The sequence below is a fragment of the Silurus meridionalis genome, chromosome 8, assembly GCF_014805685.1.
Source record: "Silurus meridionalis isolate SWU-2019-XX chromosome 8, ASM1480568v1, whole genome shotgun sequence".
NCBI lineage: Eukaryota > Metazoa > Chordata > Actinopteri > Siluriformes > Siluridae > Silurus > Silurus meridionalis.
This window is the reverse complement of record NC_060891.1, coordinates 13,544,474-13,605,421: the sequence shown is the minus strand read 5'-3', so window position 1 is coordinate 13,605,421 and position 60,948 is coordinate 13,544,474. Positions and strand designations below refer to the sequence as shown.

At 39.6% G+C, this 60,948-nt stretch overlaps 7 protein-coding genes across 12 annotated transcripts in view; 3 read left to right on the top strand and 4 right to left on the bottom strand.

Moving 5' to 3' along the window:
* Positions 1-469: 469 nt before the first annotated feature.
* Positions 470-14,867, bottom strand: zfyve28 (zinc finger, FYVE domain containing 28). 4 transcript variants are annotated; one of them, XM_046855297.1, is made up of 14 exons: positions 14,211-14,867; positions 10,174-10,314; positions 9,925-10,062; positions 9,551-9,753; positions 6,715-6,804; positions 6,345-6,434; positions 6,130-6,231; positions 4,418-5,821; positions 4,091-4,183; positions 3,723-3,874; positions 2,192-2,308; positions 2,001-2,102; positions 1,516-1,619; positions 470-1,399 (listed from the first exon to the last, which is right to left on the bottom strand). In XM_046855297.1, exons 1-14 carry the CDS (start codon positions 14,247-14,249, stop codon positions 1,268-1,270), a joined length of 2,907 nt encoding a protein of 968 aa, XP_046711253.1. In that variant the 5' UTR covers positions 14,250-14,867; the 3' UTR covers positions 470-1,267. The 4 variants fall into 4 exon arrangements, with proteins under 4 accessions (XP_046711253.1, XP_046711252.1, XP_046711254.1 ...); XM_046855296.1 differs by having other exon boundaries at positions 3,723-3,877; positions 14,211-14,717; XM_046855298.1 differs by lacking the exon at positions 4,091-4,183 and having other exon boundaries at positions 3,723-3,877.
* A 4-nt stretch (positions 14,868-14,871) lies between these two features.
* On the top strand, positions 14,872-18,482 carry cfap99 (cilia and flagella associated protein 99). Of its 2 annotated transcripts, none has more exons than XM_046855303.1 (14): positions 14,872-15,067; positions 15,158-15,276; positions 15,374-15,518; positions 15,644-15,738; positions 15,926-16,038; positions 16,147-16,324; positions 16,687-16,767; positions 16,882-16,950; positions 17,056-17,142; positions 17,227-17,315; positions 17,431-17,635; positions 17,737-17,900; positions 18,034-18,211; positions 18,345-18,482. In XM_046855303.1, exons 2-14 carry the CDS (start codon positions 15,169-15,171, stop codon positions 18,456-18,458), a joined length of 1,626 nt encoding a protein of 541 aa, XP_046711259.1. In that variant the 5' UTR covers positions 14,872-15,067; positions 15,158-15,168; the 3' UTR covers positions 18,459-18,482. The 2 variants fall into 2 exon arrangements, with proteins under 2 accessions (XP_046711259.1, XP_046711258.1); XM_046855302.1 differs by having other exon boundaries at positions 18,342-18,482.
* Positions 18,470-24,920, bottom strand: rtkn2 (rhotekin 2). 2 transcript variants are annotated; one of them, XR_006926640.1, is made up of 13 exons: positions 24,656-24,920; positions 23,548-23,744; positions 23,373-23,425; positions 23,232-23,285; positions 22,107-22,224; positions 21,818-22,018; positions 21,306-21,400; positions 20,968-21,074; positions 20,711-20,842; positions 20,347-20,509; positions 20,133-20,240; positions 19,377-20,034; positions 18,470-19,296 (listed from the first exon to the last, which is right to left on the bottom strand). XR_006926640.1 is itself a non-coding variant. In XM_046855300.1 (12 exons), exons 1-12 carry the CDS (start codon positions 24,779-24,781, stop codon positions 19,427-19,429), a joined length of 1,962 nt encoding a protein of 653 aa, XP_046711256.1. In that variant the 5' UTR covers positions 24,782-24,920; the 3' UTR covers positions 18,470-19,426. The 2 variants fall into 2 exon arrangements, 1 of the variants encoding a protein (XP_046711256.1); XM_046855300.1 differs by having other exon boundaries at positions 18,470-20,034.
* Positions 24,921-25,171: 251 nt separating this feature from the next.
* znf365 (zinc finger protein 365) lies at positions 25,172-28,493 on the top strand. The gene is given in 6 exon segments (XM_046855306.1): positions 25,172-25,455; positions 26,145-26,417; positions 26,420-26,841; positions 26,952-27,123; positions 27,277-27,323; positions 27,667-28,493. Coding segments are annotated over 5 exon segments (1,050 nt in total). The 5' UTR covers positions 25,172-25,455; positions 26,145-26,150; the 3' UTR covers positions 27,809-28,493.
* Positions 28,494-40,052: 11,559 nt separating this feature from the next.
* adob (2-aminoethanethiol (cysteamine) dioxygenase b) lies at positions 40,053-42,259 on the top strand. Its single transcript, XM_046856356.1, has one exon. The coding sequence runs from the start codon at positions 40,319-40,321 to the stop codon at positions 41,087-41,089; it is 771 nt and encodes a 256-aa protein (XP_046712312.1). The 5' UTR covers positions 40,053-40,318; the 3' UTR covers positions 41,090-42,259.
* egr2a (early growth response 2a) lies at positions 41,824-46,483 on the bottom strand. Its single transcript, XM_046856355.1, has 2 exons — positions 45,604-46,483; positions 41,824-45,345 (listed from the first exon to the last, which is right to left on the bottom strand). Exons 1-2 carry the CDS (start codon positions 45,746-45,748, stop codon positions 44,324-44,326), a joined length of 1,167 nt encoding a protein of 388 aa, XP_046712311.1. The 5' UTR covers positions 45,749-46,483; the 3' UTR covers positions 41,824-44,323.
* Positions 46,484-54,719: 8,236 nt separating this feature from the next.
* Positions 54,720-60,948, bottom strand: part of jmjd1ca (jumonji domain containing 1Ca) — a 69,147-nt gene continuing 62,918 nt past the window's right edge. The window contains 15 exon segments of the mRNA XM_046856577.1: positions 54,720-55,729; positions 56,186-56,317; positions 56,807-57,010; positions 57,207-57,346; positions 57,753-57,875; positions 58,034-58,164; positions 58,520-58,610; positions 58,797-58,965; positions 59,194-59,484; positions 59,575-59,738; positions 59,860-59,947; positions 60,120-60,244; positions 60,370-60,459; positions 60,545-60,697; positions 60,928-60,948. The exon segment at positions 60,928-60,948 is cut by the window's right edge and continues 209 nt beyond it. Of these exon segments, the coding sequence (XP_046712533.1) occupies positions 55,628-55,729; positions 56,186-56,317; positions 56,807-57,010; positions 57,207-57,346; positions 57,753-57,875; positions 58,034-58,164; positions 58,520-58,610; positions 58,797-58,965; positions 59,194-59,484; positions 59,575-59,738; positions 59,860-59,947; positions 60,120-60,244; positions 60,370-60,459; positions 60,545-60,697; positions 60,928-60,948 (2,024 nt within the window). The 3' untranslated portion in view covers positions 54,720-55,627.

The window sequence follows — 60,948 nt, the reverse complement described above, 5'->3', positions numbered from 1 at the left end:
AAAACAAAATAAAATCTGGGGCAATAGAGACGTGCCATAAAGAAACACATACCTGTAAGAGATTAATTTCGGAAGTCAGGCGGCTGAGGTTAGGTGGTAAAATACTGAGAGGGAAATAAATGAGGTAGGGGGAAGACTGTTCACTTCTACAAAAATAGGGCTGAGAGATTATTCCTAAAGCACTGTGTAATGCCCAGATCAAATCAAGTTTTTTTTTCTTTATTAACTGGTTAAAATTAGTGTTTTTTTTTGAGAAATGCTCACCTCAAGAACTGCTAACAAGCATGCAAAAGATCATAGTGATTATACTACAAAATCTCAGATTGTACCATGTTTGTTTGGGAAAAGGTAGGAAAGACTTGTCGTAATGAGTAGTTGAGGGACCGGACATTGCTGTAAAAAGCAATTTCTTTCCAGTTCAGTAAATACTATTAAAAAAAGCATTTATATAGTTACACATTCATTGCTATTAAGAGTTTAAAAGAAGAATCTTCTCATTTATTAGATACATAGCCACTTCAGCTTATATACATATCTTTTTCAGCCATTCAACATATTCTAAAGCCTCACTTTATATATTATAGAGAGCAGCATCTCTTCTTAAATAAACTTTTTGAATAGTAATAATAATAAAAAAAAAACCTCGTCAGTAGATAATGACGACCACATATTGCATAATCAATGGTGCAAATAATGTTCATATTATTGTCTTTATACTCGTCACAGTTGCTCACGTGTTCATCATGGTTTACATTCAGTAAAGAATCTGAGCCCTATTGAACTTCTGACACTATTACATGAAATCAGTATTAGCAAAAGACTATTAAAAATGTTTTTTGTTTTTTTTAAACCTAACTAAAATCACTGAGTGAGAGTCCCTAAGATTGGACCTCTGATCACAATCATCATTTCTGCCAATTCACCTCACCATGCTCCACTTAAGAAAATTACAGCAAATACTTTGGCGCCATTTCTCAATATGCTTGATAATAAGCATTTAAAACTTTAAATTATTCATAAATCGGTACTTCAAAGCTAATTTGTTCTTTGCTTAGGGTTGCGTCTCTTGAATATTGTAGTGTATCCATATTTACATGAATATTTATATATCTTTAAATATAATTAAATAAATGTGCGCATCTGTGCATATGCACAAACTCAACCATGGGGGGGGGGGGGGGTGCAGCTTTCGCTAAACATTTTCATCTCTCTGCATGGTAAATGTGCTTATGTCCATGTGTGATGGTGGTGCAAGGCAGGGTTATGGTCAAACACTAGTCCTGTCACTGTAGAAAGGTGTGACGTGAAACATGTAGCAGTGAGTGCACACTCTCACAGGCTTCATTTGACCATAGCGGGGTAACGGAGCAGAGTGTGAAGAGCAGCGGGAGCAGAAGATCTGCAACAGACAGAACAGAGCTCACACAGTGTTCATACACATACGATATGCCTCTCATCAGAAAGTTTTGTTTTTGATGCAGATGATCAACAATAAAGAGTAGGAGTGGCTGTCACCTTTCCACAGCTCCGACAGTGGTGTTTTCTTCGGATGACAGTGAAAGGAGCCTTACAGGCGATGCAGGAGTTACAGGCCTCATCAGGAACCCACTCAGGGGGGTCTAGAGGGGAAACAATAGAATAACTGAACTATAAGCCCTGCACATTAAACAGAAGCTATAACTTACTAGTATAACATTAGCCATTCATTAAACCTAGGCAGGACATTCTATTGTTAAATGTGAACATTAACTGCAGGTCCTCGCCTGTGTATGAATTCGAATAGTAAAAAAACATGTATAGTTAAATATGACTTTTTTTATTTTGGAATGAAGTCCATATAAAGCTTAAAAGACATCATTTGAAAAAAGAAAAATCGATTTGTACTGCTATTTCATTAAGCATGAAATAAAATTGTTCCTTATTGTGGAGGACTTTTGTACTCTAATGTAACATCCTCTTAAACACTGAAGACTGCAGGATGAGGATTACACATTACTGACCTTCGAACTGGCCGTCTCGAGCCTTCGCTGCGAGTTCTGATGAGGTCATGGTCTCTTGACAAAGAGCGCAGTCTTCTAATCCAGCACTTCCTACTCTCGGCACTGCAATGAAAAGATCAGTTAAAGTATAGCATCAATTATACAAAGTATATAACCCAGACAAGGCTTTATTCATTCTCACGCTCACTCACCTTTGTTCTGCTTCTCATTGTCCCCTTGCTCAGATTTTGTTGCCATAACCTCAAACAGCGTCTTCAGGATGCTCCTCAGGTCACTTGCGTAATTTGTTTGCAATTGATCAGCCACTCCTGAGGACAATGAAAGCAAAATGTTCGAAGAAGAAAAAGAGTGAACCATCAGCAGGGGGAAAAAAAACTAAAACCAACAAATGCATGGATCCCAGTATATTTGCTATAAAAATGGAGATCTACAATCTACAGAGGTGCATTTCAAAACACACTACATGTCCAAAAGACATGATGATCGACTCGAACCTGTTTCAGCATGACAACACCTCTATGTAGTCCATAATGACAGGATTTAAAGGCTGGCAAACTGAGGTGGCCTGGACAAAGCACTGATCTCAACCTGACTGAACACTTTTTTTTTCTGGAAAGTCTTTCCACAACATTTTGTGGAACAGACTGTGACTGTGGCAATTTTCCTATTCAGCTACAAGAGCGTTAGTGAGGTCAGGCAAGGAGGATTAGTGCACAGTCGGCAGATCGGTTCATCCTAAATCTGTTATTATAATAGGAAAAAAAAGGACTAAATCCATGTTAATGGCCATGGTTATGGACAGAGTTGTTCAATAAGCACATCTGGTTTAGATCTTTAGGTGTCCACATACTTCTGACCATACAATGCATGTTAAATTAATGTAGTGTGCTTATATCAAGGTCAATTATTGGTATGATTCCCATTAAAAGAGTTTAGGCAGATTAATGGACAGTGAGGAGCACCCACATTGTATATGCGCTACCAAACTAAGTAGGAAATACAATTAGATTCCCAATTTGTCCTTGTACAAGTACAGAGGCAATGAAATGCAGTGCAAATAAAGTACAAGATTTTAATAAAAAAGATATTCATACATTCCTCTCAGAAGGTCTTTTGGAACAGCCAGTTCTATTGCTTTTATACACTAAAGGCATTTTATAAAAAAGATCATGATTCTGCCTGTGCAATGAGACACGATGTCCTGAAAGTGCAACTACTTTATTTATAATAAAAAAACCTTTGAACTGTAATGATACTCACAGAAAACCTGCTGATTTAGAAAAAAAAAAAAAACCTCTATAAGCTATTTTTGCCTGCCTGTCACTGCCTAACTGTTTACTGAGCTGTGGGCTCGGTATTTTCATGCTTTTTAGAAAAATGCATTTAGTGTTTACAGTGACACTAGGCTACAATTGTCAGTGAGACATACAGCCATTGAATACTGAAGTGGGTGATGCTTACATTTTTTGTGAGAAAGTGCAAATATACACTCATCCCTGAAACTCAGAGCTGTTAAAGATAATTAATTTAATAGGAAGATCAGGCTACTATTATTTGTGTACAGTGGCGTATCCAGGGAATGGACCAGTCCTTCATTATATCTTCACTATATAAACTGACTATCATAAGCATCTTCATTTTTATTATCTGTACATTTTATTTACAGGTTTAAAGACACTTTTGGCCAAAACAATACAGTGTATAATATACAATTGCACTTACCAGATATGCAGACAAACAGACGATGGATGAGGTCACTACTGCTATGGAAACGAGCACGTATTTTGTTGTGAGCAACCAGTTTAGAAGCCTGCAGTGCCAGCTGAAGCTCCTGGTGATCAAGCTCCTCAGACATCTCAGAGCTTGTGGTCAAACTACTGACAGAACCACAGAGAAAAGAAATATAAGGCAAAATGGACATGTTCAAGAAGGATAGACAAAACATGATGTAACCAGGGAACAAACACACTTTCCAATTGAAACATTTTGTCAGATGTAGTGCGAAAAAGAAAAGCGCTGTAATAAAGAAAAACATATTGAATAAATTGGATGCATTGGCATTATTGCACTTTGGGCCAAATTATATTTACCTTGGTGTGCATGAACTGGATAGACTGCATGTGGTGACAGATACACTCTCACAGTCACTGCTGCTCCCTGAACTGAGAGGGGATCCCTGTAAACTGCAGCCCACCAATCAAGGAAAATAAAGGGTGGAGGGTTAAATGAAAAAAAAAAAAGAAAAGAAGCAAAAACAACTGAATAGGGATTCAATATTTGATTCTAAAATAAAATAAAAACAAAAAACAACACAACAATAGAGGGGGAAAAAAAGGAAATAGAGAAATAATATAAAAATATAAAGAAGAATAAATCGGTCCCTTCTTGTACTCTAGCTTTCTAAAACATACACAAACCTGGAGTCATTTTTGCAGTCTTCTTTGGGTTGTTTATCCTTTGCTGCAGAGCTAGCCATTACTGGGCAAGCACTTTCCTGATGAGAGTATCCTTCTCTGGACTCGTCCTCTCCAGTGTCTCTGTGTGGCGGGAGCTTGGAGCTATTGGCGAGGCACTTCTCACAACAGGGAGCATGAGGAAGCCTTCCTCTCTCTTGGTCCTCATCATACGCCTTCAATTGTTGTGAGCCGGGTGGAGGTGGGAGGGGCAAAGGTGCATCTTCCTTCCCTGTACCACAGGCACCCATTGCTGACTGGATAACGGTGCTTGTGATAGCAAGCTTGCACTTGCTAAATTCCAGATTCCCATTTCCAGTGGTGGTATCTGTGGTTGCGGAGTCATCATGAGCATCGACACATCCAGTAGTGCAGCACACACAGGAGTTGAGCAGGCGATGAGCAGTTCCCTCGTTTGTGCGTGGTATAACCACTAACTCAGGGTGATTAGGTGAGCGTGGGTTAAAGATCACAGTGGCTGACAGCTTCATCCCACCTGTCCGGTGAGCAATGACCTCGGCTGGTCCCACCCCTTCTTCTTCCTCTCCGTCCAGCTGCCCCTCCCAGCCATTTACAAGTGGTAATGTTTCTGAGGTTCCTGCAAGTTCAGAAGACAGGCAAAGTTTATCCTGGCTGCTCTGATCATCATCCTCGTTTGATTGACAGGCTGTCATCCACCCATTGCAGGTGGAGTTAACTGTAGGCTCTGGCCTGATGGGCTTGAGCGAGCCGAGGTTCACAATAGGAGAGACTCGCTGTCCCTGACGGACTTCCCCTGAGCTAGTTCCAGCATCTCCACCGCTGCCTTCCAAGTCCTCCATGAAGAAGACCCGCTCATCTTCTTCTTGTTGGGAGCCCGGAGCTCGATGTGGAGAGTTTTCAGTGCTTGAAGAAGTGCTCGATTCCCCGACACTAGATTTGCCCACACTGGTCTTTTTTTTATGGCGATAATAAGCTGGAGATGGCCTCTGGCTTGGAGGTGAGAGCAGTGTGGACATGTGATCACCAACACGATGCACCATCATGTTGAGCTGCTCAATCTCCTCTTCGTCATACTGCATGGAACAAGCCAGGTCCACTTCTGAGTCCTCTTCTCCTTCATTTGGGACATCCGACTGTTGCTGGTCCTTCTCCCATGAATCATCCTCTTCACACTGGGAGGAACACAGAACCAGCTCTGTCACTCTCTCCCCATCCTTTTGCTCTTCTCTTTTCTGGGACTCCTCTGACTGATTTGTGGAGCTGACTGAGGTGGCAGACTCCGGGGTAGAGGAGACGGGGTCTCCAGGAAACTCCCCATCCTGTGAGATGCACAGATTCCGCTCCAGCGTCGTTAACTCCTCCTCCGTCAGAGTCTGCAAAAGGTCCCTGCATCAAAACCACAAAAACATCATTTAGAAGTATGTTGTGCTGTACTGTGATGAAAACAAATGGCTAACCACAGAGCCCAATAAACCACACTGTTATTAGAACTATGAGAACAGAAAGTCTCATAGGCACATAAGTTTCGATATAAGGCCATGCAAGAGAAGAAAGCTACACCCCAATTACTATGTTCTACATAGGTTAGCCAATATATAAATGCAATTCCTGTATTACAAATACCGTAACCATATAATGTCCAAGAGGAAAACTGTTTAGTCTTGTATTGGTTTTAACATACAGAAAAATGTTACCTAATTTTTTTCAGTAATGTGCGAAAAGGTCGGAAGAGTTCAGACATGTCCTCTGGTTTGTTTTCCAGGTTAAGAGGTCCATCAGGATACACAATGAGTCCGCTAACAACACAAACAAAATTGTAACAAAAATCAGAAATACGATTTTTCTAAATAAAAAAGAGCCTACAGTCCAATTAATAGATGGTATTTAACGCGAAAAAACTATTGCTTACCACACGATAGCTAGTCGAGGGATTGTAAACATGAGAGCAGGTTCATAATCATCGATCATGTCTTGTGTGAGATAGCCAAGCTTCAAGGCCCTTGATAGAAAAGATGCTACATTCAGAATTACTGAATTCAAACAGTAGACTCTGTTTGTACAATATACTGTCTGATTGTTTCGATTATTTTCATAAAGCAAGGCTAGACTGACCACAACTGCATGAATGCTTTTTCACATTTCCAGTAAATGCCTGTTTTCCTTTTTTTTTTTTTTGCTTGGAAAGTTTCAAAGATAAGAGCAATGCAGTAGGAAAGTTAAAAAGAATATATTTGAGACTTCAAAAATCAAACCTTGTTTTATTTTTCCGTGTTACTCACCTCTCTACGGTCTCACAGAAGAGCACAATGACCTCCTGCTGGACATAGTACTCTTTAGGAGACTTTACAGGCACCATGGCAGATACATAACTGTAATACAACACAATCAGCAAAACACACAGATTAATTACCCCACAATACAGACACAAATTACGATTACAATTGCTGTTATAGGAAAAAAAATCAACTTTGTGCTGTTAAAAAAGTATTTACCGTATTTTCCGGACCATAAGCTGCTTTAAACCTCGCGGCTTAAACAAAGAAGCGGCTAATTTATGGATTTTTCCTGGGTTTTTCTCGGTTTCACAAACTTCAAGCCAAAAAACTGAGCCCCATAAAATTAGACCAATAAAATTGCCGAACAGGTTCAGGCGAACCAATTAAATTTTTTATATTAAATCAGATGCACTCCCACTGAATCGGGCCGCACCACAGCATAAATATGGATGATGTTCCTCTGACGTTTGACCTGCCGCTCACTCGGACTGTCTACAGGAAATGCGAATCATTCGTCACGCTGAAAACAACCGGGCATGAAAAAAAACACACTTCACCTGTGTTCTGAGCTGCACAGCATCGGGAGAAAAGATTCACCGGTGGTGATTTTTAAACGCACGACGATGCCAAAAGAAAAACTTTTCAGAGAAATTGTTGTGAAAGGAAGGAGGAAGACAGTGAACAATGACTTTCTTGGTAGGCTACTGTTTAGATACAAGCCGTGTAACAGACACTGTCTTTCATTAAAGCCTGTGTAAAGTTCATTAGTTTCAATGTAGACACTGCGGCTTATTTACAGTTGTGTTCAAAATTATTCAACCCCCAATGCTGTAAATGGTTTTAGGGAATTTAGTGTACATTTGTAATTGTATTCAGAATGAAATCCTACAAGGACTTCTTAAAGAACCATATGCAACTAAAATGACATCAATTAGTTTTGTAATACAGTAGTAAATGTTTCTTTTGTGAATTCTTCATTGACATAATTATTCAACCCCTTAAAGACTACCACTCTGAAGAACAGAGGTTCAATGAAGTGTTTTCAATCAGGTATTGAAAACACCTGTGGATATCAGGGAGCAGCAATAAAGCCTAATAAGCACCAATTAGGCAGCTTTAAAATGACTGTGATACTCAGCTCCTTCTAGACATTTACTGGTGTGGTTACAAACATGGTGAGGTCAAGAGAATGGTCCAGGAAGACAAGAGAACAGGTGATTACTCTTCACAGGAAGGGCAATGGCTATAAGAAGATTGCAAAGATGTTAAACATACCAAGAGACACCATAGGAAGCATCATTCGCAAATTCAAGGCAAAGGGCACTGTTGAAACGCTACCTGGTCGTGGCAGAAAGAAGATGCTGACTTGACTGCTGTGCGCTACCTGAAGCGTAGAGTGGAGAAAAGTCCCCGTGTGACTGCTGAGGAACTGAGAAAAGATTTGTCAGATGTGGGTACTGAAGTTTCTGCTCAGACAATATGGCGCACCCTGCGTAATGAAGGCCTCCATGCCAGAACTCCCAGGCGCACCTTGCTGTCCCCAAAGAATAAGAAGAGTCGACTGCAGTATGCCAAAAGTCATGTGGACAAACCACAGAAGTTTTGGGATAGTGTTCTGTGGACTGATGAAACAAAATTAGAACTGTTTGGGCCCATGGATCAACGCTATGTTTGGAGGAGGAAGAACAAGGCCTATGAAGAAAAGAACACCTTGCCTACTGTGAAGCATGGCGGGGGGTCAATCATGCTTTGGGGCTGTTTTGCTTCTGCAGGTACTGGGAAGCTTCAGCGTGTGCAAGGTACCATGAATTCTCTTCAGTACCAGGAGATATTGGATGACAATGTGATGCAGTCCGTCACAAACCTGAGGCTTGGAAGGCGTTGGACCTTTCAACAGGACAATGATCCCAAGCATACCTCCAAGTCCACTAGAGCATGGTTGCAGATTAAAGGCTGGAACATTTTGAAGTGGCCATCGCAGTCACCAGACTTAAATCCGATTGAGAACCTCTGGTGGGACTTAAAGAAAGCAGTTGCAGTGCAAGCCTAAGAATGTGACTAAACTGGAGGCTTTTGCCCATGATGAATGGGCGAAGATGCCCGTAGATCGCTGCAAGACACTTGTGTCAAGCTATGCTTCACGTTTAAAAGCTGTTATAACTGTAAAAGGATGTTGTACTAAGTACTAAGATTGAATGTCACTTGGGGGTTGAATAAAACTGATAATGATGTGAGCTCAGAAAAGACATTTGTGGTTATTTCATTATAAATGTTATGTTATATTTGTCTGACCTACACGTGCCTCTTTGATTTAATTGTAAGCAGGATGACTGAATGGTCATAATCAATGTCAAACCGACCAAAACAATCAATTTCAGTGGGGGTTGAATAATTTTGAACACAACTGTATGTTCAAAATAAAAATCTTTGTCAAATTCAGTGGGTGCAGCTTATATTTGGGTGCGCTTAATAGTCCGGAAATTACGGTACATAATTATCAATAATATCCAGAAGTGTTTTATTGCCTTTATAACACTGAAATGTTTAATTGTTACATTTTATTTTGTTGAAGAAACGAACTAAAAAAAACTGTAGATTGTCATGTTACTGAAAATCTAAGAGTGCTGAGTCATGGAGACTCTCGTTTCGAAAGCATAATAACAACAATGTAAACCTAGGATTAGATTTATCTTTTTGGGTTTTTTTTTGTTTTGTGAACACCTTATAACAAAAAACAGATTCAAGAACTCAATTGTGCTGTGGCATTTCAAAAAATTAAAAAGTTTAAAGTTAAAAATTGTAAATTATACTATTAAATGAAGCAGACATTTACGTGTACCTGAGCTCGAACTCGGCAAAAAGGCTGTCAAACTGGCGTAGCGCCTCCCTCATGCGCTCCGTGTAGAAGTTAAGGTCTCGCAGTGCTTGGTCCCGAGTGATGTTGCGCACCTCCTCCAGACTGCGTGTCAAGTCTTTGGCCAGTGGGCGCATTGCCATGCTCTCGATCTCCCGGTTCATGATGATTGATCCTGCTGCAAGACACTAAACACAACAGCAGTGTAAAAAATATATAATTAACTGGAAGAAGCACGACTTAAACTGCTGAGCAATACCTCTATGGCTAGCCCACAACATGCACTCCTTCTTAGCTCGTTTTCATGAAATGTAACCTTCTGAAATGGTTCCAGATGTACAATGTACATTTGAATGTACCTCTGCCCCAAACCATAGCTGTCCTGCAAGGTTGTCATGACGAATCTCCTCTGGGAATTTTACACAAAAGTCTCGGTTTGCTCGATCTTCTGGTATACACTCATCCATGATCTGGTTTATGATATTCAGCACGTTGTCCTACAAAAGAGTAAAAGCAACACAGTCAGCGAGTGTGTCTAATGTTTACACTGATTACACATAAACCCAGCATGGATCATCCTGCAGCGAGAAGCAGATGACACACTCGACCTGGCATGAGCGGAACTGGTTGACGAGCAGTGTACATCTCTGAGGGTCCTTCCTGCCGTCCAGACTATCCAGCTCTGAGGCCACCTGATTCAGCTCCTCATCCGCGTAGTAAAACTGGGCAAGTAGCTGAGGGTCCGACCTCTGTACCACACAACAGGAAGACACAGAGTATGTCATGGAGCAGTAAATAGAAAACTGATCTACTTAGATGTGAACAGTGACTACAATCCATTACCCAGTACATGTTTGTTTAGTGCTGAACATTGTTGAGAATTAAAGACCAGCAAGAAATACAAGCTGCTGCATGATGGTAGAAAAAGATACCAAACCTGAAATTAAAAAGTATACTGAACCACAGGCAGACCTTTGGCCTTCTTCTGCCACATTCCATAAGCCACAAGGAACATTCTCCAGGCAGTGCATCATGGGTGTGGGAGGGGAACATTCCAGAAATTATTCCAACAAACTTTTCACATCTTTGTGCTGCACACTAACCAGTAAAGCCTTATGGAATGCTGTCCCTATTATTATGGTTTTCTCTTCTTAGCTATTAGGGTCACTGATTCATACAAGTGCACATTACTTAATTAAAAGAAGCACTCGTTTATGACCACACAGATTTCTGCTGATACAGTTGGCAAAACTGTTCAAAATATTTAGATTTGGTTATTTTTTCCCCAAAGCAGGGAACAGCTTTCTTATATTTTGAAGGAAATCTGGTTTTGGTTACATCACATGTTTGGCACACACCCTGGTGTGGAGATGGATAAGCAGATTTGTTCACCCATACAAACCCCTTAAAATGCATAGTGTAGCAGATTTAACCATTAAAGAATTCAGTTCAATTCAATTTTGTGTATAAATTTGTATTAAAAAAAATAGACTAAGGGAATGATTAGCTTCTGAATATATATTTAAAATTCAGAAATGCAGAGAGGAACCCATCGTCCTCTGGGCGGAACTGGTTATTTATTCCTTTTTGTTGAATTTATCAACTGCTCTAATAAAGATGTGAATTTAGAACTGTTTCTGGCAATTGTAGTCCTAAAATGACTGCAAAAATATCTGACTAAAGAGGGACTACTTCTGTTCAGTTAAACCACTTGAAAGAAAATGTTGTTTGCTTAGCCTGGGATTCACGAAGAGAAGGTCACATTTCATCATCTGTTATCTCCTGGACTGTACACCTTACGTCAAAAGTGTGTGCTACACTGTGTAATTACACACACTTCAGCCCGCCAGTGACATGAAAGACGTATTATCTAATGTGGTTGACCAGAGGTCATTGTAACATTGCTGCTGTTGTTTGTTGCTCAGTCATCATATCATTTTTAGTGTGTTTAAGGGTTTTCAGTGTTAAAAAATTAATACAAATCTGGTCTCAAGTGACAAATTTTCAGAACACCTTAATAAACCTGGACGATTGAACTATTAATCTAATAAACCGTCAGACTCAAACAGTAAGGCTTGATGACTCTTAATCCAGGTATCATGTTCTTATTTCTAGTAAGCACTACACACGGTAAGTCAGAGCAGGGCTGTTAGACGCATATCATATCACTGAGATGCAAAGTCAGGGCAAATAAGGCTACGCTATACGCACAAACATAAGGACTCACCCAAAAGCTTTATTGAATTGGGCCACACATCGAAAATTTCACCAGTAAGACGACTGTGCTAAAATTAAATCAGATCTGATGGTAAGTAGTATGTTACTCCACTCTGAACCCCTCCCGGAACCCTGGTGAGCCATTACACTCTTACAGCTCAAACAAGATTCCTTTCAGAAATACCAATTGGCAAAATGTTCCTGTTGTAATGCTCTGATGAGGTCATGCTCTCCAAGCCTATTCCTGAGCTGTGATGCAAATTCTTGCAGGACATGTAAACAAACGAAATGTCTTGATCAGTCGTTGATCGTCACTACATCCGTCTAGGCCTGCACTCAAAATCAGGCTCGCACATTAACAAACAAGAAGTCACTTATTAACTAATTACTAGGACAAGACGAATTCCTGCTGCCACATTTTCCATTCAAAATTCCAGATTAATCAATGGCAATAGATCTACAGTCAGACTCTGAATTATTGGCACCCTCGGTAACAAAGGTAACAGCCATTGCCCTGAATTATGAAGGTCAGCACACATTTATCTCATTTTGTTTGTGCGTTTCTAATCTTCCCCATGTTGATAAATGACTATGGATATCTGCCCTCTATCTCACCTCATGTTTTTGCTCCAGTCAAAGAGGAAACTAAAGATGACTGCTTAAGTGTTAATAAATTAAAAAAGTAAAATATATGTGCAAGCATATTTCACTTACATTACACTGATAAGAATTTCTTTGGGTATTACTAGTTACCATGAATGGTTAAATATGTCAAATATATCTTAAATACAAAAATATTATGAGAAGTCGAGTTACTAAGTAAATTGAGCCAATATTCAGTTTGATATTATGCTAATTAAAAAATTTAAAACCCATCTTGTTTTTCTTTAACACAGATTTTGCACTATTAATTCTGGTGCACCTTTTATTTATGACCTTAAATACGAACTGTTCTACATGCTCAGAATTTTGTAACCAAATGTTCCTTTTCATTTTAGGATCTGGAGAGACAACCAATAAAAACAAATGAATGAAATCTGTGGCCTGGAGCAGTGCAAGAGTCTTGCTGTTTCCTTGACCGTTTTTTAAAAAAAGGAATTCAAGACAGACCCTCCGTACTGAGTTAACTTATGTTATAAGGGCTTGAACTACATCATTCAAAATTAATTTGATGCGCATTAGAATGATTGTGTTAGAGCAAAATAATAAATAAAAATTAAATCCGGGGAATGTCTGCAAGCAACAGATTCAAAACGACACGTCTCACACACGTCTGCATGTGTTTGGAATCACTGTTTTTCTTTTTAGGACTGGAGACAGTAGATTTGCATTCTCTTTTTCAAGAGCTCTGCACAAGAGGCCTCCAATCTATTTCAGCAACTATAGGATTAATTTTATGGTACAATCCTATTGAGTTTTATTATTCAGTATCACAAGCATGATGTGTTAACTGGATGCACTGAAATGCATGGCTCTCACAGTGCTTAAAACATGTTTATTAGTCTAAAAATGATCATACACATTTAAACAACAGAACTGGGATCTCAATAAGAGAATGAATAAAAATTAGCATTAAAATTATTGTATTAAAGCAAAAAATGAAATAAAATCAAATAGGTGAATGTCTGGACACGACAGATTTAAGACTGGCGTCTTGCACACTGTTTTTCTACATGTATTTAGAATTCTTTCTTTTTAAACCTGGAAACAATTTTCATTTTAGTACTTTTTCAACAAGCCTCCAACCAATTTCAGCAACTGGGAGATGACCTGTACTTGAAATGTATTGATCCCATCAATCCTACCAATTCCAAGCATGCTGTATTGACCGGAAATGCACTGAAATTCTCATAGTGCTCGAAATCTGTTCAATAACCTACATAGACATGTATATAGACATTCAAACAACTGGACTGAGATCTGAATAATTGGATTATGTTTACATGTTTTAGCTTTTTTTTTTTTTTTTTACATTACACATAAGGGACACAACCAGAGATCAAACTAGATCATCTAGTGAGGATGTTGGACAGGACAGAGGTGTTCCTGTGTGCTGAGGATGGACACAACAATGCAGTGGGACTGAGGGAAAGTGAGGAGACTGAAGCACCGCTCAAGCGGAACTTCAGTAACCTGAGCACAGCTCCAGCGTCCCTCTGTGCACACACACTGCTCGTGCGCTGGTTTATTCCCTCCCTCAAGAAATAAAGGCGCATCCTTATGGTGTAATGTTAAAAAAAAAAAAAAGCTGAAATACACGCGGGGTCTAATCAGTTCCCAGGGTTTTATATGAATAAGATCTGCAGTCTTGAGCACACCGTTGACAATCACAGCAGTACAGCAGCGCTCCTTAGCTAATCCAGCTGCTGTATTAGCCGCGACACCGGCGGGGATGGAAATCACTGTCCCGGATTCATGTCACACTTACCTTTGGCTTATACAGCCACTTTCGGAAGCGATTCATCATGGGCTACCTCGCCAGCTTTCCCGATACTTTGAAGCCCTTCCGAGAAAAAACCCCGATCCGAGCACCAGAGAAACCCTGCACTGCTAAGTGACGCTAGCAAAGCTCACACGGGCTCTGTCAGTTCACACAGCTCGGAGAACAGCGGGGCTGAACAAGTGCAGGAAATCCAGCCTAGCAGTGTTACTCCACCGCACACACGCAGCAGCGCTGAACCTGCTCCTGATCCCCGCTGGTCCCGACGCCCGGCTGGTTCTCCTTTCTCATGTCTGAGCTGAAGCGACTCCGCGGCTCCACAAGCCGCTAACGAACCAACGGAGGACAACTGCGGAAGTGGCATCCACCTGAATCAGCGCCGCACTTCACAAAACGTGTTTTTTCCCCCCAACCGATTTTTTTTTTCAGCGACACAGCCCGCATGAAGCTCTACGATTGGCTCATACTTTCCTGCAGTCTATTTTCTGATAGGCGTTCATTTAATTTTTCACCAATCAGACGCGAGGATTCTCTGTGAATAAATCTGATTGGTCAGAATTTCAAGCGTTAAACGTAGCCTTGTTAAATATTATGAGATTTGGCCAGAGGTTTTTTTTTTCAAACCAAAACTACCTTTCATGAAATAAAAATACAAGAATATAAGATATAGGAATTTAATAATAAATTAATAATAATAAGTCAAATATGACGGCGAAACCACGATGGGAAACGCCCCACTGTTGCTTAGCAACAACAAAAACATCTCTTGCACCTCCGGTACTGGAGTGGAGCACGGATCATGCGTTTGGCAAATTGATGTGTTGGTAAATAAAACGGTTTAAAGGGTAAGTTTTTAGGATTTAGATGAATTAAATAGTTCGTATAGTGAATACAACTATTACAACATGTGTATAATACCGTTACCTGATTTCAAGGTGCTGTGACAATGAACTATAAGGAGCTGGTGAGAGAGGCCATAACTCTGCTGGACATGTACGAGCCAGACAAACAGTGTGTGAACAGCTTCATGGAGGACTCTAAGAAAAATCTCGTGGTATACTTGGATATTAATTGCAGCCCCGTTTTTATTTAGAATGATCATTAAATTACGTCATTATCAAATTAGTTTCAAACTCATTTCTGTGCTTTAGAATCGTCCTTCTGCTGAGCAGATATTTATCACAGACATAGTTTATGGCTGTATAGTGCACCAGAAACTTTTGGATACCGTGATCAATGTCTTTTATGACCAAGAGGGAAAATATTTCCGCAGATCTCACCGAAACCAATTTGCTGGTATGTATATAATGTTCACATTGTGAAAAATAAATATTTAAACAATAAACATAGATTATTGAACAGGTTTTCTGAATTTTACCCAAATCAGTTTTTTCTCATTATTATTTTATTTAAATTCTTAGTCGTTACTTATCTTGCCATGTTCCATCTGGAGGATCTGGGCTTGGAAGCATTCAGTACAATTATAAAGTCACTGGACCGCTCAAAAATGCACAAAGTAAGGAGATACACATTCGTTGTCACACATCAAGTCATGCACTTTACATAAACCTAAGATATTGTTTCATTGACTTAATGTCTTGCTTTCAACTCAGCTTGTTTTTCCGTGTTCTGTAATATATCAAGAAGAGCGACGTTAACATTCCTTTAGGGTATAATAATGTATTTTTTCTTGTACACACAAGTTCCTGAGTTTGTTCTTTAACGCTACTAACCTCACCACATGGATCCATGGAGAGTGGTGTCAGCTCTATGAACCCTCCTACGTAGAGAGCAAGTGGATAGTTCCATTACTGAGGTAAGTGTGACCTCTAAAGGGTGACATCTTAAGGCTTTTACAAATACCTAGACACATTTATGGGAGAATGATGCAAAGAAATAAAAACACCTTTGTCCTTTTAATTAGATGGCAGACTCAGATGGAAGATTTACTAGAATACCTTGAGAAGAAAACAACCGAGGGCTTCCAGCTAAAAAAATTCCCCAAGAAGTCGACAGAACCTCAGGAGTTTGATCTGACCAGGCCAAAACCTCGTCCGCTTCCTGCTCCTGAACTTATTCCACAGCAGGAGAAAAACAAACCGGTTAGCATAAATCACTTACATCTTCTTGAGCTTAGTAATCCTCAAAACAATGAGTGCACTGCTAATTGAAGTGCCTTAGGGCCGTCTGAAAGGGGGAGGAAAAGGGAACATTATTTTTAGTCATTATAGATCTAGCACTCATGTTATAGTATGTTTTTGCCAGAAGATAACAGGACAATCAGATGATCAACATCATTAAGGTTGCTCATTACATGGAAATTGTTTTTAAATCTAATGTAACATAAAACTTGAGATGGCTCTAAAGTACACACTATATATTGTATTAGACAAAATTGTGCATTATGTATTTTTGAGTTACCTCATAGTTATTTTATATGTTTTAAAAAAAAATTATTATTCAGGTGCCTGCCAGTACCCACAGAGCACCAAAAGAACCACAGGTTTTGGAAGAAATCAAACAGAAGAACCACCTAAAAGCACAGGTTAGACATTACAGATGTGGAGCTGCTATAAAAATCATCACATTCTGTTGTGCTACACCATCAACTGACTGTATTAATGTTTTTGATAAGTTTTTCTATTTTTCTCATCTTTAGAAGGTCTTGAATGAGGCGAACACTCGTTTGTACCGATGTGCAAACCCAGAGAAGTCCGAAAAAACTAAAGTAAAGAAAATCAAAGTCACTGCACACCTGTTAAATTTTCACATTTTTACAAATGAATCCTGTACAAAATCTGCAAAGAGATGATTTGTGTTTTCTGTTGTTTAGAACATATTGTCCCAGATTCAGCAAGCCCGTGAATCTGAACTCAAGTTTGACTCTGTGTTCTCCTCTGGAATGCCGTCTACTCTTAAGGTAAAAAGAATACGGTGTCAAAATGCGGCATTAACGGCATGTGGATCACAGTCAGCTTATACAGTCTTTGTATTTGCTTTACAGAAAAACACCTTGCCCACCAGACTGAACACAACAGCGATTCTTCGGGAGGGAGCGTTATACAATCGACAACTGGAAGAGGAGTTGAATAGGTTTGTCTATGAACAGGGCAATCTGCTCAATCGGGGAAGGAAAAAGAAAAAAAAAGTCCTGCCTCTTTAATATGTTTGATCTCTAAAGTATTAACTCATATTCCTGTGTTTGCAGGCTTGAGCTTTTGATGCAGGGAGCCAGTGAGCCCTCAGCATTCCTGCAGTGGCAAAAGGAGATGAAGGAGAAGGACTTGCAGGAGGAGCTGGTTCAGCTGGAGTGCAAGAGGCTGGAGGGGAAGATTAGCTACGAGGAAGCTCTGTTGGCACGACAACGCGTCCTTAAGCTCAATCAGCACAAAGCACTGATCAAGAAAGAGGAGGTAAATTATGATATGCTGAATAATTAGCTTCAAGCAGGCTCATGTGTGGCCAATATGTTTTTCTCACAACTTGTTTTTAATGATGTTTTGTGATGTACCAGACCACAGAGCTGATGTGCAGAATGAAGGAGGAAAAGCAGAGAGAGCAGGAAAAACTGAGGCAAAAGATACTGCAGGAGAAACAGAAACGAGAAAAGCTAGTACTTGAGCAGCTAAACACCATCACTGCATGTAGGACTGCAGCAGGACTGGCCACTGCACGAAAGTAACCAGAATTCTCTTCAAACACAGAAAAAGCATAGATATTAGTGGAAATAATAAAAATTTAAGATTCCACATTTTTTAAATCAGCGTTTGTATTGACTAAGTGGCAATGTCTTGATCTCTTTGTAATACAGCCAGGGAGAGAAGGATATAAAACAGAAGTTGCAAGAGGCGGTCAGAAACAAAGGTGAAAGACTGGTGGCCCTGCAGAAGATTCTGGAGATGGAACAGCAAGAGAGACAGAAGAATCAATCTGAAAAAAACAAATCAAAGTTAAATGACCAGATGGCTGCCCAAAATAGCCATAAACCGGTGAGCACTATTATAACATTTCATCTATGTAATGATTCTCTTCCTCTACAAACATATACATTTAGAAAAATGAATTCAGAACCAGCATTATCTTTCAATGTTATTTAAAAATATTTTACTCCATATTGAGCAGTGGGAAATGAAGACGGTGGACTGGCTGCAGTTGGAGCAGTCTTTAGAGAAAGTGGTCCAGAGAGAGGCATCTAGAAGCAATACTTCAGTTCTGAGCCAAAAAATTTACAAGTAATAAACTAACACTTTCAGTGCTTGATCAAATTTATTGGTCCCATTAATTTATCAGTTGAATGGAGCAAAAAGAAAAAAAGAAAATGTTCAGAGTGCTTTATTCTGGACCAAGCAGAAGATACTTGCCATGATGAACAACATGCAGAAATACAGAAATGTTCTCGCTTTGAATGAAACCATTACAGTTAAGTAAAAGGTAGTGTAAGTATTGCACAATATTTACTCCTCTAAAATGAGTGTCTCCTAATGAATGCATGAATTAATTCACATTATTTGCAAAAGGAATGTTAACAGTTTAAATGTTAATTAAAAATGTCATAAAAGTATATAAAAAAAAGGAAATGTTCCACTTTCTCTTCCCATTCCATTATTAGGCAACATCTAAATTCAAGTGCAGTTTAATAGGCACTTTAGTACTGTATGTATTCTCAATATAGCATTCAACATTACAGACATTTAACAATCATCCAACACACAGTTATGTTTAAACAAAAGAAGAAAACTTGCATAACTGAATAGTGATGTACAAAAACATAGTAATATTAATGTCTATATGCGTGTATCTAGTGGTTATTACTACCAATATCAAAAGTTTAAGACTAATGCCCAAGTTAAATATGGAAATAATCTACACAGGTGGAATGTATACATGCTGTAAACCAACATGAAGACAAGACTAAATGCCCACTGCAGTCCATGTGCTTTCTTCAACTTCATGTTCTACGTTTCTTTTGGTTTTTAATTAAAATTGCACACTATATAAGAAGTCCAAAGTCTCAGTTTTCAGTATTCTAGTAAAAGAAAGGATGCAATATATTTATCAGTTCTGCTCTTCAGTTCTGAAGCCAAAAGAAACAGGTTTGATTATACATGATAGTTGATGTATATTATTTATATTAAAAAAAAAAAAAAACCTTACATTAATAGCTGATTTGAGTGTTTGTTAAGAGGCAAATTAACTATAAAAGTTCACCAAGCTTTGGGTTTTATCTTCTCTCTAAACGACTTCCTCAGTTTACTTCTCGGAGCAGCCAAAGGTGGCTGAGGAACCTGGGTGCTTGCTTTTTCTCCATGTTCAGACAAGCTGAGCTCTGTATCCATCTTGACTGGAATGTAAAGGTTCTGAGCGGGCTCGACCTGGGCTAAGGGTGGATTTTTCCGAGAGGGTGCATGGCTTTTCTGTAACTGTTGAATGATGGCGGAGAATTTAGCATCCATGGACGGTCGCCCGGTACGAGACCTGATCCCCTTGTTGGAGTTTTCTTTCTCCTGGTAGGGTGGAGGACATGATGGGTGGGCAGTGGGATGGACAAATGGTAATTTGTCAGGGGGTGGCAGAGGTGCTCTTCTCTTCTTGGCATTAGATAAGCTTGGACTGGGTATAAGCTGGGGGTTGTCTTTACCAGGCGACAGCACAGTCTTTTGCACCACCATTGACCTGGAGCCATCAAACAGTGCTGTCCAGTGAGGAGGCTCTCTTTCCTCTTCCTGACCAATTAGAAAGCGTCCATCAGTTTCTTCAATCTTGTTATGAATTATGTCGGTCAAACTCTCGAATTTTCCTGGTGAGCCAATACCTGCAAAGAAGTATCGGAATTAAACAAATGGCAAAAAAAAAAAAGTTCGTTTGTTATATGTAATCAGTTGTTTCCTTTCTGATGAGGATATTACTTACTGAGATCATTGTAAACTGAGTCAGCTTGTTTGGTAAGAAAAAGAAGGGGCTTCCGTGGGGACAAAACTTCAATTTCCATCAGCTTATCGCAGGTATGCTGCCATTGACCTATTTCACAAGGAAAAGGTTTTTACTCATATTTAATAGAAATAAGCAATAAGTCAATGAGTCACTTTCTTTCTCTCAAACATGCACCTCAAAATCAGTCACTCACTCTGATCATGGATGTGTTGCAGCAGAGCACTGAACCAGTCCTGCAGTAGGTCAGGTGTCTCAGCTATGAATATATGGCTAGCAGGATCTCCTGTCCCTGGATTAATGATGCTTAGCCTAGCCCCACCTTTCTGGCTGGCCTCCACTACACGAAGACGGGTGTTCTGCACACACACATAGCACTTCTTTATAAGCTAAAGACTACAGATGCATACTGGCTTAGTTATTTATACAAATTATTTAAATGGTAAAAATATAATAAAAAATAAAAGGTTGCTGCCTCTGGGATTGAATGTACTGTACATCATGACAGTAACCTACACCTTAAATATTCTGACTGACAAAGTTTTCTATCCATATCTTACCTTATTTATGGGGATTATTACACTGGGCTCTATCTTAGCTTGAATCTCCTCAGGAGTGAAGTAACAAGAGAGCAGGCCAGCTTTTAGCACACAGTACAGCCTGCAGCAATGCTGTAAACCCTCGATGCTTTGCTAAATATACAAATTTAGTTATTAGTATTATCATTTTATCAAACCTATATTACATACATCAAATATCAAAATGACTGTGGAATGATTTAAAACACATGCCGTACACAAAACTGTCTCTGACTGACCTGCTGGCTGAGATATCCACTCATCACATCCTGTGTCATGCAGTCAGGCTGTGCCACCAGCTGACAGCACAAGTTTCCATAGAGCGGCAGCCATGATGATGATTGCACTGAACAAAGAAACAGGAATAACTCCAAATGTGCTCAACCAGGTTATAAAATTACTCTCCTATATCAAATATGGTCAAAGGTAAACTTTGATAGGCTGACAATTTTGGCCTTCAAATGTGTAATCACTGGTATCAAAACACAAACGTTTTTCCTGCCAATTCCTAAAGCTCATTTACGTATAGCTCTCAAAACAAAACATGCAGGTATGGTAGTGCTGCACCTTTACTTACCATTCTGTAAAACTACGAGGGAGTGAGACTGGAATGAGCTGCCGGTCTGCCCCAGTCCCAGTGTTGTGTACGCCAAAAGTGAGTATTTAGCGCCACTGAAATAAAACATTTAATACATTTTTTTAAAAGCAACTCCTGTGCACCTGCTCACTTATGCATGTGTCAGCAGCATAATACATGCAAATCATGCATATAAAGGTCACAAGCTTCAGTGTTTATATCGAACATCAAAATGGGGAAAATGTCTTCTCAGAACCCAGACAGCCTCAACAGGTTCCACTTTCACATCAGTCAAGAACATGACTCTAGGGCTATAGTAAGCACAGGCTCACCATTCAACACTTTCTGATGTTCACATTAACCTGCCTGGCATCAACAAGCATGCCCATGAGTAACAGACCATATTTGTTCTCCACTCTGGTGTTTGATGTAAACATTTACTGAAGCCCTCGACCTTTACTGATTCCACACATTGTACGGTATGAACAAGTATTTATAGGTTCAATCCATACGGTGGTACTGGGTTGGACTGAAGAAAAGCATCAGGATCTCCTCCATCCGGAAGGGGGCAGAGTTTCTTTCCAGATCCTTTCCCGAAAGAGGACCGCAGCTTCCGGGCCAGTTTTTTTGGTGTGTTGACCAAAGTTCCCTCCTCTTCCACTGCACAGCTATAAAGCTCGAGAGCAAGTTCAAAGTCCGGCTTAACCCCAGAACTGAAAGGACATAAATAGACTTGAATACGGATCAACTGCACACTTTACCACCTCATTTCTGTAATTATTTCTTGTATTTCTCACTTACAAAATGGTTACACCTTCAAAGCAGATATCAGTCACTGTTCGGTCTACAATCACCATTTCTGTGTCAAATATCTCTGTGCCAATCTTCATTAGACAGAAGACTGCAACACGCGGAGAGTCTGTAGGATGTTGACATGGATCTGTTAATAATAACTTTCCAAAAAAATCTTTGCACGCACATCATCGGAATCATCACGCACAGCTTTCACTTTTTTTTTTTTTTTATAAACTTGCCAACAATAAATAAATAAATAACAACATCAACAACAATAATAATAAAAGAAATCATGAAAATCATTCAAGAACACAGTTACAGATGTAGTGAACACAAACCGCAAACAAAAATTGTGCTTTCAATTACCATAATTTCCGGACTATAAAGCGGACCCACTGAATTTTACAAACATTTTATTTTTAACATAAATAAGCCGCAGGTGTCTACACTAATGTACTTTACACAGGCTTTAACGAAAGACACGTTACACACGGTGTAACGGGTGAAATATGTTGCGCTTCCTTTAGGAGCATAGCGGTATTTTGGGAATAGCCTGCCACTGCATTTTTCCGCTATTACTGCATGTGTGCAAGAAGAGGATTATGTCCTTATTATTTTCTGATGCTCATTTCTAAGTTTCTTTGACTAACCCGTAACGCTGTTGCCAAGAAAAATAAAAAAGCACGAGTTTTGGAAACCTGTCTGTGCTTATATGATTTCTGTTGCAACTGGAGTTAGTGAGCTCTCCCTTCACCCAGACTCAATGCGTTACAACGGCTTGTATCTAAACAGTAGCCGACCAAGAAAGTCATTGTTCCCCGTCTTCCTCTCACAACTATTTCTCTCTGGAGTTTATCTTTTGGCATCGTTGTGCGTTTAAAAAAAAACTTTATTTCTCCCGATGCCGTGCAGCTCAGAACACAGGTAAGGTGTGTTTTTTTCAGGAAAAACCCAGGAAAAAATCCATAAATTAGCCGCTTCGTTGTTTAAGACGCGGGGTTCAAAGTGTAGGAAAAAAGTAGCAGCTCATAGTCTGAAAAATACGATACAATGGAAGAGTGTGCTTTTATATAAAATCAATCAATCACAAAGAAAAAAAAAAAAAATACAGTGACAACAAACTGCACTTACTCCCTTTGGTGTTAAAGTGTTCAAAATCCTTCCAAAATAGTGGAATGCGCAGACCTGTGGAAAAAGAGAACAGAAATGAACCACTGACGTACAAAAATGGTCCTTTCAATGATTATGAAAAGATGTTTCCCAAAATCTTACCAGTTACTGCTACTTTGCCTTTACAAGGTTTTCCATTCTGTGAATCTGAAGTCCTGTAACACACAACAATATTTCTCTGAAACCCGCAAGGTTTCTGACAACATAAGATTTTTGTGTACTAGGTGTGCTCACACAGTTTTCTGAAACAGTAATTTATGAGCATTTCATGCCGGACCTCCTAAAACCTTCAGCCACATCCTGCTCCTTCCTCCTCTGTGTCTCAGTCATGTAGCCTTTGATTCGTGTGTTGCAGGTTAACAGGCTCTTGGCTGCATCGAGGATCTGTTCTCTCTTAGTGCTGGCCACCAGAAGCTTATATGCACCTGCTCTCATTTTCATCTCAAAGTCCATCTTCTCCTGGAGCTTACAGTCCTAAGAAACAAAAACCAGCAGCGGAGATCAGCAGGTGTTTTGCAGGTTCTCTCAAAGCCGAATCGGGGCACACAACAGGTGCGCATACAGACATAATAAGGGAAAGACATTTACATTTGCGACATTTAGCAGATGCCCTTATCCAAAGCGACCTACAACTGAGCAGTTGAGGATTAAGGGTCTTGCTCAAGCAGTAGCAGCTTGGTGATGCTGGGATTTGAACCTATGACCTTCCGATCCAGAGTCCAATGCCTTAACCACTGAGCTACAACCTTCCTTAAAAGACATCCCTTTTTAATGTAGGATCATTTACTAAATGCACGGTAGGTCACAAAAATAAATCTGGAAAGCAATTCGTCCATTTTTCTCTAATTGATTCCATATGGCAGGTTTTAAACAATACTCTGAGGGCCACAAAGACAGACAAGGAAATGGTCATTGTGTGCAAGTGGGTGGAGAACAAACAGCATCTGGTGAATGAAGACACAACCAGACCTAAACAATGGGGAAAGTAATCCTAGAGAAGCAGATTATATATCAGTACAGAAAAGGTGTGAACATTTTTAAATCGTTCGCCAGTGTTTATTCTTTCATGTGGAAGAGAAAGTATTCGCTTTATTAGGGTGTAGTTTGTCCTTCATATAAACACCTTCACTGTTCTTGTTCCTATCTGAAGGAGTAATGAATGAACAGCGTGGATATTAATGATTATTTGTAGTTATAAGATATGCATATTTCATAGTATACTCTTTGCAGTCTTTAATGTTAAAAGAAGGGAGTTTGCTGGGTCACGTGGTGTTTTATAGCTAGAACACATATGAAATTGAACATCATGTCTGCCTGGTTTCTTTTTGTACATACTTATGGCGAAGTAACGTTTAAACCATTCTGACTAAACAACATGGACATACCTCGTTTTGGACAGACAATGCCCCATCTTTTATCTTCTTTCTCTTCATCTCCATGGCGAGGGATGAACTCGTCAGCCGCGTCCCGTCGTCGCACTTGAACACTCGAAGCTCCCGCGGTGACTCCATACTGGCTGCTTCCCTCAGACAAGCCCCTCACGCGCTCCACAAACCAACCGACTCCACAGCTCGGATTCAGCCAATCACGTTCCTCCAGTCCTCCCCGTTGCCTAAACAACCGTGGGACTGTACCACTTTTGAATTTGAAATGTAAGCCTGAAAGTGAATGCTCATAAATACGCGGGTACTTTTACGAAGCCGCACAATTTACTCCTATTTTCGATACACGATTCAAATCAATGCGCGTATGTTGTCATTTCGTGTGTTATATCTCGACATAAAATGGTTGCAATCCCAATGCCTTTTGGTAGGATCTCCCGTCTGTGTCCGAATGGATCAGACCCGGTTTGTCTGTCGCACTCTGCATGCTAATGACTCCTTCTCAGTAAGACTAATCAAATCACTGGAGCCGTCGGATAAGATCCTTTTATCGGGCGGAAGCTGTTGGATTTGGTGCCCAAAATCAGTGGCACCGAAGGATTTCAGCAATGATGTCTGTGACAGAGAGATCACTGTTACAGCAGGCTACCTGATTTAGGGGGAAAAAAAGAAAAGAGAATCACAGCCACAGGTCCAACAGATCTCAAATGATCGTCAATTAAAAAGCTGTGACCGAGAGACAGGGTGATAAATCTACCAGATCACCGGGATCGGTCTGCAGGGTAGAACTCGTGTTTCAAAAGGTATGACGTTATGCCCGTATGTAGATGACTCGTGCTGCATGACTTGGTCTGACTTTGTGCCGCTGTTTCAGGAGCGTACAGCAATACGTGCGCGCCTCGGGAGGATTTCCGCCTCTGTAACGAAATCCACTGGTTTAATTTGTAAAACTGAGATGATCATCCTCTTCACGTGCACGACGAGAACACGCTTTGAATCTGCGTTGTGAATGTACGTCACACGAAATACTGCGATCGTCCGTGGTGTGATGCACAGGAGTATGTCACATGCTGAAGCAGGGAAATGAAGCGACCAAACGCATGTGATTGCAGTTGGAGAATGCCTAGTCAGTGTATATGCAGGTTACAGGTTCTCCTACATGTGAACTGGGCCCACAAGGATTTAATCTGTGGATGTGATTGATGTGCATGCATTAGATTAAAAAAAAATAATAATAATCGGGTGTACAGATAGAGACATATTGCAAAATGTATCACTGTCATGTAGCCATAGGTATATATAAGGTTTCAGACAGCTATATGACTCACTTTTACATTGTTTCATGTAAAAAGTGAGTTCTATGTAGTACTAAGTAAAAGGTGACTACATTTAAAGATCACAAATGAATATCACATAGAGACTGCATTAATTGGTTGGTGAAATTATTAAAGTATGCTTTGGTACTAAAGAAATTGCAATGTTTTACCTGCAGGTTGACATGCAGCAAAAGTTGTGCACACGCAACACAACCTTGTTCGTGGAAAACGGCCAGGCTTGTGGCGCAGGCGCTCCATCTCCACCCCCATACCGATGCCCCCAGTGTGGAGAGCACGAACGCTTTCATAGCCTGGCAGCATTACGGGCCCACCTTGACTACAACCACATATACGATCCAAGGCACAACCTCAGCCTCCCTGCCAGCAGGGGGTACTTATGCTCTAACAGCAAAAGAGCCACTGCTGAGACCCAGACAACAAAGGACGCAGGCACTGACACGCTTCGCACAAGTTCCCATTCAGCTCAGATCCCCTTCCACATAAGCAGACTGCAGACACATGCCCAGAACAGCCTGCTTCCCCGGAGAAGAGTGGCACTAACCGGGAGTCATCCATTGGCACAAAGCTCCTCTCTGCGCCTGTGCCCTCTGTGGGGCAGAGGCTGGAGGGCATGATTAGGACGGCGAGTAGCAGCATGGAGCGACGGCTGCTCCGGCTTAGCTCAGAACTGGCCCACACTGACACAGCACTTCTCTGTGAGCGCGCACACTCGCACCACCTGGCCCAGGCCCGGCAGGAAGTTCTGGAAAGGGAGCAAGCTCTCAGCAGACAGGTGAACGCCGCCGTTATGGTTATCGCCACGCTGCGCCAGCAACTCAGCATGTCCGAGCATGAGCTGGAACAGAGGGAACAGTGAGTGCAAACTGAAACACAATTGCAACAAAATCGTGTCTGTTTTATTTTGGCAGATTATTCAAAGTACTTTACACCTCAAGATAATAACAGTTTGTTAATGGTTGTAGGGAAGTGGTTGCTATTCAGAAATTTCTGGAAGCAGCAGCGCAGCATGAGATGTGCGGGAAAGTCCGTTTGCGGCGGTTCATCGAGGGCCTCCTGCGACGCATTGCTCTGGCTGAAAGGCTGCTGGAGTATTACCAGAACACTCCCCATGAGCACTACTGCACAGCCCACACAGTATGCCACACTGTTAGACTCGGGGCTCATTACAAAGCCTAATCAGTATGATGCATGCTTTAAAGTAACACTGTTGGCTGCAGAAACAAGTATTATGAATTGTTTATTATAAGGTATGTAATACGCACTCTTAGCACTCTGTTATTTGTTCAGGTGGCTCCTATAGCTGAGACAGGCCCCCAAAGAATAACCAAAAGCAGGTATGGTTTTGATTTTTTTTTTTGTAGATTAATGTTGAGCTTGTAATTTGCACAGCCTGCACTTGGATGCTTGTTCATATTATATTTTTAAGACAGCAAATTTAAACTGGGAAATCCTTTCCTGATTTCCCCTTCTAGCAGTTTTGCTTTTCCTTATTACGTATTTACTGAGAATCAGAGTGTAAGTTATAATTTCCCAACGCCATCTCTCACATTCGCATGTTTTATTTGTCTTCTTTGTAATGTGCTTCAAGGCTTCTGTGTCTGCATATTCAAGTGTGTTTTATTTACCGAATGTTCAATAAGAAATCTGCAGCCTACGTGCACTGATTTTTATTGCTAGGTCTAAAGGAGAGCAACTGGTCAATGAGGAGGAACTGTCACATGGGCATCACGCTGGCTGGGGAGCATCCCGGGCCTCTGGGGAGAGACGGGGCCATCATGTCTGGGTCCAGGGCAGGAGGTCAGAGAGTTATGAAGTTTAGGTGCCTGGCCTGAGCCATTCCATGAGCGTACTGTATATGCTGAAAATGTAGTGTATCGAAATTTAATTTTGAGCAAATAAATGCATAGACAAAAGCAGCATTAAAAATGCATAACATTCCTGGGAAAAAAATTTGACCTGGATCTCATACTGAGAGATCCTTTTCGGATCTTTTTGTAGCACTTAATCTTCTCAGCTTGTAATATTGTTTCGGTCAGAGTCCTGTAGGACTCCACTGTGTCTAACGGTGGCATGTTGCTGTTCTGGTGAGCAGAATACCCTCTGTGGAATGCCTTCACCACTTCTGTAGTGCTGTGAAGGCGCTAGCATACCTTTGACATTGTGGACTCATGGTGAGATTGCCCTTTAAATCTAATATATATGGCTACCTAGGTTAATTGTTTGCATTCTGAAGAATCCTGTATTGTGGGTATTAAATGTTTGATCATATTATTCATTATTCAGATCGATGCAGTTTTGCAGTAGTGCCTTGCATAAGTATTCCCCTGCACCTGAGATTATATGTCATGAATCTACACTAAATAACTCATAATATTGAATCAGGGATCTATATTTTGCAAAATTATTTACTATTTGACTTCCACTGTGGGCTAGGAAAGACATTTGACTTGTTCCTGGAAAATCCCAGAGGGAATAATAGCTAAATAAACAGCACTATGAATCAATCAAGAATATCAAAGTTCTGGTACAATATCAATCAGGGTTTGGTTTTAAATATATTTAATACTTTAAAGATATTGTTGAAAAAACTTTGGAACAACCACCATCTCTGCCTAATCGGGGCCATCCAGATTCAATGTTTGGTGGAATCCTAACACTGCTTATCACCCTGAGACCAACACCTCCCACAGTGAAGCGTGGTGATGGGAGCATTATGTTCAGTTGGCTTCTTTGTTACATCTCAGACTAATACTCTTCTTACACAGCAACTGACTTTTTTTTTTTTTTTAAGCAGTAGAGCAATTTCATTTTCAGGTTGTTTGCTAGTCTGAGATTTTCATTCATGTAATATCTCAAAAATGATTGAAATAATATTAGTAGCTGAATTGTATTGGATTTTGGAATTGATCCAAACAATGTTAACCCTTATCCAGATATCTGCCTTTTTTTCAGCCACCTGATGATTTTTGTTGCCCATATCTTTCCATGTGTTTCAGCTAACGGAATGATTCTTGGTAAAAAATTACTTTGACATATATTTTTGAAAAAATAATTGTAAAAACTTTGCTACGTCAGCGGTTTCTCTTTGAAACAGTATTTCCACATTTGTTGTTCTGGCTTTTGAAGTTCACTAAGTTTAAGTACTGTAAAATATATATCAGATCAATGTTTTTTCTACTTTTTTCGCTTAAAACTGATCAAAACTACTAGTGAATAGTGACGTCATAGATATGGGGAAAAGACACACAAACTGACTTAATTTTATTATAAAAAGTGATTGTGGAATGGATTTTTTTAAACCATTTATCACAGTCTTGAATGTGTCAAAGATTAGAAACAAAACTGACTTTTGTGCATTGTTAGTTTTTTGCAGCATCAGCTTGAATTATTTTTATAATCATTTGTTGATAATGACTGATTTTTTCCCCATTGACTCTCATTATAACGACATTTTTTTATTGCGCCACCATGACATTATATATTCATGCATTTCTTTTTAAGTTAGTGGTTAACCTCTTCCTGATGGCAAGAGGTTAAAATTGCGGTTTTTACTGTTGACAACTAGGTGGCGTGACGAGACCATGAAATAGAGCTGTGGATACAAAGCTTAGCTTCCTACTTTCCTATGGAGTTTTCTAGTATGTGTGTTTGCGTGTGATAGAGAGAGAGGGTGACCTTTGTTCACTGACCTTGATGTATCCTTCACTGATACATGTTTTTATTTTTTCTGTAAAAAATCTACTCCACATCAGATCTATTAACATAATTTATTGCAACAACAACCTTCAAACTAAAAAATTAAAAGAACAAAAGTGTAAATAGATGGATGTAGAGAATAGATGAAGAACTAAATCACATATAGACATGTATTGTCCGTGTGTGTGTGCGTGTAAGTCAAGTCAAGTTGATTTCTACAGCGATTTTCACAACAGACATCGTCTCAAAGCAGCTTTACCGAATTTAACAGTTAAGGTGAATGGTGTGCATTTATCCCTGATGAGCAGCCATGGCGACTGTGGCAAGGAGACATCCCTTAGATGTTATAAGGAAGAAACCTTGAGAAGAACCAGATTTAAAAAGAGGAACCCATCCTCATTTGGGTGACATCAAGTGTGTGATCATAAATCTTTAAACACTACAGAACACTGGAGAATGAGAACTAACATGAGCACTGGAATGTAAGATTATGAGTAATGTTCTTTCTACAGTCATTTGTGGTTATAAAACTAGGAGTTACTGAGCAACTCATAAATAGCTCAACATTTGTGATCATCACAGATCCAACACCAGCTTCTCCATGCCAGAGCCTTTAAACACTCAAAGAGGTCCAATGTCCAAACTCCAAATTAAGTGGGATCCAATTGGCACTGGTACGTCTCTAGATGGTTCGGGATGTTTGCGAGTTCGGCATCTACTTCTTTAAAGGTCCATAATCTTCAAGAGGTGGGACGTGACTGGAGCTGGTGCAACCTCGGGATGCGTAGAGAAAGAGAAGCATTGAAGAGAAATGAGCGTAGCTGCTGTTCATGATATTAACACCACAAGTTGATAATGTGCATTTGATTTGTTCTGGAGCACAAGGTTATGATGTGAGACGTATGTTATATGTAGGCTTTGCTAAAAAGATATGTTTTTAATCTGCACTTAAACTGGAAGAGTGTGTCTGAGCCACGAACACTGTCAGGAAGACTATTCCAAAGTTTAGAAGCTTAATGTGAGAATGATCTCCCACCTTTAGTGGACTTTGCTATTCTAGGAACTACTAAAAGTCCGGCGTTTTGAGATCTCAGGGAGCGTGACGGATTGTAGCGTGTTGGAACACTGGAGAGATAACTGGTGTGTGTGTGTGTGTGTGTGTGTGTGTGTGTCTAGTTTTGTCAGCATTCCTTGCAGCAAATCACTTGGTGATTTTTACAAGTAAATCCACCACAGGCAACGCAAGTGCAGATTGTTGGTTGCTGGTGTCTGGACTGTAGCTCTCTCACAAGTGCAGCAGCAATTGGTGCATGGGGGAAGTGCCGTCTTTTTACAATTGCTGCCCAGCTCCTCTAAAAAAAAAAAAAAAAGCCTCCTCCTGTAGTGCTTTTGGTGGTTCCAAAAAGAGAGGGATCAATGGCTATAAAAAATTACACATGCATTATAAGCGGATATGTCCACCATGTTAAAAAAGAATGTTTGTGGCCACCGATTGGTTTTTCTTCTACAGCTGTAGGTGCTGACAACCTACAAAGATACAAGAAAACAATAAGTACAGACTTTATTTATACCTTTTCTAAAACTAAAAGCTTCATTCTAAAGTTGCACATTGCAATGAGAATAATCATGCAAACATACTGTACATGCAAACACAAACTATCTCCTAAATCCATCTCTAACAAGCACATGAATTCAGTAAAAATGATCTGAAATAGGAGGTGGTGACATCAGCAGTTATCCATAACTTGAGTCCATATTTGGCTGGTTTGTTTTGCATATATTGGCGAAATTGGCATCATCCTTTATAGGCCACAAGCTGTTCAGTCACAGTCACTTCTCTGCCAGAATTAAAAAGAATTTCAAGTCGATGAGCCCACATATCCCATATGGTTCTGATTGGGGCAAACTTGTCTCTTCTTTGGCGAGCTGCTCTGTTCAGCTTGTCATCAAAATGGAGCGCTCTGCTTATCTGATGAAACCTGTAGAGGGACATAGTGGCCTTAAAAACTGCCCGGCCACTTCGATCGTCCCACAGGAAGCATGGGGACTCATCTCTGGATCTGTAGACCCCAGCCAAAATTATCAGGCCCATGTAGGCTTTGACATCCGTGGAGCTCTCCTCATGTTGCTTGCTGCTCTTATTGTCAAATGACTAGTAGGATGGCATGCGAGTGTCTAAATCCACTTACCTTGTTTTTGTTTAGTCTGTACTTCTCATCAACAAAAGGCAGCAGGTGCATAAATCCACTTACTTTTTTTACTTCATGTAAACTCTTTGTAGTTATGAGAGCTGAGGTCGATATATACACATCAAGGGTCAGTGAGCAAAGGTCACCCTCTCTCTTACACACACACACACACACACACACACACACACATACAAACCCATAAATAATATAATACTCCATAGAAAACGGTATAGGAAAGCCAGAAACTACGATTTCTAACCACAGCTCTATTTCATGGTCTTGTGGCGTCACCTAGTTGTCAACAGTAAAAACTGCAAATCTTTCAAAATGCATGAATATATAATGTCATGGTGGCGCAATTAAAAAATGTTATAATGAGAGTCAATGGGGAAAAAGCTGCCAATATCAACAAATGATTATGAAAATAATTCAAGCTGATGCTGCTAAAAACTAACAATGCATAAAAGTCAGTTTTGTTACTAATGTTTGACACATTCAAGACTGTGATACTTGGTCAAAAAACAATCTAGTCCACAATCACTTTTTATATTAAAATTAATTAATTTGTGTTTTTCCCTATACCTGTGACATCATAAATTAAATTGGCAATAAAAAATCCTGGATTAAAAAAAATGTTTGTTGTTTTGATCAGAACTGAGGTTGATTTAAGTGAAAAAAGTAGAAAAATATTAATCTGATATATTTTTACAGCACTTAAACTTAGTGAACTTCAAAAACTCAAAGGGACTTTGTGGCACTATTTCTGAGGGTTAAGGTCAGATTTTATGTAGTTTTTCGTTTTTATCCAACAGCTTCCTTAACATATACATAGACAACATAGTCACAAGAAAGACTAGACAAATTTGTGCCGATAGCGTTGGCATAGAGTTCATCTTGTTATTGTTGTTGGGAATGTATAACATTTGAGATATACAGTATTTTTAAACAAAAACTTATTTTGTGAGTTCCCTTTTTTATTTTACTGCTTATTTACCGTATTTTCCGGACTATAAGCTGCTACTTTTTCCCCACGCTTTGAACCCCGTGGCTTAAACAACGAAGCGGCTAATTTATGGATTTTACCGGGGTTTTTAAGTTTCAAGCCAACAAACTGAGCCCCATAACATTAGACTAATGAAATTGCCGAACGGGTTCAGGTAAACCAATGAAACGCTTTATATTAGATCAGACGCGCTCCCACTGAATCGGGCCGCACCACATCATAAATATGGATGATGTTCCTCTGACGTTTGACCTGTCGCTCACTTGGACTGTCAACAGGAAATGCGAATCATTCGTCACGCTGAAAACAACCGGGCATAAAAACACACTTCACCTGTGTTCTGAGCTGCACAGCATCGGGAGAAAAGATTCACCGGTGGTGATTTTTAAACACACGACGATGCCAAAAGATAAACTCAAGAGAGAAATAGTTGTGAAAGGAAGGAGGAAGATGACTTTCTTGGTAGGCTACTGTTTAGATACAAGCCGTGTAACAGACACTGTCTTTCATTAAAGCCTGTGTAAAGTTCATTAGTTTCAATGTAGGAACCCTAACCCTGCGGCTTATAGACAGGTGCGACTTATTTATGTTCAAAATAAAAATCTTTTATAAAATTCAGTGGGTGCGGCTTATATTTGGGTGCGCTTGATAGTCCGGAAATTACGGTAGTTAAAGGAACAGGTGTATTTATATTAAGACACATTTATATTTGCGTTTAATTCATTTTCCTAATGAAATTGAAGCGCTTGAATGGAGTGAATATTTATGCAAGGCCACTTTAAAATGTCATGCAAATATTTCATGTATTTTAGCCGACAACACGAAATGAAAGGCCGTATTATCAAAATATTACAATCTGTTACTTGGTTTGTGTTTGTTTTTCCTCATTTCTAACAGTGAAAGTCTGAGATCTTGATATTATCTGAATGCATCAATGCATATATTCAATATTTAGTGGTGCTGTTGCCTGGGGCTGTATCCCCATATCATAGCCAGTGTCATCATAACCAGTACAGTCTGTGTTATGTGGAATGCCAACTATCAGTAGCCAAGTTCATGAAAATTTGTCTGGCATTTACACTGCAGTTTTACCTGTGAGGTGACAGTAACCAGAGCAATAGCACATTTTAAGCTCTGTTTTTGGTACATTTATGTAGCAATTATAAAGTTTAGTTTGTAGCATACATGTTCAGCTAAAAAAAAAAGTGTCATACTTTGCTGTAATTTCCTAAGTATTCAATTGTTTGCACATTGTTTCTTAGTCATTGTGAATATGTTCTACTTTCACTGGGAAAAAAGAAAATGTTGGTCTAAATGACCTTATAAGTGTTGCACACAATAATTTTCGACGTAAATATAAAAACTGTTCTCTATTCTGTTCATTAGAAATCAAACTTCTTTGTACCATTATTGCTTTTTTAATGGCATATACAGTTCAATTGACAGTGCAGTCTACCCTACAAAGTAATAATAGTCAAACCTTGGTGTGATGATTATTCGGTTTTAATAACTGACCTGTTATTACTCAGTTCCTGATAATGTGCAATTCATCATAATTATATAATAGTAAAAAACACACACAAAAAGTGATTTTTAATATTGCATTGCAATGAATCAAGTTTATCACCCTGTTTACATTTGAAAAATAAGCTGCTTTTTAAATATTCTATTATTGTTATTATTAACAGTTGTCAGACGTGGGATTATTAATTAGTACAATTTCATTCTAGCCTACTTACACAATGAAATTGATTTATCCAGCGCCTTTTGCTTAGGATCTATTGCACAATGTGGAATATAACTAGATTATGCATCAAGCATGTTTATTTGGTTTTCTCAGTCTCAGTCTGGATTTATTACACAATTAATGAGGCGTATTTAGAGCACTGGCTGCAATCGGAATGTCGTTTTATGTCATAATTCCTTATTTATTATAAATAATCTTGTTAACACCGACTCAAATGCTGCATAGCATAGTAGCTGAAGTGTAGAAAATGACACCAGTGTCCTTTTTTCTTTAAAGACATACTGAAAAGAAATGTTTATTTGTTTTTGCTGTCCCGTGCTGTGATTCGCCGTTTCCACACTTCTACTCTGTATTGACACTATGATTAGATTCTGGTTTATTTGTTCGTAGCTGACTCAAGTTTTTCTGAAGATCACATAGGCTCTTTTCTGTGGTGGGTCTCCAGCAGGATTGAGCCTGCAATAGCTTTTAGAGAATCCGAGGTCCACCTGTTGTATATTGTGTGCGCATGCTGTAGGTGTTCTGTAACTAGTGCAATACGTGAGAATATATTTTTGTGGGGAGAAGGCAGAGTTGGTAAAAGGCCAATGAATAGAAAGCTTGTGCAATCGTTCATGTAACATATTTATAAACAACAACAAAAAGTTTGCTATGAAGGACAATCAAAAGTTGGAACTGATTTCATGTTTATGGATTATTGTTGTTAATCGGTCTCTTTTGACCTTTTACTGGTTTTTTTAATGTGCCATGTATGTTTCTGTTAGAGATTAAGTCAAGTCAAGTCAAGAAGCTCCGTTTAACTAGGGTATATAGCCACTGTGTGTGCCTTTTCTCTTGAACTCTCGGTAACATTAAACATGCAACACTGTGAAGTCTTGCAAGGTTTGTGCTGATCTGTGTCATGTTCTAAAAATGTGATTTATTATTCTTGTTAATTTAAAATATGATTAAAATCAGAATATCAACCAACCCAACCAACCAGAGTGTCCTCCCGCTTTTTCTTTTATGAGATTGCATTTGCTGCTGTTATCCTGAGATAATAATGGGGAAATGTACATTTAATTGTTAAGGATTATTGGGCCAATTATTAGAAAGTTGTGTTCAAATTCCAGCAAAATCCGACACTGCTGGTTTACTTTGTAAGTTACTTTACCTTCAACTGCTCAGTATATCAAACCTAAGCTGCTATGGATGAAAGTGTAGCCAAAACATATAATGTAATATAATTTAATACAAATTTAGGCAAGGTTCTTATTTTTTCTTGCATCAACAAGAACTGAATATAAATTTCAAACATTTTTTCTTTGCGTTTGTGAAAAAGGAGGCATTTCCACTAGAGGGCAGCATTGGCCAGATAATGTGCAGTTCTGACTCATTTTGTGTTTCCTTTCAATGTCTTGTATGCACAAATTTAAAGTTCGATTGGGTGACGAAATTACAGGATACATTATTTATATAGGTCAAGTAACAGGTATACAATTAATGCACCACATTTTTACGAGCCTGCATCTAGTGGAAAGGACCACCATATGAACACTACTAACCAGATATTATTTGAGTGGTGAAATATTCTCACAGCGAATCATTGAACCTGGTGTGTGTGTGTGTGTGTGTGTGTGTGTGTGTGTGTGTGTGTGTGTGTGTGTGTGTGTGTGAGGTGCTGTAAGGAGTGTCAGCTGTACCAGCACTGCAGCCAGCCACTCATATTTAGCATAACAAAAAATCCAAAATTGACACTGATTAGGAAATTAATAGCACTGATTAGCACAGATTGTGCATAATAAAAGATTAGCCATTGTCTTTAAACTGTGCATTAGTGTCTAATAAAGTTCCAGTTTGTGTACACAATGTTTATAAACTAGAATCTCTGCCTCAGCTTGGACCAAATCTGAAAACTCACATGTCAGTGTTGAGAAAAATATTTAGTCACTGGTGGTGACAATTGAATACTGACAGACAAGGAGAAAATGTAAAAAATTATAGATGGGCTACATGCATGTGTACCTAGTGATTGGTAAGTTAATGTACTGCATTAACCAGTGTGGAGTACATGCACCTAAATATATCACAACCTATATCCTATTTGAGTCAGGTTATCAGATGATGCTATGATTTTGAGAACGATGATGATCGTGGTTATTTTTAACCAGCGAGTAGGAAGAAAGTCATGTGAAAAGGAAGTTCAAATTGTGACCAATATTCAAGTGTGCACAATGATACTGCATGGTTGCCAAAATACAAATTTACATTCTGTACCTGTTTCCTACATTTTGAACTTCTGTGATTAATAATAAAAAATTATTTTCATAGTTTTGCCATATAACATTATCAGCGTGCTATTACTGCATATATGTTCTTAACTTGTACTCTGAAAGCAGTGCAGACTGCAATGCATGGCATTCAAAACAAAATAAAGAAATAAATTGCACAAGTGAAGGAGGAGTACTAGTCTTTTTTTTGTATCAAACAAATTTAAACCAAAGTGAGTGCTTGCATATTTCCACTAAAGATCCCACTTAAGATCATTGATAATAACTGATTATCAAGTTCCTTTCATCAGATACAGTATAATTATCCAAGCCATAGCAACCAGGAAGAAACTATGCATCAAAGTTCATAGATTTCATCATAGATTTTTAAAAGCAAGTAGGTCATTTACTGAAATACAATGACACCTACAATCAAGGCCCTGTTAGAAAACAGACACGTCTCATTAGACTTGCTTTATTAAGAGCTTCATTCTCTGATTTAAAAAACACTTAACTGCAGACAGGCCTATGTGAACAAAAATGGATAAAATACCCATGTTCTTAGAAAAATCTGTTCAGTTTGCTCAATGTTGAGCCAGAAACAATATCGATCTTAAAGATGGAATACATATTAACAAAAGTCTAGAAGACCCAAACTCATAATTAACAAGAAAAAGGCTGGAATACGGCTCTATTAGAAACTGTAATTAGCGTTGCCTGGCTTTACTGAGAAAAGACTCAGTAAAGGGTTCAGACCCATTCACTTTGTGTGTGTTTCCAGGACCCTTGATGATCAGAGAATGTGTATGGAGGCCTTTGGAGTGTTGCGCTCTGATTCTTTGTTCTATCTGGGGGCTAGAGCTGAGCTCAGGGAGAAGCCTTTAAGGGCCAAGCTAACGTCATACATCACATTATGCATACCAGGACCATGGCCTCTCACATTTACATTTTTTAGATGTTTTCTTACATGTTTTACAAATGACATTTAATACATATTTAGCTCCCCGAATTAAAAATACCTTTTTAATTCTGCTTCAGTGATAAAAATATATACAGAGCCCTAACAGCCCACATTCTTATTTAAAGACCTTGATTTTTTTTTTTATTTATCCATGAAACCGTTGATCAATTAGATTATAATTTCACTCAATAGAGAGGGAGAGAAGAGTTACCATGCAAAAAGTGGAAGAGTGAAAGCGAGAAAAAGTACCAAAAAATGTGTAACTTTATTATGCCATTATAGGATTTGGAAATATCCCTTGCTTTCTATTCACTCGTTTTGCCTTTTTATGGTTGCAGTGTGTTAATAAATAAAAGTGGTCTGGAATGAAGTATACAAGAATAAATATAAACTAAGATGACTAAAATGTCCACGTCTCTCTTGTTATAAATATATTTGGCTTAACAATCCCAGGCTGAAGTGATTCATGCCTGAATGTCAATTACACAATTTTTGTTGATGGAAAATAAAAAGTGATATCTGTTTTTGCTTATTGCACATCTGAATTTCTGTGTATAGATTAGTAATACCAGTCCCATCCAAAGGTATTGCAACAGCAAGGCCAATTCAGCTGTTTTGCTATACACTATATACAGTTATGTTTGAGTTTGGAGACGAAAGATCGTAATTTCAGCTTTTACTTTGCTGAAATTCACACCTTGATGTGTTAAATAGATGCGTTTCAAAAAGTATTACTTCTGAATGTATACTCTTGGTTCGAGCTCTGTTTCACCTGTGGAAACTGCATTTGTTGTTAGGGATCAACTAACATTAAGACCAGAGAGCTTTCTATGAAAGAAAAAATTATGGAGAGAGAGAAAATCAATCAGAAACATTGCAAGAGACCTGGAAAATGAAAGACATTGATTAGTTTGACAAAGGAGAACAGCAAAGGTTTATGACAAAAACATTGTGAGAACTGTAAAGGGCAGATTTGAAGGATCACATTGCACCATCTGAAGAAGTCAAAGAAAGTTATTTCACAAAATGGAAACCACTCATCAACAATTACAATATGAAGCCCAGATAGGAATTTACATAGAAGTAATAGACAAGTAATAGAAAGATGAGCTACAAAGATATAGAACCAAGATTAACTTAAGTAAAGATAAAGTAATGGGAAGACCAACAAGCAAAGCGTATAAAACATGTTGAAAGGAATATCATGGCTTGGGCCTGCATGGCTGAACCAGTGTGCTAATTTCACAGTGACAGGACTGATTTGTGATAGAAGAGTATCTGCAAGAGTAAAAGGGAAAGTTTATAGGACTGTGCTGAGACCTGCGATGTTGTATAGTTTAGAGACAGTGGCATTAAATAAAAGACAGGAGGTGGAGCTGGAGGTAGCAGAGCTGAAGATGTTGAGGTTTTCGTTGGGAGTGACGAGGATGGACAGGATTAGAAATGAGTTTATTAGAGGGACAGCGCATGTAGGACGTTTTGGAGACAAGGTGAGGGAGGCGAGATTGAGATGGTTTGGAAATGTGCAGAGGAGGGACATGGGGTATATCGGTTGGAGAATGCTGAGGATGAAGCCACCAGGAAGGAGGAAAAGAGGAAGACCAAGGAGGAGGTTTATGGATGTGGTGAGGGAAGACATGCAGGTAGTTGGGTTGAAAGAGGCAGATGTAGAGGACAGGGGGTATGGAGACCCTAACCCTAATGGGAGAAACTGAAAAAAGAAGAAGGAAAAAGTTCCTTTCACCGAGGCTACACGTGTGATAATTTCATGGTGATATTTTCTGTAATGGTGTATTACACATGTCGTCATGTTGTATGTATTGCACCATCCTTTATTGGAAATCTATTTTTATACTAACCTGCCCCTGTTAAGGGTCTCTGCACAGCCCTGGTTATACCATTGATGGTGTTTCCGTGGAGACTTTATTACCCTGGGGGTCTGTGGCCTGTGCCCTGTGCGTGAGAAGTGTGGGCCATGTGTGCTTGTCCAAAAACAAGACGATACTGTGGGTATTGTAGTGTGCCGCAGAAATATTTCCTTCCGAATTGTCGCTCAGGTTTTCGGAATAAACGAAATATTTGTTACTCTGGATATATGTCTAAGGCTGGAAGATTAAACCCATAATGATACGGATGTTTTAGGTTCAGAACAACTGGAATTGTGGACGCTTCCGACGTTGTAGGACTACATTATCCATAATTCAAAGCGCTCCAAGAGGCCATGTCGTCACTGCGGACGTGTAGATCAGATCTCTGTATATGGGGATATTGCTGTGATGATGAATGGTGCGGCTTAACTGTTGTACGTGACTACATGTAACGTGTTTTTGGTAAATTGTTGATTTTGTGTTTAATCGCTTCTGGAAGTGAGTCGATTCGCTTTGGAGATTTTTTTGCGCCTCTATTTGAATGTTGCTACGAGGCTCGGGCTCTGATCAGTGTTGCTAACTAGCGTCCAGGACAAGTGGATTTATCTTCCGCTGTATGATGCCTCAGGACAACATGAGCTCCTTGATTCAGAGACTTGCCCGACAGGCGCTGGCGACCTTCCGCAACCCGGTGAGTGAGGAAAGCAAGACGTTTGTGGAAAATCAGAGCAAACTGAGGAACCTGCTGGCGGAGGTCAGGGCGGTGGATCTTAAGATCGTCCCCCGGTGTGTGGAGAGCAGCTGTCCGCCACCAACACCATCGCAGCTCCTCGGTCCGCCTGTTACCTACATGCACATCTGCGAGACGGACTCGTTCAGCATGGGGGTGTTTCTGTTAAAGCACGGCTCCTGCATCCCGCTTCACGACCACCCGAACATGTACGGCATGCTCAAAGTGCTCTACGGCAAGGTCAGGGTTAGTTGTTATGACAGATTGGACTTCTCGGCCGACAGCGCCAGCGGGAGGCAGTACAACCCGCCGCTTCTCCCGTTCCAGAACAGCGCCATGCGGCCGTCCGTGCAGCGCTCCCTCGGCGAGTACACAGAGGAGAGTCCCCCGTGTGTATTATCCCCCCACAGGGACAATCTGCACCAGATCGAGGCCGTCGACGGACCCACCGCCTTCCTTGATATTTTGGCACCACCGTACGACCCAGACGACGGCAGAGACTGCCACTATTATAAAGTTTTGCAGCAGGTCCCCGAGGGTGCAGACAGAAAAGCGGGGGACCAGGAGCAGAGCGAGCTATGGCTCATGGAAATCCCTCAACCCAGTGAGTTCTGGTGTGGTGCTGAGCAATACCCTGGCCCAAAGGTCACTCTGTGAAGGAATCACCATTGAAAATGAAGGAAAAACTTGGCAGGTCTTTAAAAGCCTGACTTCTGTTTGTCATGGCACTGTATTGTCCCGAAAAACAAGCTGGACTGTGAACTGCGAACAATCACATTTTCTGACCTCTCATGGCCCTGTTGCTGTGTCTCACTATTACACTTGTGATCTGGCATGCCTGGCTAAGGCTGCCTTTTGTTTGTCTGAATGATAACGTGTATAAATGTTAGCTATTTCAAAGCAAATTTCCTTCATTATAGTCTTTTATTTTAATATATACATGTTCAACAAATAATAGGACTAGGCCTGTTTTTTTTGCAATTCTTGTATATGGAGTTTGTGGTCAAACAGGCATTACAATATAATCTGTATTAAATTAACAAACATTTCTATATAGTTCCACACCAATGGCTTGTTTTGTCTGGTTTTAATTAACTGGACCCTGATTTCCTGTTTGGTAATGTACATTTCAGCATGTCATACACACTGGCCTGATGTTTTGTCCATGCAAAGCTACTGAAGTTACAGGAGTAATTAGATAGCTAGTATGTTAAGATCCCAGATTAGCAGATAAACTTTCATTTCAGTTTCATTCTGAACTTTGTGCCCAAATCAAATGAGACTCTGCTGCAGTGATTCTCATCTGTTGGGTCACAGCTTAAAAGTTGAATGCAAACAGACATAAAGTGGGTCATTTAGGATGTTCTCAATCCAAAGCTCATATACAAAACTTTTGACCATGCTTTTTTATTTCGAAAGGCATCTTGTATTTCCCACTTACAAACATAATAGACTGCTTACAACTTGTTCATCTGTTTTTGGTAACCTGACAGTAAACAGTGACACAAACACTTACAGCCAGATTTATTTGTACACACACACACACACACACACACACACACACACACAGAGAGAGCACAACATCCTGGTACTTGTTTCAACTTTTGGGTAATGACCTAAAGGTAAAGGACAACTGTGTGAAGCAAGTGGATTTCAGAACCACTGCTAAAGAATACCTGACATAACGCAATGAGTTTTTTTAGGCACTTACACAGTTAATTGCATGACTGAAGCTTGAACTGTTTTGTAAATGATTCATTGTAGTGTTGTGTTGAGGAATCAACAATTTGGGGCAATTTTAAACAATAAATATCTCGTTTCATTAAAGTACGCCTGGCTTATTCTAGAAAAAAAAATCTTTCTCTCTCACACACATCTTCTCGTGTGTCTTAGTACAGGATAACATCCAGGTAGAAATTATACACATGAAAGTGTTAATTCACCCAAGATGCATTCTAAATATTTATATCTGATCATTGAAATAGGTGGCCATGTTTTTACCTGTGTACATTAATTTGATGCACTTGTTCCATGAATGCTCATGATGATTAGAACTAGTAAAATCTGAAAAGCTATGAAAGAGGCCTACATGACCTTGAAACAAAACTAAATAAAATTGAAGAACAGTGTAAGTTAGTGTTTTAATGTAATGCTCTGAGCTGCATATTAATTCATGAAGGCAGAATTCAATCTGACAGAAATGCATTTGTCTGTGTAAATACATGTGGTTAAACTCGGATCAGGAGAAAATCCAAATATGAAATGTAAAGGTAAAAAAATGGGATCTTGGATTCACCCACACCTTGCACGTTTGTCTTACCCAAAGATGTGAAAGGATACCCTCTAGTGGTGGGCCTGTGTAATGCCCAAACCTTGCCCATTTACAACACATGTACAGCAAATCTCCATTGTATTAATTTAATTATTTACAGATCCACACCTCCAAGTATGATTTGGACACACTTCGTTTGTGTACAAAACAATATTAGGAGGGCACACTAGGAACAAACAAAGTTCTCAGCAATCGCCCAGTTTCACAAAACTCAGCACAAAAAAAAAAAAAAAAGAAATCACAGTAAGGTAGTAAAGTGAGTGTTACTTCACCAGTTACGAAAAGCAGCAGTTGATTGTATAAAGTGATCTGTGAATGTTACACAAAAGAAATCATCAGTTATAAACATTAAAACAGTAGACTTCAAGGAAACAAAGCATACGAAATAACGTACTTGCAACAGCAGCGATTTGTTCCTGATCACGTGGAAAACATAAACAGTGTCATACATAAGACTCATATAAAGCTGCCTTGGATTTGTACACACAGGCCAGGTCAGATATCCCATAGTACTGCACAAATTCATATTGTTTATATACCACTTCTTACCAGGCACATGCAGAAGGTGGGACTTTCTTGTTTTTTTTGTTTTTTTTTTAGCAAGAGTGCTCCATTTCAATATAAATATGTTGAAGGTGTTTTAGGCAAATTACAACAACGAAATGATCAAAACGGCTTGAACAAAAAGATGTTGAAAACAATCTCTGCATTTTTTCCCTCAAGCAACCATAACCTAGTGTATAAAAGTTTTAGATAAGTAGTTAGCTAAAATGGATATAGGTTAAAAAAACCCACACCAAACTGTATCTGCCAAGAAAACATTATTATTATTGTTATTATTTAAGTTCAGCCTCTTACCTCAATTTAACTTTATGGAAAAGATTTAATAATCTCTACTGAAAAAAGGCAATTCAATAGTTATTTACTCACAATATATTCCATAATGAGAGAGCAAGGAGACCACAGTGGGAGTCAACAGTTTTCCTACCTGGAAGTAAGCTGAGAGAGAGAGACTGTGATGCTAACCACATTTATATTTGTTACATGTGGGAGTAAAATATAAATGTAATATAATTATTCAACTTATATTTTGTTTATTTCCATTCCAAATTTCTAGGCCCTGTGCAATTTCAGTCTCTGAGGGTAACATTTTTAAGCATCACTTGCTAACATTGAGGTTCCTTTTTGCAGTGGTCCTGATTGGTGAGATCAGCGTTTTTTTCATGGAGTAAGCATTTTGTACATGCTGTACCACACCAGCCTCAAGTTATTATTGTAAAATATTGATAATCATATTAAATCAGATTTTACTTTGAGTATGACATGATAATATGCGGAACAGGGTTACTCCAATAAAGGGAGGTAAGGTGTGGATGCCATTATTTTTGAGCACATGCCACTGAAGAACTCTGCATGTCCTGGTTAAGTAAGGTAGTATTTGGGATGTATTAAAACAATATGATGTCTGGGGCTAAAAGTGGGTCAACTTCCTCTATCCATCGCCATTTCCAGGTCACGTGGTCAGCAGGGTTGTCCAGGTTGTCTCTGGTTAATTTCTCTCACATGCCCCCCTGAGCTGCTGATGTCGGGGCAGGAGGAGCGCTCGCCCTTTTCTCTCTCTGTCTCTGGTGGATTTTCGCGTGCCTCCTTCGCTCGTCGCTTCGGGCGAACTTCCGGCCGCAGAAGTCGCATGAGAATGGTTTTTCGCCCGTGTGCGTGCGGATGTGCGTGGTCAGATGGTCGCTGCGGCTGAAGCTGCGCATGCAGATGCGGCACTGAAACGGCTTGTGGCCGGTGTGGATGCGCACGTGGCGCGTGAGCTCGTCGGAGCGCGAGAACCGGCGGTCGCAGCCCTCAGCTGGACACGGGTACGGCCGCTCATGGACCGGGGTCTTGCACGGCCGGGTCGGGTACTTCCTCGGTCGCAGTATGGGTCGCAACGGGACACTCTGAGGGTTAGACTCCGTGGGTGGCCTCAGTCCATCCACGGGACACGAGAGAGTAAAATTTCGTATCATGCTCAGTGGAGTGAGGGGAGGAGGAGGAACTCTAACGGAGTCCAGAGAGCAGGAAAAGGGTTTTCGGTCCTGGAACACGGGCGTGTCTCGCTGGCTGGGGCTCTGGTAAAATCCTCCGTATTCAGGTATGATGGAAAAAAGCGCACCGTCTATAGTGGACTTTGGGGATGTGTAAGAAGCTGACGGGTAGGTTAACGGGCATGTGCTGGTGGACAGGTAAGTGGAGGGGTCCTGGTAGGCATCCGCACTACAAGTGTAAGCTGGAGCCGATGTGTACATGTGCTCCATATCCTTCTCGTGGGCTTTGGCACAAGGTGGCGTGACTGAAAGGTCAGTAGGTCCTGGAGAGGAGGTAGGGAAAGGGGATGCGAGAGCAGGTGTCGCGTTTTGGACTTCAGTGCAGACAAAGTTGATCAAGCTGTCCGGGTTCCAGCTGCCGTGTGCGCTCTGAGCGCCGATGGAGATTTTACCCGTGTAGGAGACAGGAGGACTCTTAGTGCTGTTCGGGTCTATAAAGTCACCAAAGCGCTTTACTTTGGAGAAACTGTCCGTGCCAAGACCACCTATATCCGACAAGAAATACATCAGATATTGTATGTTAGTTTCCAAGTTATACCTTCCTGTATATGTTGTGGTTTATTCAAGTTGCATTATAAGAAGTTGTATTACAAGTCTAGCCCCTTGTTTTCTCTGTCATGAGACTATTTAGGCACATCCTCTCATCATAAAAAAAACGTGCAATTCAATGTAACTTTCGCACAGGTCAACTCGTAATCTAGAGAGAAGCAGAGCGCTTGGATCAGATCTATCTGCGCGCTTACCTGCTGATGCCTCGCTTCCTACGTTTACATGCGGAAAGCCGCTCGGTATGTCTGCGATCTCATCCATAGGACACGCATCCGGTGCAATGGAGCGGATCAGATCAGTCAGCGTTTCAGCGACTTTATCCACACTGTTAGCTGTCATTTTAACACACTGCAAAGTTGCTCAATTAAAAACCCACTGCCTTTATAAAAAAACAAACAAACAAACAAAAAAAAAAAACCCACTCCAGGGGTTACCCAGGCATTATAATTTAGGACATAGAAACAACCAAAACTGATGTCTCGATTTATTATGTTGTCTTCAATATGATGAACTGCTCGCTGATCTCATTAATAATTCGCACCCCTCAGTTGCCCGACGCTGTAACCGAGGCTCGTGAGTTCGTAGGCATTTTTAAAGGACGCTTTCAATGTGTGCTACGTCATTGACCATAAAAGGACATGAGATAAAAGAAGGTTGGGCGACTAATAGGAGGCACGCGCTGGGACACGACTGGGGATCAATGCACATCAGTCGTTCTTTAGCTTCAGGTTTTTATAGTTGTGCACATTTCAGGTCGCATCGGTTAGTGTGTTTGTGAGTGGGAGGTTTGCCTCCTCACTTTGGCTGTTTGGGTTTTGCGCAGGTTCTCTGCAGGTTGAGGAGAAACGAGCAGATAACTTTCCTACTCCGAAATCAGGAATTCCGGTCAGGTCACTCCCATAGATGGATCTCATCCGGCGGCCAGAGACACGCCCCTTTTGGCCAAAAATGGAACATCCGGAAATTTCGGGTCGGAAACCTACTCGTTGTGATAAAACCCATTCTAACATCATAACCACAATAGAATCATGGAATCATGTTGACTGAATGACGGAAAGTAGGATTGGAGTAAAACGGAAATATATTGTTTTTAATTAAGGACATCACTGAGGAGAAAATACAGATGAACGATCTATTTCTTTAAAGTCTGTTGTGGTTTATAATTTTTTTTATGTTCGTTTCAAACTCAAAAATTCACGATTCAGTGTAACAACAACAACAACAACAACAACAACAACAACAACACATTTGAACGGATACAGTTAAGGATTACAACTGTAATGAAAAGACAGATGCTCCATACATTTTCATATTATTTTATATTATTAAGTGTGTTCTGCTGTTTATATAACAACAACAACAACAACACCAACAACAACAACAACAAAAAATTCATTTGTCAGGTACCTAATTTGCACCTCTTTAAGCTCATTTTCAAGTCTTGGACTATTAAGATTGTGAACTTTTACTGTAAACATACAGACAAGCAATAGCTGCAAAATTCATGATCACGACCCCCCCTGAACACCCCTTCCCCACCCATTCCACCAACTTAAACTTATAAAATAACACATTTTGAAGACCAACTATAAACCACTATTATTTCAGATTTTTTCTTCTGCAATCCAGTTCAATAAGTGTTTCTATGATGCGGATATGAAGTAATGGCAAAGATGACACAGGCGAATTTGGAAACCCTTAGTGAGCTCTATATAGATTTGAGAGCAACTGTACCACCATGCAACAATTCCATAATGCAAAATGACTTCTCCCTGCCTCTTTGAGATGGCAGGAAGACACTTTACATACAGTATCTCTGACACAGCATCAAACCCCTTGTCGTCATTCTTTGTTTTTCTGCCACCGTGATCTATTTTCATCTTTGGCGGCGTGAGCAATCGAGCAGTTGCTGTACTTGTGATTGAGGCCTAATTTTGTAGCCACCCACACAAGAGAACAGCCCCTTCTCTGTGGATTCTCAGCCAAAGCTGAGGCTCTCCTCGCTGAATAGATTTGCCCTCCTACAGCTTGCCGCTCCACTCCCTCCTCCCTGCCGAGCTCGTGCGAGCTCCTAGCTTCTTGCGCGCCCACACACACATGCATGCACATGTCTTCACCGACGCTTCACACAACCCAGAGTGACGCAACCAGTTTCACAACTAGTCTATGTCTGAGTTATCTATCTCTCTGGACTGTACTCTGTCCATTTTTTTAAGAGAAATATGATTTCTTAATTGTCTTGTTTGTGTGTACGTCGGTGTACAGCAGAGCAGCTGGAATTATATCAAGTTTAGGAAACTTGTAATTAAAGAGCCATGCCACTCACAGATCAATGTGACGGTTCAGACACACTGTGTGTGATGACAGTTCACTAATGAGAGTTTGTCTCTCCACACTTAAATACACACTACATCAATTCCCCTCCTGTCATCTGAGATGCTGCAGTCCCGATAAATGGCTAATCTAAAAATCATCCCATGAGCTCTTATAATATCCACATACATTGGGTTGTAATGACTTTTAAAGAAAATCAGTCTTCTCTGCTGTCTTACTTAATAAAATGATTGTAGGCTGCCTGAGGAATTCACATGCATTTCAGTGTACAGGCCAAATGACACACATACTATGGATTTTGGTGTTTTGTGGAACTCACTGGCTATTTCTGTAATGGACGAACTCCATATGGCAAATAGTGCACTACATGGGAATGTGTTTAAGGCTTTCACACCCAGTTTTATGCTTTTTATTTGAAATAGTGAGAGAGTTCGGATTCAGGCTTGCCTGCCTCAACATTGTTGGGGGCAGAGCTTCAATCCCACTCCATGTCCTTGTCCTTTGTTTCACACCCACAGGCACAAAAATGTATTCCTATTGTGCCTGCATTGCCAGCTTCACTTTTAGATTTCTATTTAAATCTATCAGAAGAGAATAGGCACAAGTTAATAGTGTATATAAAAGCTAAAGCGTACTAAATTACAAGGAATATAAATAATTGGGATAAATAAAAATGTATGTGTATAGATAGATAGATAGATAGATAGATAGATAGATAGATAGATAGATAGATAGATAGATAGATAGATAGATAGATAGATAGATAGCTGGGCTATTAGGTTAATTGGATTAATTTCAAAATTCCAAGTTTAGCATATTGGTTTAATGTTTTTTTCTGATTGTCTGGCATAGCCTCCACAACTCCCAGCCCCCTGTACCCCTCCCATGCCCCTTATGCCCTGTACGCCCACGCCAAGCCATGTTTCACCACCCGTTTTGTTTGCGTGTGCCGTGGTGCTGCATGGGGGCCTGTCGACCCCTGCACACACCGATTAATCAAACGTCACAGAGAGATTTCTTTCAAATAGATTATTCCCTTTCATTACACACCAGACTGATATTTAATGCATGTTTTTTTGTTTACTGACACACTGGGCCCCAAAACACTGCTATCTGGTCCATTTTTAACCGATAAGTTTTTTTCAAATGATTATTTTAAATGTTGTAGTGTTTAATTTTCCATCTTGATTTTAGTTCCAGGAATACAATCTAATTTAAGTAATAGTTTTTAGGATTGTATTTAAATAATGTAGAATCATACAGTATATTAAGATTGTTACATTTCATATCTATGTAGTCAGTCAAATATCAGTCATACCCTCAAATAATAAAAAACTTTGTTTTTACATGATTTAATGCCAGTACAAAATGATGCAAAATCTCACAAAGCTTGCTTCTTTGTTGGTTATACTTTTTTGGTCGTATTTCGTTTAAAAAAAAACAGTATGACAGTATGGATTTTCCAGTACTAGGACAAATATGTAGCTATACACATTACACACTCATTTTACAAACAACTTAGTTGAACACTTACCAAATGTCTTACTCGAGGCTCTTTCAGTCCTTCAGTGGCTCTTTGGTTTATTCAGCTACAAAATTTCCACTGAAGCTTGTAACTCAGGCCTTTCTGCTCCTGCTGCCAAAACACACTCAGGACACACATACAATAATTACACACGCTTTCATAAACCTTTAAGACTAGAAGCAGTCATATACATTTCCTACTTGCAGGAAGCAACTGAATAAGTCAGACAGTGGGTTTGTTCCCACCTCTACACATCCTCAGAGTGGAAATTGTTATGATAATGAACAAGGTTTGGGAGAGAGCTAGGAGATTGGACCAGAAAACGTTGCTTTGCCGGGGGGAGTCCGTAGGTGTTTGGGTCACATATGCATATCATGCTCAGGGCGTGGTTTTCCTAACAGCTGACCTTTTTCAGAACGCGTTCTCACCAATAGCACATAGTTTTTTTATATCAGTGATTTTATCAGCATATCAGCATTCTTTTTTAAACTCTAGTTAAACATTTTTAGGCTGCAAAGTGCTGCAAAGTCAGAACATGTTTAGGAATTTAGTAAACTACTTGCCTAATGTTTGTACACAGTTGGTTTCTATAAACATTCATAAATCAAGTACACTTGATTTGTAAGCTCTAATCCTGATCTTTTGCAGTCTAAATGTCCCCTAAGCAGGCCCCATATTGATCATAAGATCAATGATGTGCATTTCAGATACTACATAATACAGGAACCTAGATTAGGAAACGTAATAAAATAATGACACACATGGAAAGAACCAGTCTGTAATTCTAATGAATGAGTGTAACTCTGTTTTAGAGACTGGCGCACCCCCCGTCACCCTTCTACCCAGTGCGTGGGTGGAGAGCCCAGGAAGATGGATGACCACGCTCCCAAAGCGTGATAGGTATTGCCCATGTCACCAACAAGAAACAAAGACATAAGGCAGCAGGATTGATTGCATGGGGGTGTTGATCATTAGGTGTAAAATCGACACAGACCCACCAAAAAATCGACACCGCTGCTTATATATGCACTGGAAACTAATGCACCATGTTGTTTATTTCTCATCATAGCAATACTTGCAGCTCCATGTAAATCTGTAATTTTTGTTTTCTGATAGATCGTTTTCTCTTTATACACCAAATTAAAGGCTTGCTGTGATTGATTAGGATTCATTCAATGACCACATCAACTTTATTAGTAACACGTGTACACTTGCACATTTATGCAATGAGCTAATCAGCTAATCATGTGACAGCAGCACAGTGCATAATATCATGCAGATACATGCTTTAGCTAGTGTTCACATCAAACATCAGAATGAAGAAAATAAGTTTACACAGAAAAGAGTGAGAAAGAAATCGCATCGAGTTTGCAGAGGTCAGATTGGTTACAGCTGCCAGTAAGTATATATGATTATATAACTAATATAATAACTGTTTATAAATGTGGTGCACAGAACAGAATCTCAGCATGCACAAGACCTCAGACTTTGAGGTGGATTGGTTACAACAGCAGATTGGTTTCCACTCCTGTCAACCAAGGACAGGACCTGACTATCACAGACTCACTTTTAACTGTTAAAAAATACATGGTCTGTTTTTTTTCTAGACTTCCTCTTAACTCAAGAACAATTAGATTATTCTTCTCTGATCGCTCTCATCAACATGATGTTTCAGCCTGCAGATGCTCTGCTTACTGGATGTTTTTCACACCATTGGGTGTAAATTCAAGAGCATGTTAGGGTTAGGGTTAGTATCAGAAGATTCTTAAATACTCAAACCAGCAATATCGTACCAATCATGACCTGGTTAAAAGTTATACATTTCACACTTTTTCTTAATTCTGACCATTGATGTGAACTGAACATGGAACTGAAGCTCTTCACCTGTATTTGCACGATATTATGTACCACACTGCTGCCACATGATTGAATAACTACATAAATGAACAGGTGTATAGGTATTCCTAATAAATAGTGTATGGTTGTATTAGTGTGCATGATTTTTTCATTATGTGTGCTCATATTACTTCTGAGCTTTAGGGCAGTTATCATAATACCTTTAAATTGCTTTGGTACAAATTCCTAATCATGTTTTCCAATGATCATTGTGTGTGTGTGTGTGTGTGTGTGTGTATATATATATATATATATATATATATATATATATATATATATATATATATATATATATATATATATATATATACTTTACTAAGTTTTTGTAACCTTGTGTACTATGAATGAAATAGTGATTAATATCTTTGCAGGAGAAAGTTTCCACAGTAAAGGTTTCCCACTATCCAGTGTATCAAAGAATCAAAGAATTAAGGTATATAAATTTTTAATAAACGTGAAATGCTATCAGGGATACTATTTATGAAAAGTAATTAATTTAAAAATATAAAAGTGTCTGATCGGATGCGTTCAAATTATTTACCATGACAAGCAGGTGGCGCCAAACACCAACAAATAATGGAGCTTAATCAGGCAATAGTGATATTTGGTTTTTTTTTAGTCAGAGCTCAACGAGTAAAAAAAAATAATAATAATATTAAAAAAAGATTTATTTCAAATACTGGGTTTTTTATATGCCTGACTTCAAGTGCAGACAGGTGGATTGGCATCTACAGTTACTGCCATACAAAGTTAGGCCTGTTTCAAAAAGTAAGGCTTGTACCCAAATATTTTTATTTTATTTTATTTTGGCAGACACTTATATACAGAGTGACTAAAAATGGGAGGAATAAATCTCATCCAATCAGAAAACTAGGCAGTTGGGGATTACTGGGTCCAAACATGGATTTCTAGCAGACCAAACCAACCAACCTTCCACCAGGTAAAAGAAAAGGGTAACTACTGAGGTCTCTTTGTTGCTGACATTTGTATACTACATACCATATATAGTGAGGACTGATTATACAGTAGAAAATCACAAAAAACAACATAATGACATTAATTATTTATATTCAAATAAAAATAAGCCAGTGGTGGGTTATCAGGGGCATCAAGATGTTCTGTGCTGGCCTAAACTTGATCAGAGTCACTGACATATGTTTTAATATATTTGTGTCCATGAATATTTATAAAATTCTTCCTAATAGTCAATTCTGTTTTGCACACTGCACTGTGTCTCGCACTGTTTGCACAAGGTTGCACACGATGCACTTTATGTGGCGAGGACACTTACTAGTCCTAAGCTCTGTGTTTTTCTGTTATGTCGCTTTATGTTGTTTATGTAGCACCAGGGTTTTGGAGGAACGTCTCCTTTCAGTGTGTACTGCGTCAGCTATATATGGTTAAAATGACAATAAAAGCTTCTTGACTCTTAAAATTCTCTTCACTTCATAGTGGTTCTCTCAGGTGCACAGAGATGGAGTTTCTATCCAATCAGATTTCAGCCATCACACCACGTGTTGCTGTAAGGCCTTCAGAAATGAACTTGGGCTCTTGGTAGCTTCTAATCCATGGTGCTTGATGCTGTTGCTTTACCCAACCAGAGTGCAAGTTGGCCACTCTGTGGACCCTAGCTGGCATTTTCACGTCCTTTGATTGGATGATCAGATAGCACTAGTCAGAGCTCACAGCTTTAAAAGCTGGTTTTTCCTTCCACAATGACTGACAGAAGTTGATTTGGTCAAAGATACTTACAGGATATTTAAAAGACAGACTTTTTAAGAAATGTTGGACATTGAAAGGGTATCATATAATCAGTATGGTATAATGCAGCCAAACCAGTTGTTATGCTTTTTGCTGGGTCATTTTCTAAGGTTAATTGATGCTTCTGCTAGAGATGATGTATGTGGTTGACGCAGGTGTGACTGCAGTGACAGGAGACTTGTTGAATTGTGTTCATTGGTTTTCTTGCTTTAGTAATACAATTCATTCACACTGCATACGATACCTGTCTGTGATGCAGCGCTCTGTTATTCTGAATTTCTGTATCATATTAATGGTTTCTATAGGTGTGGCATCATAATGATGCTGTTAAGAGATGGATTTATTTATTCAGGTAGGACACCTAGGTATAAAATGCACAGCCTGCCACTGGAATAACCAGAATTAGTCATTATTATCCAGTACCTTCGTTCTTCTTCAGATCACCCAACTGGAGCCTTTTTAGGGACAGAAAATACACTGATAGGACACTTGCTGGATTATAAATATTCTAATAAAGTGCTTTTAGCTATTTAATTTTGTTAAGGAGTCAGGACCATATAAAGCTATATGAACCCTCAATTAGTTCCTACTCAATTACTCAATCAGTCAGTCAACAAACAAATGCACTTTTGCTATTTTTTAGTGAGCAGTGAGAAGCAGCATTCAAGTCACATTCACATTCAATTTGACTTTAATTGCAGGCTTGCACATCAACTAGATTTGCCTGATCTGTGTTAAAAGATGTCTCTCCTGAATGCATGTATAATCTATTCCTCTCTGACTGAAATATTAAATAAGTTCTGGAGTTCTGGAGAAGCACACATTCACCAGCAATGTCAAATGTGAGGCCTAAAGAAAACAAAACGTGTAAAGTTGACACATCTCAATGTCCTTGAGACTTCGAACAGTCCACAGTCTCCAAACATCCTTGCATATCTAGAGGGCCAAAATACAGGCACTTGTCATGTCGGAACATTGTGTCTGTGCTGGTAGACAGTGTGAGACTTTTTGAAAATTTACCTTACCTACGCCATGCTGATCTGCTCTGGGTTATTAGTTTCTCTTATAATCACATTAGGTGGATATTAAAACACCGGTGGCACTGTTACGTAATGTTGTGAGTATCTGGAAACCCATCAGTGATCATTTAAAAAAGCAAAACATTTACAAAGTTCAGCAACAGTCCGAATAATAGCTATTTTTGTCATTAGTTTCATTTAATGACATTAATTATAGGTTTACTTGTTTTTAAGGTTTGAATTCAAAACATTCAGTATGAACTATAAGAGCCATAGACTCTTTTTGGATCTCAGATGTAACTACAGATTTTAATGCCATTGATAGGTTGTGAGTTTTGATTTTCAACCATGTAATAAAACTCAAAAAGTGTGAATACCCTGGTTATGCTTCATAAACCCCTGGGAGTTCCCAGACTTCACTGGTACTTAACCTGAAATGATTGCATTTTATATATGTGTACATACAGTATATCTATATATCTATCAGATTGTATCAGGTCAAGTTCCAGTGAGGTCTGGGAACTCCCAGGGGTTTGTGAAGCATTACAAGGGTATTCACACTTCATACACACACACACACGCACACACACACACACACACACACACACACACACACACACACACACACACCAGTGATGTCTGGGAATGTGTGTCATTGTATTCACTGAAAATGTTTAACATAAGAATACTATCAAATAACACAAAAAAAAGTTTGATGTATGCCAAAGTCTTTTTTTTTTTTTTTTTTTTAAACACAAAATTGACACAATACCCCTTCTTGTTCGATTCCATTTTTAATGGAAAATGTAAAACATCTCTTTAGCTTCAATGTACATACAGTAGCAAACAACACATACAGCAAATAAAGCACACCATGTTATAGAAAAATCATAATTAATATATTATATATGTATATTCTGCTATTTACATATATTTCAGCTGAAAAGTCCACATGAATTTTTTTTTTTAATTTTTTAAACAAACACATCATATACTGCAAATTCCTTTATATTCTCCTTCTGCACAGTGAATACCAGCCAAACTGTTAATAATTTAATATCACCTTGAAACATAAACAATAAAAGCTAACAGCTTGGCGTTGGCTGACGCAAAGGAATGCTGCTATGGTTGTGTTGGCCTAGCTGCTCTCCCGACTGTCTGAACCTCGGCAGACAAGTGTAGCTAACAGTTAGCAGCACAATAACTACTGATTAAGAATACGCCTCAGAGCCTCATCTTCTGGAGAAAAATGCCATTGGTGGTTGTTCTTTTGCATTGGATATTCACAGCCTATAGCATGTACAGCATTAGAGCTAAAAAGTGCTGTGCTTAGCAGTTCACCTCTCTTCCTACTCAGCAACTCTGCAGCTGCCTGCACAGGACAGAGAGAATTCCACTTCCTCTGTTCCACTGTTCAGACAAACCTCAGCATCTCACCTCACTTCCTGGCCAAGCAGGAAGATCTTGGGGTGGGGCTGAGCTCTGGAGAAGATATAGCAACAATAATCAAACAGAATATGGTGACATCATGGAGGAAATGTGATGGGTCCTTGCACTGAAGCAAAATAGTGTTCATGGTCATTGGTGTGAAGAGTATGCATTCAGAATCGGTTCTAATAGCAGGAGGGATCTGGAGATGGTCTGCACCTGGCGCCGCGCTCACACGAGTGAGCATGAATTCCGTCAGCATTCTTCCTCCTTCACCTCCTCTGTGCTCTGCTCTTTTAAATGCCGGCTCAAAGCGGCCACGGCATCCTTCACCGAGTGGTAGAAGATGTTCTTTACCTGAACAAGCAAGGTCGAATGCAATGGTGAGTACTTAATTGCGGAATACATGATGGCGACGATATCCTCGTTATAGGCTACGCAGGGGCAAAAAAGAAATAAAGGCAGCTCTGATTCAGATACTTCTCAGTATCTGCGTTCTTCTACAGAAAACCTAGCCTCCCCTTCACCTTCGGATTAAGAAGACGACGAGAGGCTGTTCTTACCCGCTGGGCTGAACAATCCATCTCATGTAGTGCTGCTGGCACATAATTGCTCACAAATACACACACATCCATCTGTATGGAAGGTTGAACTATTCTTTTTGTAATGCATTAACAGGTTGAACAGGGATGACTACATCTTTATATGAAACAAGCAAACGATTTTTGTATTTTGGTTTTAATAACTGGGTAATGAACAAAGAGAGCACCACAGGACACAGTTGAATAAGAAAATGTGAACGTGTCCCCTTACCTGCAATTTGTCCTCATAATTAACTTGGTCTTTGAGAGGGCGGAGCTCCTGGGTCAGGTAATATGAGTTGTGGGCATGCTCAGGGGACACAAAGTCCACATTCACCTGAATGCAGCTGTGCAAATTCATCACCTGAACATTTGAGAAACAATACAATTTAATTTTACAATTAAAAAAATGATATAAATAATTATTTTTAGATACATTACCATTAAAAGCAACCGTTAATATTTACTGATTTTCCAACACCTTTTCAGTAAATGATGCTGTAATCTTTTGCAGGAACTTGCACCTTCATAAAAGAGTGATCCTGATTGGCTTGTTTAGCTTTATGCAGATTTTGAGAATGAATAATCCTATTCAAGTTGAAAACACCTGTTCCCTCTACATATTCCTAGATCCCAATGGAACCCAATTATGATATATACCTCTACTCTGGTACGCATGTTCCTTTGACAGTGGAGGACACATAGAATAAAAAAAAGGTTCTGATTTCTTACTAGTATTACACACAAGTGACAGGAAGATCCATATCACTGCGTTTCGACTCTACTTTGTTCTTGTCTTTTAATAAAGTATGAGAGATAATGAGAGATAATGTACAGAGTGTGTGTGAAGGACCTGGTGCAGAGCTCCGGCAGGGATAATCACAGTGTCTCCGTAGAACTGCAGCAGCGTGCGACTCTCCACACTGTGTTCTTCCAGCAGCCTCTGCCGCAGCTTCGGGCTTAGGTACCAGCTCCCCTCACGAAGGGGGTCTGCCTCACTCTCCCATTCTGCCTCAGAGCCTGCCTCAGTGTCTGCCTCAGCACGCTCTGCTGCTACCTATACACACACACACACACACACACACACACACACACACACACACACATTTAAGGATTACCTTTTAATGCATATTAACTTCATTTATACTTTATTACACACACAAACATTAATGAGCGGTAATGAACAGTATCCAGTTCAGATATCTAATGTATGAGCATAAATCACTGCACTGCTTCAATAAACAGTACCATACCGTTTGGAGAAATTCCTGGATCTTATGAAGATCTTTGCTCAGGTAGATGTGCCACAGTGCACCTGGAATTTCATTGGGATCTCTCAGCCTCTTCTTTGCACCCTCATCCAGGTCCTCTTTCTCCAAGAGCTTCAAAACTCCTGAAAGACACAAACTGAAGGTTACCTCACAGACACACACCATGGGTCATAAAATTCTTTTAAAGATTACAGAGTGGCGTTTTTACTAAATTATTTAAGGAATAATGTTGTCTCAATTGATGATCACCATTATCTGTTAGTTATAAGGTATAACGTAATTTTCTGCGACCAACAACAGTGTAAACCTGTTTTGATTTTTATTTGAGGTGTTATTTTAGGTGTTATGTTATAAAGCAGAATACACACTAACTGTCATATACATTTGATTGGGGTTATTTAGTTTCCAACCAAAATAACTTATTAAGCAATTAATTTATTTATATAGATATTTTCTTATAATTTATCCTCAAAGTCAAATAGATTTCAGTGCCACAGAATAACCTAACAATCACAATAAAGGTCTAACCTGACTTGGAGAGCGCTCCATTGCCCTTGGCTACACCCACGTAGACCAGAATACTCATAGTGTCAGAAATTTCGACATGCAGATTGCTGGTTCCAAAGTCCTGCTCTGGGCATACTGTCACACCTGTGAATATGCATGCACACACAATTATATTTATATAGCACATAGGAATATTAAAGGTGCTGTGTTACTAAAAATGGGCGATGGGATAAATGACTGAAACAAGGACTCTGAATGACAGGCAAAGAAGGACAGTAGGAGGTGAAGGACTGGGGGAATACCATGTGCACAGCAGAGGCGAGGACCTAGATCTGGCCGAATGAAGAACGATGGAAGGCGAGAGGCCAGGTTGAGGGTACCATCTGGACTGGTGTATTCAGGAACTGGCAATGCCTTCATAACATCTTCATACCTTGCAAAGGCAATAGATTTGTTTTAATCCAACACACGTACTATACACTGCTTCTGCATATCTGCACTACAAACTTTCAACATAAACTGGCAGGTGCATATCATTTTATCATCACAAGTGACCCAGGTAAAATATAGACCCCAGAGTCATCAAATGATTAAACGAAAAACTCATTTTGTAAATGTCACAAAAGGTTAGACTGCAGAATAATGAGCTGCAACTCAAGCTTCATATAGAGGTTCATAATAAAATATGTTCAAGTATGTTCAAATTAATTAAAGTTTATTCTAATTCTGTAGGTGGGGTGTTTATGCCGAGGGCGAGCTGGGAAAACGGGCTGGTGTGGAGCGCTAACCTGGATGGCATGAGCGCCAGGAACTCTTCCCCTGATGGCCAGTCTTTCAGTCTGTATACAGCAGGGTCACCTTTAGCAGATTTAGTTCTCTCTGATGGAAAAAAAATAATAATTGGAACAGAAGTGATCACTAACCACAGTTCTAGAGGACCCTTTGCTCTAAATACCTTGTTATTTTTTCCTGCTGTAATACACTCGAACCTATACACACAAACCTATAACACAACATGTCCCATTTTGACATCTAAAATGTCTGTGGTTTATACAAACAACTTACTTGACACATCCTCGAATCCATCCCAGAATTCCTTGACACAGGTGTTAATGATGCTGCCATCACGGCAGTTGTAGAAATCACTGTGGAGTGCTGAGAATTCTCTGCTGAAGTGCTCTGGCTTCCACAGACTAGCATTCAGACTCTTGTGCAAACCAGAGACCAGCACTGGCTGTGTAGAAACAATGAAATAAAAAAATAGTCCTTACACTGAGCGGTAGTAGTTGTACAGGTTACTAATGTGTTATGAAGTCATTATTCCCTTGAGTATTCCACTGTGCCAAATATCAGTTAAAAAGAAGAAAAATTTGCAATGTCCTCTGTCCTAAAAAGTGCCTGCCTTGTCTCGTCTCTCATCTCCTGAAATGTTATTCCCCAAACTGTGCTCTGTAACACAAACCTGCTCTTGTGTCCAGTTCTCTTTGAACAGTCTTTGGTTGCCTAGGTGATGGTGATCTTTAAGCCAAAGCAACCGGTAGCTGCCTATCCAATCATGTGGAACGTTGGTATGTGGGTCAGCCAATGGGATTCGAACAGGCTTCAATTTTTCCCGCACCGACTCTTTCTCTTTATCTGTCAGCAAATCCTGGTTCAACCCAAGTTTGGCCATCTTTGATGCAGGAATTTTGTTTTCCACTACTGAGGCGATAATGTCATCCAGGAGGCTGGGCATGCAAGCTTTCTGAGCAGTCTAAAACATAGGGTACACGTAAAGTAAACTAATTAACAATTTCGAGAGATCACAAGATTACAAGGATGTGAGGCAATTTAAGGGTGTGACCTGATCGGTGTTGTTATAAACTGGTGCAAAGGCAATTCCAGGCCCAGTGGATCCCAGACGCAGTTTTCCAGCTGTGGATGTCAGGAGCTCACGCAAAGTGGAGCCCTGCTCTGGGCTACCTGACTTCCTGCCCAAAGTCTCCATATCATCGCGGTCCAATTTTCCTGAGGTACGCAAAAAGGTACATCGCACAACTTACTGGTTGTACACACACAAAGCAAGCACAAACCTTTTGAGAATAGAGAATCTTGAGAACTGAGAATCTTTTTTTTTTTTTTTACTTACCGATTCTCTCTGTGGGGATCTTGTGAACAGTGTTCTGTATGTTCTTCTGCTGCTGGCTTTTCAAGTCGCACTGCATTTTCTCAGAAACCTGACATCACAACACAATCATTTTACCTTTTCAGAATAAAATCTAATACATCTAAAGCATTGTAAAGTAAAAAGGAAGCCATACAAGGCATGATCCAAGAATCAAGGCATAAATCAGGAACAAATATATATAAACTAGAGAGTTCAATATAAGAAGTGGGAAACTTTGTTACCTGGATAAGGCCATTGGTAATGGTGGATCTGGAGAGGAAAGCAGTGCTACCAAAGCACAAGCACTGAGAGGGTATTCCGTATTCGCTTCTTATAGAGTGCATGGCACTCTGTAAATCTGCTAAAACTGTAGGTCATACAAAACAATTTTCGTCTCGGCTTGACATCTAATCAATATAACTGACAAGAATCTTACTTTAGGTCAAACTATGTACTAGGACACACAAAAAGATGAACGAGATACACACTCACCTCTCTCTGGGACTATTTGAGTAGGCATAAGGTTCTTCAGGTCATGGGGTTGATTTTTTACACACCTGACCCATGCATATAGCTCTTTATCTAAGCACATAGAAAAAGAAAATACACGTGTGATCACACAGGAAATGAGACACACTAGTAAGTGTCATTTAGGTGTATTTCTAACCTTTGGCACACTTCCTCTCCCGGGCTTTGTAGCAGTCCATGCAAACCACAAAGCCGCATTTGTGACAGGCCCAATGCATATTAAACAGAGTAGCCTCACACGCATCACACATCTCTCTCACACCTCTCACCGCTCGCTTCCACATCACCTGGGCTATACACACACGGAAACACACACAAAAGTTGTGAAAAGTGGGAGGATTGAAAGGCTCTTCTTAACAGAATGAAAGAAAACAAGGCTAATCTATTATTTGCTTATATGATTAATTAATAAAATTGATTTGTTGCATTGTATCTTTATATTATTTTGCTTATACTACTATATTTATTTATATAGCCACACTATGTTATATACACTATTTTCATACACACAGACACACTCACTGTCTTTCTTGACCCATGTGA

Coding starts and splice junctions, on each gene's coding strand:
- zfyve28 (XM_046855296.1), bottom strand. CDS start 14,249: ATGATGAATCGCTTCCGAAAGTGGCTGTATAAGCCAAAG. Junction 4,184..4,417: donor GACTGCAAAAATGACTCCAG/GTTTGTGTATGT, acceptor GGTGGGCTGCAG/TTTACAGGGATCCCCTCTCA. Junction 1,400..1,515: donor ACTGTCGGAGCTGTGGAAAG/GTGACAGCCACT, acceptor TGTCTGTTGCAG/ATCTTCTGCTCCCGCTGCTC.
- egr2a (XM_046856355.1), bottom strand. CDS start 45,748: ATGACAGCTAACAGTGTGGATAAAGTCGCTGAAACGCTGACTGATCTG. Junction 45,346..45,603: donor AGGAAGCGAGGCATCAGCAG/GTAAGCGCGCAG, acceptor TGTCGGATATAG/GTGGTCTTGGCACGGACAGT.
- rtkn2 (XM_046855300.1), bottom strand. CDS start 24,781: ATGGAGTCACCGCGGGAGCTTCGAGTGTTCAAGTGCGACGACGGGACG. Junction 21,075..21,305: donor CCTCGTAGTTTTACAGAATG/GTAAGTAAAGGT, acceptor TTCTTTGTTCAG/TGCAATCATCATCATGGCTG. Junction 20,843..20,967: donor GTGGATATCTCAGCCAGCAG/GTCAGTCAGAGA, acceptor TTGTATATTTAG/CAAAGCATCGAGGGTTTACA.
- cfap99 (XM_046855302.1), top strand. CDS start 15,169: ATGAACTATAAGGAGCTGGTGAGAGAGGCCATAACTCTGCTGGACATG. Junction 16,951..17,055: donor AGAAGTCCGAAAAAACTAAA/GTAAAGAAAATC, acceptor TCTGTTGTTTAG/AACATATTGTCCCAGATTCA. Junction 17,143..17,226: donor GAATGCCGTCTACTCTTAAG/GTAAAAAGAATA, acceptor TTTGCTTTACAG/AAAAACACCTTGCCCACCAG.
- adob (XM_046856356.1), top strand. CDS start 40,319: ATGATGCCTCAGGACAACATGAGCTCCTTGATTCAGAGACTTGCCCGA.